Genomic DNA, 72,089 nt, shown 5'->3' on the forward strand with positions numbered 1-72,089 from the left:
ACCAAAGCCAAAATCCTCCATCAGACGACGGATAGAGAAGTGTGATCCGTCACTGCACAGAATACATCTCCAAAGTCCAGAGGTGGCGGGTTTACACCACTCCATCCGACGTTCAGCATTGTGCTTGGTGATGTAAGGCTACATGCAGCTTCTCAGCAATGAAACTCGACAGGGTCACAGTCTTTTGTGCTGATGTTAATGACACCAGAGGTTTGGACTCTGAAGTTCTGGAGTCAGCAGAACGTTGATGACTGTTAGACCCTCTGCTCCTATAACTTTAGGTAGTATCCAGTTTGTGGTCGAGTTGCGGTTCCTAAACACAACAGTAGCACTCACAAATGATCGTGGAATATTTAGGAGGGAAGAAATTGTATGGGATTGTTTTAAAAAATTTGGGATGGTTGCTTGAATGTATTAGTGTACAGTCTGTATCTCACAAGCATAGAAATGACTTACATTTATGGATAAATTGGATAGAAAGGTTCCCCTGCCGCCTGATTCCCACCCGTATGACATGACACAAATTTCTCTTCTGGATATCTTATGTATAAACAGGAGAGATTTGGTTTCAGGTTTCTTCACAATTTGCAGTGGCGTCCATCATCACGTTTCACTTGGAGTAAAAGTACAACCTGTTTTACGTCATGTAGTCATTATGCCCTGGGTGTGAAAATAACCTAAACCCCAGCCAGCAAGTCTAAGCATGGGAGAAAATATTACGATTTAACTTCAAAGTGCTCGATGAGTCTACCTGTCACCACCTGGAAGGTTGGGTCATAATACACTGGGTGGATTCACACCGGCCATCATTTTCTCCTTCAATTTGCATATCTTAAATTTGCCGTAGAAATACCCTGGAAGAATTAACATCTTTTGGAAAAATCCAAGAAGTATTTTCTCTGGAATCATTTGATTTGCAGGTTTACACATGGACTAGCCTCATTCATACGATAATCCATGTGACCATCTTTAAAAAGTTGTACCGGCACAAAAAAAATTGCAAATTTTGGCAAAAATTGGCGTCTCTGACCTTTTCACATTGAGAAAGCGTTGATTCACACTTTGGGGCTTTATATTTACAAAGCTTGAAATTCACTACCTTACTTCCTAGAGCCAAGGAGCCATTCTGGTTTACGGAGGCCACCAAGACCAGACCCCAGAGATTATTTGGTTAAAAGCCTTTTTTTTTGCAGTTTCCATCCTATTTAACAGTGAAAAAAGGCAACACGCAGCACTTTTCCTCCATGGACGGACCGCCGTTATAAGGCAACGAGGTCCATCGGTGCTCGTCTTGCTAAGGATGCAGAACACAGTCAGTTTGTTTTTCTGCTCCTGTAATAGAACGGAAAGAATGGAATTGACAATAAAAATGTGACTTTCGTTTAAGGCAAATTTCAGATGAGCTGAATATCTATCCATCCACACTCCTTGCAACACCAAGAAGGATAAGCCGTAAGGTTATGAAAATTGAGGATGTAGCAGATGTCGCTGAGAAAATGGTCCATTTTCATGAATCTCGCTCCGATTAAGGGCATAAAAGTCAGACTGACAACAAATTTTTAGCCATGTAAAAACCTCAAAAATCGGATCAAGCCTTGTGGGATGATTGTGCGATGCCTCTTGTTCTTCAAGGTGCCAGTTCTTGCCACTTGTCGCAAACTGAGAGGGACAGAATCCTTGAAATGAGAGACCTTGGTTTATCACTCTGGTGGATAACAATGCACGTAGGCTGAGATGTCTTCACTGTTCAATGTTGTGTGTCCAAGTGGTTGGTAGAACAAAGACGTACTGACCGCTAGAGGTGCACAGAGGCGAACCTCTGCACGGACTGATCTTCAAATTAGAAGAATGGCCCGTAGTTCTCCATTCTATACTCCCAAGAGAAATTGGTCATCACATACCGAGCCTCAGGTGTCAAACATTGTCCACACAAACCATCAGAAGCCGTTGGCACAACATTAAGCCAGACTTTCAGCTACAGGTGTCCATTGATGCCACAAGATGGCGATGAAGGCTGGAGTGGAGGTTTATCTTCAGCAGAGACCTGGTTTGGTCTTGGATGCAGTAATAGCTGGAGAATGGTCTGCAGACCACAATGGCAACGCCATAAAGAGGTCTTCACCGGTCTTACTCCTGGTACAGTAACAGTTCGGCGTTACATTGATTTGGTCATGGAACCAGTGGTACGGCCATTTCTTCATCATGTCCAAGGAGCCATTTTTCAACATGACAAATGCCAGTCCTGCTGTGAGCAGCCTGAGTGGCATAAATGTCCTACCATGACTGCAGCGTCTCCGGACTTGTCCTCCATCGAACACATCTGGGATGTCATTGGTCGGCAATTGTAAATGAGCTGCCGGCAGCGGATCTTGATGATTTGCCCAAGAGCATTCAGAGCTGCAGAACGTTCCTCAGACGACCAGCGTCGGACTGGCCCACCGGAGAACCGGAGGATTCTCCAGTGGGCCCTGGCATCTGGTGGGCCCTGGCACCTGCTGGCATACAGGGTCAACAGTTGCCTAGGGCCCCCGCTACTCCAGGGGCCCCCAGCCAGTGGTGTGTCGCTAATAGCGGCACACCACGCAGCTGCTAATGGCCTTGTGCCGGCAGAGCAGCAGCCAGGAGCCCCTGTCCCCGCTGCTAAAAAGAAATGAACATTCACTGCTTCCCACGCCCAAATGCGCGTGGAAAGCAGTGAATATCATTTCATGGACTCCACTCCCCCAGGGTCCCCGCTCCCCAGCCTGGGCAGCCGCTATGCGGCAGTAAGTTAGGGCCGGCGCCGCCCTCAATTGTAATGGGAGAGAGCATCAGATGACGTCATTACATCGCGCACCCGCTGTGTGTCTGGCAGAAGGGGCAGCTCCTGACACTGAAGCCGGCTGCCGGAATCAGCGTGGGAGTGAGGAGGAGAGCTGAGTATTGTGTTTTGTTTTTTTATATCTCTATCTCTCTCTATATCTATCTATCCATCTCTATATGTATCCATCTATCTATCTCTATATCTATCTCTAAATCCATCTATCCTATTCTTTCTATCTCTATATATAGCTATCTATCTCTATATCTAGCTATAATAATAATCTTTATTTTTATATAGCGCTAACATATTCCGCAGCGCTTTACAGTTTTGCACACATTTTTCATCACTGTCCCCGATGGGGCTCACAATCTATATTCCCTATCAGTATGTCTTTGGAGTGTGGGAGGAAACCCACACAAACACGGGGAGAACATACAAACTCCTTGCAGATGTTGTCCTTGGTGGGATTCGAACCCCAGCTAACCACTGAGCCACCGTGCTGCCCATGTCTATCTCTACACCGTGCTGCTCATATCTATCTCTATATCTATCTATCTCTATGTATCTATCTCTATATATCTATCTGTATCTATATCTCTATCTGTCTGTATCTATATCTCTATCTATCTCTAAATCTATCCATCTCTATCTATCTACAGTCATGGCCAAAAGTTTTGAGAATGACACAAATATTAATTTTTACAAAGTCTACTGCTTCATTTTTTCTAATGGCAATTTGCATATACTCCAGAATGTTATAAAGAGTGATCAGCTTAACAGCAATTACTTGCAAAGTCAATATTTGCCTAGAAAATGAACTTTATCCCCCAAATCACATTTCAACATCATTGCAGCCCTGCCTTAAAAGGACCAGCTAACATCGTTTCAGTGATTGCTCCATTAACACAGGTGTGGGTGTTGATGAGGACAGGGCTGGAGATCAATCTGTCATGATTAAGTAAGAATGACACCACTGGACACTTTAAAAGGAGGCTGGTGCTTGGCATCATTGTTTCTCTCCTGTTAACCATGGTTATCTCTAAAGAAACACGTGCAGTCATCATTGCACTGCACAAAAATTGCCTAACAGGGAAGAGTATCACAGCTAGAAAGATTGCACCTCAGTCATCAATCTATCGCATCATCAAGAACTTCAAGGAGAGAGGTTCCCTTGTTGCCAAAAAGGCTCCAGGGCGCCCAAGAAAGACCAGCAAGCTCCAGGATGTCTCTTAAAAGTGTTTCAGCTGCGGGATCGGGCTACCAGCAGTGCAGAGCTTGCTCAGGAATGGCAGCAGGCAGGTGTGAGTGCATCTACACGCACTGTGAGGCGGAGACTCTTGGAGCAAGGCCTGGTCTCAAGGAGGGCAGCAAAGAAGCCACTTCTCTCCAGAAAAAACATCATGAACAGACTGATATTCTGCAAGAGGTACAGGGAGTGGACTGCTGAGGACTGGGGTAAAGTCATTTTCTCTGATGAATCCCCTTTTCGATTGTTTGGGACATCTGGAAAACGGCTTATTCGGAGAAGACCAGGTGAGCGCTACCACCAGTCTTGTCTCATGCCAACTGTCAAGCATCCTGAAACCATTCATGTGTGGGGTTGCTTCTCAGCCAAGGGAATGGGCTCTCTCTCAGTCTTGCCTAAAAACACAGCCATGAATAAAGAATGGTACCAGAATGTCCTCCAAGAGCAACTTCTCCCAACCGTCCAAGAGCAGTTTGGCGATCAACAATGCCTTTTTCAACATGATGGAGCACCTTGCCATAAAGCAAAGGTGATAACTAAATGGCTCAGGGAACAAAACATAGAGATTTTGGGACCATGGCCTGGAAACTCCCCAGATCTTAATCCCATTGAGAACTTGTGGTCAATCATCAAGAGACGGGTGGACAAACAAAAACCTTCAAATTCAGACAAAATAAAAGCATTGATTTTGCAAGAATGGACTGCTATCAGTCAGGATTTGATCCAGAAGTTGATTGAGAGCATGCCAGGGAGAATTGCTGAGGTCCTGAAGAAGAAGGGTCAATACTGCAAATATTGACTTGCTGCATTAACTCATTCTAACTGTCAATATAACCTTTTGCTACTCATAATATGATTGCAATTATATTTCTGTATGTGATAAAAACATCTGACAAACACACATAAAAACCAGAGGCCAGCAGATCATGTGAAAATATAATATTTGTGTCATTCTCAAAACTTTTTGCCATGACTGTATCTATCTATCTATCTATCTATCTATCTATCTATCTATCTATCTATCTATCTATCTATCTCTATTTTAGATATAGAGATAGATATAGAGATACTGTAGATATAGAGATAGATAGATTTAAAGATAGATATATATATATAGATAGACTATCTATATCTATCTATCTCTATTATCTATATATCTATCTATCTATCCATAGATCTATTTATCCCATATCTATCTGTCTATATATCTATCTACCTACCTATCTATCTCTATATCTATCTATCTATCTATCTATTTCATATCTATCTATCTATCTATCTATCTATCTATCTATCTATCTATCTATCTCTGTCTATTATCTATATATCTCTATATCTATCATCTATCTATCTATAGCTACCTATCTCTATATCTATCTATTTTTCTATTATCTATCTATCTCTACATAAAAGCATTACACCATATGAGGGGGGGGGGCAGCATTATACCCTATGCGGGGGTGCATTATATCGTGTGAGGGGGGCAGCATTATAGCCTATGAGGGGGTGCATTATACCCTACGAGGGGGGCAGCATTATACCATGTGAGGGGGGCAGCATTTTACCCTGTGAGGGGGGCAGCGTTATACCCTATGAGGGGGCAGCATTATACCCTATGAGATGGCTGCATTATATTCTATGAGGGTGCTGCATTACACTATATGAGGGGGGCAGCGTTATACCCTATGAGGGGGAAGCATTGTACCCTATGAGGGGGGCAGCATTATACCCTATGAGGGGGGCAGCGTTATAACCAATGAGGGGGTGCATTATACCCTACGAAGGGGGCTGCATTATACCCTATGAGGGGGCAGCGTTATACCCTATGAGGGGGCAGCATTATACCCTATGAGGGTGCTGCATTATACCCTATGAGGGGGGGAAGCATTATACCCTATGAGGGGGGCAGCATTATACCCTATGAGGGGGCAGCATTATACCCTATGAGAGTGCTGCATTATACTATATGAGGGGGGCAGCATTATACCCTATGATGGGGGGCAGCATTATACCCTATGAGGGGGCAGCATTATACCCTATGAGATGGCTGCATTATATTCTATGAGGGTGCTGCATTACACTATATGAGGGGGGCAGCGTTATACCCTATGAGGGGGAAGCATTGTACCCTATGAGGGGGGCAGCATTATACCCTATGAGGGGGGCAGCGTTATAACCAATGAGGGGGTGCATTATACCCTACGAAGGGGGCTGCATTATACCCTATGAGGGGGCAGCGTTATACCCTATGAGGGGGCAGCATTATACCCTATGAGGGTGCTGCATTATACCCTATGAGGGGGGGAAGCATTATACCCTATGAGGGGGGCAGCATTATACCCTATGAGGGGGCAGCATTATACCCTATGAGAGTGCTGCATTATACTATATGAGGGGGGCAGCATTATACCCTATGATGGGGGGCAGCATTATACCCTATAAGGAGGCAGCATTATACCCTATGAGGGGGCAGCATTATACCCTATGAGGGGGCAGCATTATACCCTGTGAGGGTGCTGCATTATACTATATGAGGGGGGCAGCATTATACCCTATGAGGGGGGGCAGCATTATACCCTATGAGGGAGGGCAGCATTATACCCTATGAGGGGGCAGCATTATATTCTATGAGGGTGCTGCATTATACTATATGAGGGGGTGCATTACACCCTATGAGGGGGGCAGCATTATACCCTACGAGGGGGGCAGCATTATACCCTGTGAGGGGGGCAGCATTTTACCCTGTGAGATGGCTGCATTATATTCTATGAGGGTGCTGCATTACACTATATGAGGGGGGCAGCGTTATACCCTATGAGGGGGAAGCATTGTACCCTATGAGGGGGGCAGCATTATACCCTATGAGGGGGGCAGCGTTATAACCAATGAGGGGGTGCATTATACCCTACGAAGGGGGCTGCATTATACCCTATGAGGGGGCAGCGTTATACCCTATGAGGGGGCAGCATTATACCCTATGAGGGTGCTGCATTATACCCTATGAGGGGGGGAAGCATTATACCCTATGAGGGGGGCAGCATTATACCCTATGAGGGGGCAGCATTATACCCTATGAGAGTGCTGCATTATACTATATGAGGGGGGCAGCATTATACCCTATGATGGGGGGCAGCATTATACCCTATAAGGAGGCAGCATTATACCCTATGAGGGGGCAGCATTATACCCTATGAGGGGGCAGCATTATACCCTGTGAGGGTGCTGCATTATACTATATGAGGGGGGCAGCATTATACCCTATGAGGGGGGGCAGCATTATACCCTATGAGGGAGGGCAGCATTATACCCTATGAGGGGGCAGCATTATATTCTATGAGGGTGCTGCATTATACTATATGAGGGGGTGCATTACACCCTATGAGGGGGGCAGCATTATACCCTATGAGGGGGCAGCATTATACCCTATGAGGGGGCTACATTATATTCTATGAGGGTGCTGCATTATACTATATGAGTGGTGCAGCATTATACCCTATGAGGGAGGGCAGCATTATACCCCATGAGGGGGCAGCATTATACCCTATGAGGGGGGCAGCATTATACCCTATGAGAGGGGCAGCATTATACCCTATGAGAGGGGCTACATTATATTCTATAAGGAGGCTGCATTATACTATATGAGGGGGAGGCTGCTTTATATTCTATGAGGGAGGCTACCCCAACTCCTGCTACATAATTAAGATTTGTACCAGCTTATACCCTGATATTAGCGTGTTTTACCACACAATTGGTGGTCTTGTATTTATCTTTATGTAGCTATATAGTGGGCCCCAAGAATGATTTTCTCTGGTGGGCCCAAGGTGTTCCAGTCCGACGCTGCAGACGACTATTAATAACCTCATTGATAGCAACCGAGGCTGTAAGTGCGTAGATTTCTGCTCATACTGCAAACTGAATAAATCGTGAAGTTTAGAACATTTTGTTTCCATTTTTTCATCACCTGCAGATCAGTAACACGTCTATCTATCCAGTGACCTCCATAATTCCTCGATTTTTCTTTTCCTTGGTGCTGCATTTTCTCTTTTGAGGAGTGTGTATGATGGGTCTGTTTATATTTGAAAAGTTCTACAAAAGTTTGATAAAAAAAGTGTTTGGAAAGTTATTTTAACAGAGTGATGCAGGGATTCAGGAGGAAACTCCTTGTGTTACCTGTATGACAAGTTTCCCTGGGCGTTGGCCATTTAGCTGGTCCCACCCTGTCAGGTTCCAGACATCACATTCTGTCTTTAGTGACTGCGCAGAAGCCTTAAAGCCACCTTCTGGGAAAGGTAACTGCAAAATCTCCTACATTATTATTTTTTAACACAAGAATGGAATTTTAAACCGTAAATATATGTATAATCATGCACAAAGTGCCGCTGATGGCACACATGTAGCAGAGCTGAGGGTACTACAAGGATCAACAGTGGGGGCCACAAGGATTATCATAGAGTGCAAAAAGGATCAGCAGTGGGTACTACAAGGATCAGCAGTGGGAACCACAAGGGTTATCAGATTATCAGAGGGTACACCAAGGATCAGCAGTGGGTACTACAAGGGTTATCAGAGGTTACACCAAGGATCAGCAGTGGGAACCACAAGGGTTATCAGAGGGTACACCAAGGATCAGCAGTGGGTACTACAAGGATCAGCAGTGGGGGCCACAAGGATTATCAGAGGGTACACCAAGCATCAGTAGTGGGAACCACAAGGGTTATCAGAGGGTACACCAAGGATCAGCAGTGGGGGCCACAAGGATTATCATAGAGTGCAAAAAGGATCAGCAGTGGGTACTACAAGGATCAGCAGTGGAGGCCACAAGGATTATCAGGGGGTACACCAAGGATCAGCAGTGGGTGCTACAAGGATCAGCAGTGGAGTCCACAAGGATTATCAGAGGGTACACCAAGGATCAGCAGTGGGTACTACAAGGATCAGCAGTGGGGGGCCAAAAGGATTATTAGAGGGTACACCAAGGATCAGCAGTGGAGGCCACAAGGATTATCAGGGGGTACACCAAGGATCAGCAGTGGGTGCTACAAGGATCAGCAGTGGAGTCCACAAGGATTATCAGAGGGTACACCAAGGATCAGCAGTGGGTACTACAAGGATCAGCAGTGGGGGGCCAAAAGGATTATTAGAGGGTACACCAAGGATCAGCAGTGGGTGCTACAAGGATCAGCAGTGGAGTCCACAAGGATTATCAGAGGGTACACCAAGGATCAGCAGTGGGTACTACAAGGATCAGCAGTGGGTGCTACAAGGATCAGCGGTGGGGGCCCCAAGGATTATCAGAGAGTGCATAAAGGATAAGCAGTGGGTACTACAAGGATCAGCAGTGGAGGCCACAAGTATCTTGCAGTAGGTTTAACAAGGATCTGCAGTGGGTGGGAGCCGCAAGGTTCAGCAGTGGGTACTACAGAGATCAGCAATAGGGGTCCACAAGAAGTAGAAGTTGGTACAAAAGGATCAGCAGAGGGGTCCACAAAGTACATCAGTAACTTCGACAAGGATCTGCAGTGAGCACCACGATTATCAGCAGTGAGCCACAAGGTTCAGCTGTGGGTACCACAAGGATCAGCAATGGGGGGCCTCAAGGATTAGCAGTGGGTGCAGCAAGGATCAGCAGTGGAATTACCGTAACAAGGATCAGCAGTGGGTACTACAAGGATCAGCAGTGGGCACACGTATCAGCAGTGAGAGCCACATTGATCAGCAGTTGGGTACTGTGGAGACACGAGGGGTCAGTGTCATCACAGGTACCATAAGGATCAGCAGTGGGTACTACAAGTGTCAGCAGTGGACACCACATGGACCAGCAGTGAGTTTAAAAAGGATCATTAGTGGGAGCACAAGGTTCAGGATTGGGTACTCTGATCTGCAGTGAGGCGCTACATGAACAACTGTGGGTACCACACGGAAGGGATAGAACATACCGTGTCAGTTTTTACTGATGAAACAAAACTCTTCTAGATTGTAAATATATTAGTATATTAACAAGACCTAGATAATCAGAGACTGCAAGGGCTACAACATGGCAGGTGAGTTTTAATGTCGTTTTTTTACAAAGCAGAAGGAATGAGGCATTCTGGTTACACGTAAGCTAAACTGCAGTACTCAATGCCAGGCAGCAGCTGCAAAAGCCGTGATCCCAATGTATTGTGACCACTTTATAAATCACAGTTAAGGCCACATCTTGAATGTGGGATCCAATCTTGGGTTCCACATTGTAAAAAGGATATAAGAGAGCTGGAAAGGCCTCGCAGTAGGGAACAACTTTATAATGAGTTTTATAAAAAATTAAACTTGTTTGGGGTCGAAAAAAGGCACCTCACATGAATGAATATATGTGGTCAATACAAACAACTGGCAAATGATTTCTTCCTTTCAAAAGGACTTTAGAAAAGTCCTAGGGACGTTAATTACATGTGGTAAAGGCAATTCAGACATCACTATAGGAAAGGGTTCTTTACAGTTACAGCAATCAGACATTGCATTGCATAGTCTTTTGAAGGATGGAGTTAACTGAGAATCTGTCAGTTGCCCAGCTGTGATGTAGTTTATAACTCTCTTATCTGTTTTCTTCTGGGCTCCTCTCAGCTGATTTATGACCAAAGACCACAGCAAAGTTGAATGGGCATTGTCATAGAGAAAAATAAAAATTCATAAAGACATCTCTGCCAAGAGGACCTATCACCCTCACATTGAACATATGGGATTATTAATAACTGGGAAAGAGCTGACACATCAAACTCCATTCAAGTAGGACCTCACATTGAGCATATATATGGGATTAATTATAACTAGGGGAAGTGAGAAAGAACTGACGCTTCCAGCTTCCATTGAAGTAGAGACCTCCTGCAGTTACCAGGTAATTACAACAGGATATGTGCTTTGAGAGGCAGACACTAAGGCAGGGATTCGTGTATTCAGAGGCTGAGAAGTACACTTCCAAAGCATGAGCTTCCTTTGTTCAAAGCACTGATCGCAGACCTTTTGGAGCAATCGATCAGTGATGAATATTGGGGTTTGTCATTGTTTTTTCAATAAAATGTACACTTTTATCAAGTAGCATGGACTCTGATTGCTCCTTGTTTTTGTTTCAATTGCAAAAATTATGTTTAGTACTAAATACCTGCATTTAAGTAAAAAAAAAAAAAAACCCGAAGGTGGACAACCCCTCAATTTAGGCCCTTATTCGCACCACTTGTATGACTCAAGATGCTTCCAAATAACATATCTGATGGACCTAATTTTGCATATGCGATGTAATAAATTTTTGGTAATTTCTTTTAGAGTTAGCGTGGAGATTTACCAAGCAACATGTGGATAAAATTTACATTGTGCAAATTTAATATCTGATTGTTGACAGGGCATTTTGGGAAAAAGGTATTTATCATACTGTGTACCAGGCCTTCAGAGAGGACTCTACTGATTAGGAACTGATGGCAAGTAGAATAGAAATGCGCTTATTTAAAGGGGAACTGTCACTTGACATAAATATGAACTTTTTTTACCTGATGTAAATGTCGCTTTTCTCCTGAATCCGGCGCTGTTTTTATTTTCTTCCTATACCTTTCCATTCCTGAGAAATGGCCCTCTCTTCCCTGTATGTAAATGTAGTCTTTTTAGCAAAGTGGGTGTGGTCCTCAACTCTTCTGTGGGCGTGTTTTGAGGACCACACCTACAGAGAAGAAAGGGCCATATCTCAGGAACGGAGAGGCGCAGGAACAAAAGAAAAACAGCGCCGGATTCAGGAGAACGGCGGCATTTACAACTGGTGAAAATATTACATATTTATGACAAGTGAAAGGTCATCTTTAATGTAAAATGTATTTATCCTGCAGTGCCATTATAACAAGGACATCAGCTCCCCGGTGTATGGAATCCACCAAACAGCTGCTCATATCTCAGCTTCTCTGACAAAAAGGGAGGATATATTGGGTACAAATGAATGCCTAAAGTGATCTATTATTTATTTCCAGGAGTAGAGCAAGACTTAATCCAAGATGTCTTCTGTTATGAAATGTAAGTTTGTGGAGAAGCCAAAGAGTTTATGATCCAAACTCATTTCTGACATTAGTGATAAGTATAATTATCATTGGACATTTTATTATATAATTATTACATTTTGCACTGATTAATATGATATTTCCTTTATACAGAGATTATCTATTCATAGATTTGAATAAATTTCTGTAGCACAAAGCAGCCACTAGGGGGAGCAAACTGACAAAGAATTTTTACCAGCCCCTAGCGTTTGCATAAATGCTTCACTTTCCCTAGTGGCCACTTCCCAGCTGTTCACAAAACTGAATCTCTATATGTTTGTGTTATGTGAGAATCATGTGGGAATAGTGGATGAGGGCAGGTATATCTCGCCCAGATTCCTCTCCTATGTGGCCTAGTCTGGTCAGTATCGCACCTGCTTACTAATGGATAATGGGAGGTGGATATATAAGGATGCCAGGTGGTTGTGTGAGTGTCTCAGCCTGGGAACACAGAGAGCCTGTCTGTGTGAGAGACACACACGTGAGTGGAAGCAGTGCCCACTGCAACTGTGGTTTGGCTGGACGGGAGAAGCCCGCCAGTTGGTAGTTAGGTTGTCCATTGTTTAGTTAGTGCCGGACAGGCAAGGATTTGTTTTATGTTTTATTTCCTTTTGCATTGCTTTCACCGTTAATAAACCTGACCCAGGGTCAGTTACACCCGAATCCCAGCTCTGCGCCTGAGTTTCATGCTGAATGCACGTGACCTTTGACCCCAGCAAAGGCGATCCCGGAGTGTTTTATCACATTGTGGTGGAGAACGCGGGCATCACGTTGCAAGCATGAGCATGGAGGACGTGGTGAAAGCGCTGGTACAGTCCACCGCCGTCCAGCAAGAAGCAAATCGGGTGATGATGGCCCAGCTGAAGGAGTTGGTGGACATGACAGCTACCGATCGTTCGCTTCTCCAGCAGGTGGCGCAGCGCTTGGCAAGCTTACCTGAGTTTAACCTGGAAGCCGAGTCGAGAGTGATTCACGTGAGTCGGTACTGGCAGAAAATGACGCCTGATGATGACGTCGAGGCATACCTGACCACGTTTGAACGGACGGCGGTGCGAGGAAAATGGCCGAAGGCACGATGGGCCGGCCTGATTGCCCCGTTTCTTTCCGGTGAGGCCCAAAAGGCGTATTATGACCTGGAACCTGAAGCTGCGCAGGACTTTGACAAATTGAAAGCCGAGATCTTGGCCCGGCTGGGAGTGACGACCGCTGTCCAGGCACATGGAGTGCATCAATGGACTTAGCCGGATAAACCACCGCGGTTCCAGATGTTCGACCTGATCCACGTGACGAAGAAGTGGCTACAACCCGAGGTGTTGACAGCGCCAGAGATAATCCAGAGAGTCGTCCTGGACAAGTACCTGAGAGCTCTACCGCCAGCCCTGAGGAAGTGGGTAAGCCATGGAAATCCTACGACGGCAGATCAACTGGTGGATCTGGTTGAACGTTACTCCGTGGCGGAAGGACTCCGAGACGACGCTACCCCACCTCGTTCTTCATCGTCTCCACGTGGAACCGGTAAGACTGTTCCAGGGAGTAGGGGAGATGGAAAAATCCCTAAGACAGTGGGGGAGGAAAACGGGACTGCCCGCACTGCGAGGCCGAGAGTAACGAACTATGGTCTAAGCAAGGGGCCCGTTAGGTGTTTCCGCTGCCAAGAGATGGGACATATTGCTGCGAACTGTCCGGTCACTACTGAACCCATGCAGTGCGACGTCACAGACTCTAAAAACCGCATGTCTATGGTTGCACGGGTAGTGAGTGTGAATGCCGGTCAAAAGGATGTGGAAAAACACTTGTGTGATTTAACTGTTGATGGCAAAAATGTGGTGGCATTGTTAGACTCGGGAAGTGTGGTGACTCTGGTGAAGGCCAGTCTGGTGCCAGCCCCGACTGGGCCATCAGACAAATTCTCTGTAACGTGTGTGCATGGAGACACCTGTTCGTACCTCACCACAGTCATATGCATTACAACTTCCTATGGGTCTGTGCAACATAAAGTGGGACTCGTCCCGGCGTTATTGCATGATGTTATCCTGGGCCGGGATTTTTCCCACTTCTGGCAATTGTGGGAGAATCAGTTGATGCCCTCGGGTAATAGTGTACATGATTCTTCTCCCAGGGAGCGTGTGGGTCCCGAACCCCTGGAAGAGGTCTCCCTGGAAGACTCGGGGGAAGAGTCTGCGGGAAATGACCTGCAGTTCCCGTTTTCAGTCATGGCGGGTGATAATGAGGAGACCGGGGAAGAGGAGGAGGCTGACAGCCGTCCACCTCCCCGTTTGCCGGATTTAGAAGTTCAGAAAGATGACTTCCAAAGCGAGCAAATAAAGGATCCTACCCTTTCTCAGGCTAGGACAAATGTGAAAGTGATAAATGGGGTGCCCGTAGAACCTGGCTCTAGGCTGGCATATCCTTACATGGTTCTGGAGAATGAATTACTCTATCAGATAGAGAAAAAGGGGGAAGATACGGTGCAACTATTAGTCGTGCCAAAACCCTACCAGCGGCAGGTCCTGGACCTGGCCCACGGACATGTGATGGGAGGTCACCTGGGAGTCCAGAAAACCACCGAAAGGATATTACACTGTTTTGTTTGGCCAGGCATGCATCACGATATTCGTGTATATTGCGAGTCTTGTCCTGACTGCCAAGCCTCTGCACCTAAGCCCCGGTTCTGTAGCCCTTTGGTACCCCTACCTATTATTGAAGTCCCGTTTGAGAGGATTGGGATGGATTTAGTTGGGCCCCTTCCACGGTCTGCACGTGGACACCAACATATCCTGGTCATCTTGGATTATGCCACTCGTTACCCGGAGGCCATCCCTTTGCGTAACACGGCCACCAAGACGATTGCCAAGGAGCTGGTGCATGTGTTTAGTCGGGTCGGTATACCAAAACAGATACTCACCGACCAGGGGACCCCCTTTATGTCCAGGATAATGAAGGAGCTCTGCCGATTGTTACAAATCGAACCGTTACGCACATCCGTGTATCACCCTCAAACAGACGGGTTGGTCGAACGGTTCAATAAAACTCTGAAGCAGATGCTGAGAAAGGTGATAGACAAGGATGGGAAGAACTGGGACTATTTACTTCCGTATTTGCTTTTTGCCATCAGGGAAGTACCCCAGTCTTCCACGGGATTCTCGCCTTTCGAGTTATTGTACGCCCGACGTCCTCGCGGACTGTTAGACGTTGCAAAAGAAACTTGGGAGGGTCAGGTCACTCCATTTAAAACATGATAGATCACGTCACACAAATGCAGGACCGTATTGCGGCTGTTATGCCTATCGTCAAAGAACACATGATACAGGCTCAAGGAGCCCAAAAAAGAATCTATGATAGGGGCGCCAAGATCCGTACGTTTGCACCCGAAGATAGGGTGTTGATCCTGGTCCCCACGGTGGACAGTAAGTTCCTGGCAAAGTGGCAGGGCCCCTTTGAGATCAAGGAAAGAGTTGGTGAAGTAAACTACAAAGTATACCAGGCAGGTAAACGGAAACCTGAGCAGATTTATCATGTAAATCTGATAAAGCCCTGGAAGGATCGGTCTGCCTTGTCAGCGGAGCTGGCCCATCCTGTCTGCTCGCATACCGTACCGGAGGTACAGGTTGCAGAGACTCTCTCGGAGCGGCAAAAGACGGAAGTCAGGCAGTTTCTACTTCACAACCAAAAGTTTTTCTCAGAAAAATCCGGGCAGACTATGCTAATGAAACATGACATCATAACGGAACCTGGTGTCACAGTTCACGTAAAGCCCTACAGAATCCCGGAAGCGCGCCGTGAAGCCGTTTCCCGAGAAGTGAAGGCAATGTTAGAGTTAGGAGTCATTGAGGAATCGCACAGTGCGTGGTCCAGCCCGATTGTGCTAATTCCTAAACCGGACGGCACCATCCGGTTCTGCAATGACTTCAGGAAACTGAATGCGGTCTCAAAATTTGATGCCTACCCTATGCCCCGGGTCGATGAGTTAATAGATCGGTTAGGAAAAGCCCGGTATATTAAGACCCTAGACCTAACAAAGGGGTATTGGCAGATCCCTCTGGCGGAGGCTGCCAGAGAAAAGACGGCATTTGCTACCCCAGAAGGTCTATTTCAGTATGTGTATATGCCGTTTGGACTGCACGGAGCTCCAGCGACCTTCCAGAGACTGATGGATCGAGTCCTGAGGCCACATAGGCGGTACGCTTCGGCCTATTTGGACGACATTGTCATTTACAGCTTGGACTGGGAGACTCATCTCCAGAAAGTACAAGCTGTGATTGACGACCTGTGAGAGGCAGGTCTAACCGCGAACCCCAAGAAATGTCACATCGGGCTAGAAGAAGCCCGGTATTTGGGGTATGTAATTGGGAGGGGTGTTGTTAAACCCCAGGTTGATAAGATTCAGGCGGTTCAGGACTGGCCACAACCTGTCAACAAGAAGCAGGTGCAAGCCTTCCTGGGGATCGCCGGTTATTATCGCCGGTTCATACCCAATTTTGCAGCCATCGCTACCCCCCTGACGGATCTTACAAAAGGGAAAGACTCCGTCATGATTAAATGGAGTTTAGCGGCTGAAGAAGCCTTCCATAGCTTAAAACGGGCACTTTGCTCTCAGCCCGTACTGGTGACTCCAGACTTCCGCAGCGAGTTTGTGGTACAAACGGATGCCTCTGATACCGGTATCGGGGCCGTACTCTCACAAGTGAGGGACGGAGTGGAACACCCAGTCCTCTATCTCAGCAGGAAGCTGAATAAACACGAGCAAAGGTATGCAGTCATGGAAAAAGAGTGCCTCGCCATTAAGTGGGCTCTAGAGGCCCTCAAATATTACCTGGTGGGCCGAAAGTTCAGGCTGATCACTGACCATGCCCCTCTCAAGTGGATGCACTTGAACAAGGAACGGAATAGCCGGGTGACCCGGTGGTTCCTTGCCCTGCAGGCCTACACTTTTACGGTGGAGCACCGCCCAGGGGTACAGATGGGGAATGCAGATGCCCTGTCCCGAGTGCACTGTTTGGCGGGTGTCATTGCTCGACCGGAGTGGTCTGAGCAGAAGGGGGGGATATGTGAGAATCATGTGGGAATAGTGGATGAGGGCAGGTATATCTCGCCCAGATTCCTCTCCTATGTGGCCTAGTCTGGTCAGTATCGCACCTGCTTACTAATGGATAATGGGAGGTGGATATATAAGGATGCCAGGTGGTTGTGTGAGTGTCTCAGCCTGGGAACACAGAGAGCCTGTCTGTGTGAGAGACACACGTGAGTGGAAGCAGTGCCCACTGCAACTGTGGTTTGGCTGGACGGGAGAAGCCCACCAGTTGGTAGTTAGGTTGTCCATTGTTTAGTTAGTGCCGGACAGGCAAGGATTTGTTTTGTTTTATTTCCTTTTGCATTGCTTTCACCGTTAATAAACCTGACCCAGGGTCAGTTATACACGAATCCCCGCTCTGCGCCTGAGTTTCATGCTGAATGCACGTGACCTTTGACCCCAGCAAAGGCGATCCCGGAGTGTTTTATCACAGTTAATATAAAAAAAGAGTGTTTTTATTCACTGCCAGCAAGCAGATACCTTAAATAAGCACTTGAACCATAGATTGTATCAGAAGGATACTTGCATTTTCAGTTTGCAATGAAACCATCCAGATTTTCCCATGTGACTTGTAGGTTAGTTTGACAATGGCGTTGTACCTTTAATTTTGTTGTGAATATTTTCCGACTTGCAATACCACCGAGCACCACAAAGAGGCAGTTTAATGTATATAGATGACGAAGGCTTCCACTAAACTCAATGGGAGCTAGCAAATGAAATAATCGCCCTCTAGTGGTGGCTACTTGCTACCCAGAATTTAATATTTAAAGAGGTTTTACCAAAATCACAATTTTTTTCCCTGGAGGGAAACTTGCTTATCACTGGGGACATCCAGCAATCCTGAAAGTGGGACTCCAGAACCCGGTCTTGAATGAAACTGGGGTGTGGAATATCGCCCTTCCTTCAATTCATTGTCTATGGGACTGCTGAAAACAGAAGAGAGGTGTTGTACTCAACTTTCTACAATAGTCCCATAGACAATGAATGGAGCAATGGCTGAGCATGCACATCTTGGCTTCATTCAGGGTGAGGGTCCTGCAGGGCTCAGATCTGGTGTTATGAAGCCCAATTCTCAGAATTTCTGGGGGTCCAAGTGGTCTGGCCAATCACAGGCTGCTGCAGTCACATAGGATGTGATGTCATTAGAGGAGGCGAGGTTATAGCGAGATCGGCGGAGGAGCCAAGAAAGCATCACGGGAGGAGAGTATTATTAGTTGTTTTATATGTAACCCAACCCACACCAGAAAATCTGCAGTAAAATCACCACCAAAATCTGCACAATTAGGAATGTCCCTGCAAAAATTTTCCAAAGCAATTCCACGCAGGTGTACATATACCTTTATAAGAAATAATGACCTCCACTGTAAAGATATACGGCCCAAAGTGTTGGCACCCTTGAAATTGTTCCAGAAAATGAAGTATTTCTCCCAGAAAATTATTGCAATTACACATTTTGTTCCACAGATATTTATTGCCTTTGTGTGTATTGGAACAACACAAAAAAAACAGAGGAAAAAAGGCAAATTGAACAAAATTCCACATTAAACTCCAAAAATGGGTCTGTCAAAATTGTTGGCTCCCTCAGCTTAATATTTGGTTGCACATCCTTTGGAATAAATACCTGCAATCAATCGCTTCCTATAACCATCAACAAGCTTCTTACACCTCTCAGTTGGATTGTTGGACTACTCTTCTTTTGTAAACTGCTCCAGGTCTCTCATATGTGAAGGCGCCTTCTCCCAACAGCAACTTTAAGATCTCTCACGCACAGGTGTTCAGTGGGATTTAGATCCAGACTCATTGCTGCTACTTCAAAACTCTCCAGCGCTTTGTTTCCATCCATTTCTGGGTGATTCTTGAAGCATGTTTGGGGTCATTGTTCTGCTGGAAGACCCATGACCTGGGATGCAAACCCAGCTTTCTGACACTGGGCACTACATTGCAACCCAAAATCCTTTGGTAATTTTAGATTTCATGATGCCTTGCACACAGTCAAGGAACTCAGTGCCAGAGGCAGCAAAACAACCCTAAAACATCTGACTGTAGGTATGGTGTTCTATTTTTTGTATACCTCATTCCATTTTCAGTAAACAGTAGAGTGATGTGCTTTACCAAAAAGCTCTACAGTATATTGGTCTTATCTGTTGTGGTGCAGTAACCTCTGTTAAAGCTAGGGGGCGCTGTATATGCTACTCAGAATATGCATGTGGGTGTATGTCTGAACACCCATGATAAAGCCAGTATGTGTCTGGCTGTATGTAATAGGACCTGTAGTGAGGTCAGGACCATGTGATCCATACCTCACTTGTGGGTGTGGTCATGTACCATAAAGTGTGACTGAGGTCGGGTCACATGGGGTTGTGTGTTTTGATCCTGAGTGGTCCGAGTTAAAGGTCCCGGAAGGCTTGGGTGTGTTGGAAGTGTCTGGGACTGAAGTTCCTGGAGAGCACATGGAAAGGCCCGGACCTAGTAGAGTCTGTGACGGCTCTGTGTAGGGAAGCTACTACCCGGCTGCGGGTCTGAAACTGTAGATGGCCTAGTGAGCATGGCTCTGTCTGGAATGGTGATCCCAGTGCGGCCGCTTCCCTGATAACCCGTGAGGGATAAACTGTGAGTAACATAGTAACATAGTTAGTAAGGCCGAAAATAGACATTAGTCCATCCAGTTCAGCCTATAAAATTCTGTCAGAGTAAATCCCCAGATCTACGTCCTTCTAAAGAACCTAACAATAACTGTAAGATACAATATCGTTACGCTCCAGGAAGACATCCAGGCCTCTCTTGAACCCTTCGACTGAGTTCGCCATCACCACCTCCTCAGGCAGGGAATTCCAGATTCTCACTGCCCTAACAGTAAAGAATCCTCTTCTATGTTGGTGGAAAAACCTTTTCTCCTCCAGACACACAGAATGTCCCCTTGTGACCGTCACCTTCCTTGGTACAAACAGATCCTCGGAGAGATATTTGTATTGTCCCCTTATATACTTATACATGGCTATTAGATCGCCCCTCAGTCGTCTTTTTTCTAGACTAAATAATCCTATTTTTGCTAATCTCTCTGGGTATTGTAGTCCCCCCATCCCCTTTATTAATTTTGTTGCCCTCCTTTGTACCCGCTCTAGTTCCATTATATCCTTCCTGAGCACCGGTGCCCAAAACTGTACACAGTACTCCATGTGCGGTCTAACCAGAGATTTGTACAGAGGCAGTATAATGCTCTCATCATGTGTATCCAGACCTCTTTTAATGCACCCCATGATCCTGTTTGCCTTGGCAGCCGCTGCCTGGCACTGGCTGCTCCAGGTAAGTTTATCATTAACTAGGATCCCCAAGTCCTTCTCCATGTCAGATTTACCCAGTGGTTTCCCATTCAGTGTGTAATGGTGATATTGATTCCTTCTTCCCATGTGTATAACCTTACATTTATCATTGTTAAACTGCATCTGCCACCTTTCGGCCCAAGTTCCCAACTTATCCAGATCCATCTGTAGCAGAATACTATCTTCTCTTGTATTGACTGCTTTACATAGTTTTGTATCATCTGCAAATATCGATATTTTACTGTGCAAACCTTCTACCAGATCGTTAATAAATATGTTGGAGAGAATAGGTCCCAACACCGACCCCTGCGGTCCCCACTGGTCACAGCGACCCAGTTAGAGAATATACCATTTATAACCACCCTCTGCTTTCTATCACTAAGCCAGTTACCCATTTACACACATTTTCCCCCAGACCCAGCATTCTCATTTTGTGCACCAACCTCTCGTGTGGCACGGTATCAAACGCTTTGGAAAAATCAAGATATACCCCATCCAATGACTCACCTTGGTCCAGTCTAAAGCTTACCTCTTCATAAAAACTGATTAGATTGGTGTGACAGGAGCGATTCCTCATAAACCCATGCTGATATGGCGTTAAACAGTTATTCTCATTGAGATAATCCAGAATAACATCCCTTAGAAACCCTTCAAATATTTTACCAACAATAGAGGTTAGACTTAAGGTACTGTCACACTTAGCGATGTACCAGCGATCCCGACCAGCGATATGACGCGGTCAGGATCTCTGGTACATCGCTAAGTGGTCGCTAGTGAGCTGCCACACAGGCAGATCTCACCAGCGACATCGGTGGGGACGGGGGTCGCTACTTACCTGTCACACTAGGCGATCCTGCGTCCTCCCGCCCGCATCCACACTCGTCGCTCGTCTCTCCAGAGAGGGAGCGCCGCAGGAAGATGACGACGAGAAACAGTCCAGGACGTTCTCACGTGATCAGCGATAACCAGCGGGGGAGCCGGTCGTAGGTAAGTATCAGACACAGCGATATCGCTAGCAATATCGCTATAACGTCACAGGTTATAGCGATATTGCTAGCAGCGATATCGCTTAGTGTGACAGTACCTTTACTGGCCTATAATTTCCAGGTTCACTTTTAGAGCCCTTTTTGAATATTGGTACCACATTTGCTATGCGCCAGTCCTGTGGAACAGACTCCGTCGCTATAGAGTCTCTAAATATAAGAAATAATGGTTTGTCTATTACAATACTTCGTTCTCTTAGTACTCGTGGGTGTATGCCATCCGGACCCGGAGATTTATCTATTTTAATCTTATTTAGCCGGCTTCGCACCTCTTCTTCGGTTAGATTGGTGACCCTTAATATAGGGTTTTCTTTGTCTCTCGGCATTTCACCTAGCATTTCATTTTCCACCGTGAATACTGTGGAGAAGAAGGTGTTTAATATATTAGCTTTTTCCTCATCATCTACAACCATACTTTCCTCACAATTTTTTAATGGGCCTACACTTTCACTTTTGATTCTTTTACTATTGATATAGTTGAAGAACAGCTTGGGATTAGTGTTACTCTCCTTAGCAATGTGCTTCTCTGTTTCCTTTTTGGCAGCTTTAATTATTTTTTTAGATAAAGAATTTTTCTCCTTATAGTTTTTAGATCTTCAGCGGGGCCATCCTGCTTTAGTAGTTTAAATGCTTTCTTTTTATTGTTAATTGCCCCTCTTACTTCTTTGTTTAGCCACATTGGATTTTTCCTATTTCTTGTCCTTTTATTCCCACAAGGTATAAACCGCTTACAGTGCCTATTAAGGATGTTCTTAAACATTTCCCATTTATTTTCTGTATTCTTATTTCTGAGGACATTGTCCCAGTCAACCAGATAAAGGGCATCTCTAAGCTGGTCAAACTCTGCCTTCCGAAAGTTCAGTGTTTTTGTGACTCCCTGACAAGTCCCTCTAGTGAAAGACAAGTGAAACTGTACAATATTGTGGTCGCTACTTCCTAGATGCCCGACGACCTGCAGATTTGTTATTCTGTCAGGTCTGTTAGATAGTATTAGGTCTAAAAGTGCTGCTCCTCTGGTTGGATTCTGCACCAATTGTGAAAGATAATTATTCTTGGCTATTAGCAGAAAGATGTTGCCTTTATGGGTTTCGCAGGTCTCTGTTTCCCAGTTAATGTCCGTGTAGTTAAAGTCCCCCATAACAAGAACCTCATTATGGGTTGCAGCTTCATCTATCTGCCTTAGTAGTAAACTTTCCATGATTTCTGTTATATTTGGGAGGGTGTAACAGACCCCAAAGAGAATTTTGTTACTATTTTTCCCTCCATGTATTTCGACCCATATGGACTCGAAAGCCTCATTCCCTTCGCTAATATCTTCCCTTAAAGTGGACTTTAGACAAGACTTTACATAAAGACAAACCCCTCCTCCTCTCCGAATTTACGATCCTTTCTAAACAGACTGTAACCCTGTAAGGTAACTGCCCAGTCATAGCTTTCATCTAACCATGTCTCGGTTATTCCCACTATGTCATCGTTACCTGTAGATATTTCTGCTTCTTGTTCTTCCATCTTGCTTGTCAGGCTTCTGGCGTTTGCATGCATTTTAGAGAATTTTGCTTTGTTCTAATCTCCTCCCTGTGGATTGTTTTAGACATTTTCTTACCTCCCTTCTGAGTATGTTGTCTTGGATCTTCTTTGCCACACCTCATATCATTCATCAGTATAATATCTGGTTTCATGTTCGTGTCTAACGTTTTTCTTCCCATCCCCTCTTCTTCTAGTTTAACGCTCTCCTGATGAGTGTAGCGAGTCTTCTGGCGAATGAGTAACGCTGACCGGGGTCAGTAAGAGACTTTGTATGCTTTGTGTGGTAATGCTGCATGTTTAATGGACGTTGGAAGCCACACGCTATTATGTTCATGAAGAGCGGTTTATGCTGATGTTTAATAAACTGGATGAACTGTTTAACCCGGAGTGTCCCCGCGTATGCCTCAAAGACCGGTCAAGCGAGTAAATCCACGTCCACTCATTTGGTGGATCTCTACCTTGTCCACAAGACGCTTTCCCAGCAGGATTTTGGCTTACTCACATACATTTTGGCAAACTGCAATCTAGCGCTTTATGACGCTGCCAGGGTCTCCTACCATAGCATTTCATTTCACTCAAATGTTGTCGCTAAGTTCGAGCTTACATTGCTGCACCCTGAACCTGTAGGACAGCTTGAATTTCTTTGGAGCTTGACTGGGGCTGCTTATCCACCATCCAGACTATCCTACGTTGCAACTTTTCATCAATTTTTCTCTGCCATCCACATCCAAGGAGATTAGCTACAGTACCTTATGTTGTAAACTTCTTGATTATGTGGCGATTTGTGGACAAAGGAACATCAAAGATCTCTGGAGATGGACCTGTAACCTTGAGGTTGTTGATATCGTTCAACAATTTTGGTTCTCAAGTCCTTAGGCAGTTCTCTTCTCCTCTTTCTGTTCTCCATGCTTAGTGGGGCACACAACACAAAGATTGAGTCAATGTTACTATTCCTCTTATCAGTGTGTCTGCACATAGTGAATGACAGTTCTGCCATCCAATCTAGGAATGGGTCGTGCTGAGCTGTCAGTATGGTGATGGACGGCTTAGCTATCCAATCGGATGCTGTGGCGTGATGAGATGTCAGTGTCTGGAGTGACAGTCTAGCAGTCCAATCAGAACCAGGGTGTGTAAATACCTGGCTATTTAACTGGCTCTCTGCCTTTGATTGCGGCCAATTGTAACTTTTCTCATGAAGTTTATGCTTGCTCTGTGCTCTTTTTCAGATATTCTGATCTTTGCTGCCCAACCTATGATTTGTCTTGACTAGAGTTGAGCGATACCGTCCGATACTTCAAAGTATCGTATCGGATGGTATCGGCCGATCTTTAAAAAAAGTATCGGTATCGCCGATTCCGATACCGGAAGTCCCATTCAAGTCTATGGGACTTCCGGTATCGGAATAAGAAAAACCCTTTCCTGCCCTTGTACAGCCTCTCTGGGGTCTGTACGGGCCTTTCGGGGGGCTGTGCCGGCCTGCCAGGGGGTCTGTGCAGGCTCCGGTGGTCTGTGCCGGCCTGCCGGTGGTCTGTGCAGGCTCCGGGGGGCTGTGCCGGCCTGCCGGGGGGCTGTGCCGGCCTGCCGGGGGGCTGTGCAGGCTCCGGGGGGCTGTGCCGGCCTGCCGGGGGGCTGTGCCGGCCTGCCGGGGGGCTGTGCCGGCCTGCCGGTGGTCTGTGCAGGCTCCGGGGGTCTGTGCAGGCATCGTCCGATGGGACTACAAGTCCCATCGGGCGATGCCTGCTACCATGACAGTGATTGACACATTAGCCAATGATGGGACAGTAGTAGTCCCATCATCCGGCTAATGTGTTAAATGTAAAAAAAAAATAAAAAAAAATAAAAAAATTACATGCTACATACATACAACATGCATACTACATACATGCTACATTCATACTACATACTACATACATGCTACATTCATACTACATAAATACTACATGCAACATACATACTACATATATACTACATGCATGCTACATACATACTGCATGCTACATACATACCACATATATACTACATACATACTACATGCATGCTACATGCATGCTACATGCTACATACATAACACATATATACTACATGCATGCTACATACATACTACATGCTACATACTACATATATACTACATGCATGCTACATACTACATGCTACATACATACTACATATATACTACATGCATGCTACATACATACTGCATGCTACATGCATGCTACATACATACTACATACATACTACATGCTACATACATACTACATATATACTACATACATACTACATACATACTACATGCATGCTACATGCATGCTACATACATACCACATACATAACACATATATACTACATGCATGCTACATACATACTACATGCTACATACATACCATATACATACTACATGCATGCTACATACATACTACATGCATGCTACATACATACTACATGCTACATACATACTACATATATACTACATGCATGCTACATACATACTACATGCTACATACATACTACATATATACTACATGCATGCTACATACTACATGCTACATACATACTACATATATACTACATGCATGCTACATACATACTACATGCATGCTACATACATACTACATGCTACATACATACCACATACATACTACATATATACTACATGCATGCTACATACATACTGCATGCTACATGCATGCTACATACATACTACATACATACCACATATATACTACATACATACAATACATTCATACAATACATACATAGACATACAGTACATATAACATAGAGTAACATACTTACCAATACTTGTCACATTGTTCCCCGAAGCCATTGTCTTTTCCGGAATAAATATTAACATAACAAACCACAAAAATACTCACCCACGATCCGAAGCAGTCCACGAGTGTGTCCCACGACGATCTTGGGTAGAGAACTGCAGCATCAGATGATGCTGCCGTTCTCTACGGGCTGCAGGAATCCAATGACGGAAGGTAGGTATCCTTCCGCACTGTATTCCTCCGCCACTTAAAAAAAAAAAAAGTCCCTAGTCTCACTTTATGCCATTGCTGTGTGGGAAATTCCCATGCAGCAATGGCATAAAGTGAGACTAGGGACTTTTTTTTTTTTAAGTGGCGGAGGAATACAGTGCGGAAGGATACCTATCTTCCGTCATTGGATTCCTGCAGCCCGTAGAGAACGGCAGCATCATCTGATGCTGCAGTTCTCTACCCAAGATCGTCGTGGGACACACTCGTGGACTGCTTCGGATCGTGGGTGAGTATTTTTGTGGTTTGTTATGTTAATATTTATTCCGGAAAAGACAATGGCTTCGGGGAACAATGTGACAAGTATTGGTAAGTATGTTACTCTATGTTATATGTACTGTATGTCTATGTATGTATTGTATGAATGTATTGTATGTATGTAGTATATATGTGGTATGTATGTAGCATGTAGTATGTATGTAGTATGTATGTAGCATGCATGTAGCATGTAGTATGTATGTAGCATGCATGTAGTATATATGTAGTATGTATGTAGCATGCATGTAGTATATATGTAGCATGTATGTAGTATGTATGTGGTATGTATGTAGCATGTAGTATGTATGTAGCATGCATGTAGTATATATGTAGTATGTATGTAGCATGTAGTATGTATGTAGTATGTATGTAGTATGTATGTGGTATGTATGTAGCATGTAGTATGTATGTAGCATGCATGTAGTATATATGTAGTATGTATGTAGCATGTAGTATGTATGTAGTATGTATGTAGTATGTATGTGGTATGTATGTAGCATGTAGTATGTATGTAGCATGCATGTAGTATATATGTAGTATGTAGTATGTATGTGGTATGTATGTAGCATGTAGTATGTATGTAGCATGCATGTAGCATGCATGTAGTATGTATGTAGCATGCATGTAGTATGTATGTAGCATGCATGTAGTATGTATGTAGTATGTATGTAGTATGTATGTAGCATGCAGTATGTATGTAGCATGTATGTAGTATGTATGTAGTATATATGTAGTATGTATGTAGCATGTAGTATGTATGTAGCATGCATGTAGTATATATGTAGTATGTATGTAGCATGCATGTAGTATGTATGTAGTATGTATGTAGTATGTATGTAGCATGCAGTATGTATGTAGCATGTATGTAGTATATATGTAGTATGTATGTAGCATGCATGTAGTATGTATGTAGCATGTAGTATGTATGTAGCATGCATGTAGTATGTATGTAGCATGTATGTAGTATGTATGTAGTATATATGTAGTATGTATGTAGCATGTAGTATGTATGTAGCATGCATGTAGTATGTATGTAGTATTTTTTTTTTTTTTTTAACATTTAACACATTAGCCGGATGATGGGACTACTACTGTCCCATCATTGGCTAATGTGTCAATCACTGTCATGGTAGCAGGCATCGCCCGATGGGACTTGTAGTCCCATCGGACGATGCTTGCACAGACCCCCGGACATCAGCACAGCCCCCCGGCAGGCCGGCACAGCCCCCCGGCAGGCCGGTACAGACCCCCACAGGGTGCACAGACCACCGGCAGGCCGGCACAGCCCCCCGGCAGGCCGGTACAGACCCCGGGCAGTCCACACAGCCCCCCGGCAGGCCGGCACAGCCCCCCGGCAGGCCGGCAGAGACCCCCGGAAGGCCCGAAATGACGGCGCATCATGATGCGCACACACCGCGCATCATGATGACGTCAGGCCGTCAATCAACTGAACTTCCGATTCCGATGCCGAATTCCGATATTGAAAAAATATCGGAAGTCGGTATCGGAATTCCGATACAGCAAGTATCGGCCGATACCCGATACTTGCGGTATCGGAATGCTCAACACTAGTCTTGACCATTCATTTGCCTTGCTCCTTTTGTCATGATCCGCATACCTTCTTGAAACATTGACCTCGGATTTCCTCACTGCACCTTTGTATCACCCCTTTTTCTATGATGTACTGTCTTGGCTTTTGACCTCTGATATCTTGACTACGTAGCCTCACGGCTTATCTGTGAGTAGTGACTAGCGTCACAGTCAACTTCTCCCTTTTTTTATCTGGTTTCAGGTGTGATTTTCATATTGCCCACACCTGTTACTTGCCACAGGTGAGTTTGAACAAGCATAACTTGCTTGCAACAAAGTTGTTTATGTTTACCCACAATTTTGGAAAGGTGCCAACAATTTTTGCCCCCCCCCATTTTGGGAGTTTTGTGTGAAATTATGTCCAATTTGGCTTTATTTATTTTTTTTTGGTGAACATGTGTATAACAAAATATGAGTAATTACAGCAATCTTCTGGGAGAAATTCTTTATTTTCTTGAACAATCTCAAGAGTACCATTACTTTCGGCGATAACTGTATGGTTAAAGTTCTGGGTGGATTTTACTGGGAATCTGTAAGGTTATGTTCACACTGAGTTTTTTTGTTGAGGTTTTATAAGCAGAAACTTTTCAAAATCCTACTCAAAACTAATCAGAAGCTTGGAGTTCCTGCTCAGTTTTTGCTTCAAAACTCAGCGAAAAGACTCAGTATGAATGGGACGAGTTTTTTGGATGAGATCTGCTTAAAAAAAGTCTGAAAAATGGCGTAAAAAAATGTCTGAAAGACGCCTAGTCACCTCTACGGCAAAGTCACTTTCTGACTTGGCTGTTCATATTTTTAGTCTTTTGAGGGTTTTTTTCTGCTTCAGGTTTTGAAAAATGCCAGATTGAAGAAAATAAATTATAGGTTACTTCTTTGGAGCAGTTCCTGATGGAATCTGCTCCAAACTAGGCCAATCAAAAGGCTGAAAAGAACATCTGGAAAAAGAACTCTTCAGGAAACAAACGAAAAACTCCTTCAAAAACTGCTTGAAGAAAGAGCTTTTCCTGACACAGTTCCTAAGAGAAAGCTCTTCATTTTTGATATTGTCAAAAAAATAAAACAAAAAAAACCCCTCTAGTCTAATGCACCGTGTTCGTCAGCATTGCCCGAAAAGTAAGGCCGCCCATAGTCAAATGTCTCATTAAGTACAATGGGCTTGTATTCTAAAAATATATATTTTTTCCTGGTATCAGTTTTGTAAGATTTTACTCTATACTCATGGTATGAAACTGTAAATCCTTAAGACTCCCCCCCCTCCAAATCTAAGTGCCATAAGTGTTAATCTGCGCCGATCTGGGGCTCCTCGGGGGGCTTCCTTAGTGCTTTACATAGAGAATACGACAGGACAAGGTCCCGTCAAAGAATTTTTCCTTCCTACTAGAGGTGAGCACAGTCCTCCAGAGGCCTCCAGGTTTTTACTATTATAGGTTCTGATTTTTGGAGATTAACCAGTATCTGTTAACCCCTTCAGTCTTTGGAAAAGACGACGACAAAGATAAGGACAAGGATAAGGACAAGAAAGAGGATAAAGACAAAAAGGATAAGAAGGAAAAAAAGAAGAAAAAGGAGAAAAAGGTGAATATTTCCAGAAATAAAAATTCTAACACAAACTAACAGGATAAATGTCCAAAAAGTGAAAACCACCATAGATTTTCTACTTACTTCATTGACGAGACCATAATACCATATTGTGACTGATTTACAGTTGGGGGAGACTAAAGATTGATACTTGTGCAGATCTGACCTCTTAGACCCCAACTGCTCACAAGAATGGCTCCAGGTAAACTCCATTGGACCCCTGGACATGGCTGAGTACAGCCATAGGAGACCTCCCGCCATCGGGTGATAATTGCTCATTATAAGCCGATCCCTATAAGTGGTTAATGGTGACAGCTCTGCTGGTCAACGGTAATGGACAGTGCTTTACCAACATCGGTGCTCCACTGGGGTGATAGGTTATTATAAACTTACCAGAAGGTCGAAGATAGTGAGGAAAGGGAGACAATGAAGGAAGCAGGGAGGGAAAAGAAGGAAGAGGGAAGGAAGCAAGTTAGAATAGGAAGGAGAATTGAACAGGTTATATAAAGGAAAGCAGAATGGAAGGAAGGGGAGGATGAAATAAAGGATGGAAATAAAAAAGGCAGAGGTAAAGGAAAGTGCTGAAGTAATTAAGGGAGGGAGGAAGGAATGGATTGAGGGAAAGAGGAAGGGAGAGAGGGGACAAAGGAAGAGAGAAGGAAGAATAAAGGGAGGGAGAGAGGAAGGGAGGGAGAGCAGCAGGACAGAAGAAGGAAGGGAGAAAGGAAGGGAGAGAGGGAGAAAAGAAGGGCTGAAGGAAGGGAAAGAGAGAGGGAGGAAGGAAGGAAGAGAGGACGAAAGGGAAGGAGGAAGGGAGGCTGGTTGAAAGGTAAGGGAAGAGAGGAAGGAAGGGAGGTAAAAGAATGGGGAAAGGGATGAAGGAAGTGAGAAAGTAAGGGAAAGAGGAAAGGAGGCAGGGAGGAATGGGAAGAGGAAGAATGGAATAGAAGAAGAGAGGAAGAAAGGAAGTAAGGGAGGCAGACAGGGAGAACGGACAGGAAAAAGGAAGGGAAGAAGGAATGAAGAATGAAATGGAGGAGGGTAGAAAGGAATACTGTCTGGAAATAGTGTATTTTGTACTTTGATTAATATAGGAATTTCTAAATCAGATGTATTGAGCCTGACAAAGACTGGACCATTCTAATCTGTTTAAACAATAAGACCTCCTATTTTTTACTTTTTCTTTTTCTAATAGGATGGAGATAAGTCCGGCAGCAGTTCCAGCTCTGACAGTGATTCTGATGTAAGACCATCCTCCACCTTACTATAATAATGTGTCCTGATTTTTGTGCTACCTGCAGCCACCACTAGAGGGATGTCACTGCATATTGTGGTATTATTGGCATTTTGTTTATAACAGCAGGCGGTTGTCTCCCTCTAGTGGTAATTGCAGGAATTCAGCATCTTATGTTATATGTCTTTGTCAATACAAAAAAGTGTTTTGACTGCTATAAAAATGTATTTATAAATGAATCAGCACAAAATTTGAACCCGTTACAACGAAAAGAAACAAAAGTGCTGACGTTCATTTTTCATCTGTGTGCAAGTGTTATATGGAGCGAATGCGGAATCCTATAGAAGTGAACGCACCTTTACCGCACCTCTGTATGCTTCTGTTTATCATACTCATTCCTCCCTGTCCTTTCCTCCTTGTTCTGTGTCTTTATCTGTGTAACACACATTTGTCTTATGTCGCCATTTTCTAAGACCCAAAACTTTTTTTTTTATTGTTTTCTCAAGATAGTTATAGGAGGGCTCATTTTTTTTTTTTGGGGGGGGGGAACACATTGCCAATTTTAATTGCATCACTTTTGGCTCTATCCAATTTTTTGATCACTTTTTGTAACCCTTTAATGGATGATGAAGTGACTGATAAACAGCATTTCCTATATCTTTTTTTTTTGTCATTTACCTGATGGGTTAAATGTTAAATAATAGTTTTTTATTTTGAAACATCACATTTTTTATAAATTCACCAATACCAAGTATACTTATTTTTTTATTTTAAAACTGGGGAAAGTTGGTGATTATAATTATTAGATTTTTAAATATTTTTTTTTTTTAAAGATGTTGTCTGGGACTTTAACATTGATTGCCCGTCCTTAGGATAGGTCATCAATGTCTAATCGGTGAGGTGGAGACACCCGGCACCTTCTAATATTCCCGGTGTCAGCGGTGAACAGAACTGCTCAGTTGTGGAGCTGCACAGCGCCGTTGACTGTATAGTGGCCGCGGCCGGGTACTGCACATCAGTCACCTTTTCAAATCAATTGGTGGTGGATGTGTAGTACCGGCCGTAGCCACTATGCCGTCAATGGAGCTGTGCAGCTCCGCAACTGAGCAGTTCCGTTCACCGCTGACACTGGGAATATTGGAAGGTACTGCTCAGTTGCAGAGCTGTAAAACAAACATCAGCGAATGGACCTGGCTCTGATCACTGATCTTAGAGGCAGGCGGCGTCTGTATAACACAGCAGACATCCTCAGTGCCAGCTCCGTGCTCCCACCTTGCCCACATGACGTAGATTTATGTCATATGGTCATTCCGCGTATGTAGTATCAGGATGTGACCTCTAGGTGGCGATAATGTGCTGCTTTTCGGACATAAATCTGTTTGGGTGGCATCGATGCTATATTGTTATTACTAACCCGGTAAGAAAAAATCCTAATTACACACATATGGCTGAAAGCAGTTCTATGTTTTAGTTTCTGGATGCCGTGTCCCTCACTGTTCTGCCATAAATGTAACACTTCTTTTCAGAAAATTATATATTTTACCCTGGGGGGGGGGGGGGGGTGGGCTAACATTTTTTTAATAAACATTCAGGGGTCAGTCTCATGACATAGGATCACATGGGATCGAGTGGATGAGGATCCCCACTCAGGGCCCTCATCTTTTACCCACAATGTGCACAAAGAACATCTCTTATGAGACCCTGCAAGTTCATGCACAGCGCAGAGAGAGCTAAACATAAGCGAATCTTTAGAAATTTTTGAATCATTTTGGCAGGAAACTCGCTCTGAATCAATTCGCCCAAAATTAAAGTACTTCAAAGACACCAATTGCCTTGACAAGAGCTGTATAACACTCTCTTCCCTGCTGTGCTATCATACACTATCATACAGTTTCTTCAGTTTTATGGCTTTTTTTTCCCTGTCTCTATGGCTAAACTGTGTGCTGTGATGTTCTCTCACTATCCACAGTCACTACAAAGCGGCAGCTGCGTTCCCTGCCTCTGCTTTTATACAGGTTATGGTTTGCCCTCCTGATTGGCTCTACTTTACCATGTGATGTAATAACTATATAATGTAGAATCCTGAGATCATATGATCCTTCTCATGCAATCTTTTGCGATGTATAAAATGTCGGAAACAATTTTAGACAATTTGCATAAAGTGAAACACATATCTCTCAAATTCATCTGGTAGGGCAAATTCCTAAAAAAAAAATCACCATCAATTCGAATTGCTCATCTCTTTATGAGTAGAATAAAAGTTAGAGGTATTCTCTCTGCCAGATACCATGTCCCCTTGAGTACCTGCTTTGGGTGTCGTTTAAGGTCTCCAGATATTTTTACCTGATTTATGATGTTTGACTTTTCGAAAAGTCATAAAAAACGTACCGCAGTCCTCCCAGGAGTGATTTTTCTGTACGGCAGAACTTTTTACAACGTTTTGCGAAATGTGCAACTTTTTTGTATTAAGAGTTTGAAAACCAAAAAAAAAAAGGTTAAAAAGAAAAGTAAAGAGCCTTTTTGACTTTGTACAAAATTCATGGGTCATTTTTGAAAAATTTGGTGCAGAAACTACAACAAACGGAGTAAAAAAAAAAATAAAAGTGCACATGATTATTCACAGCCTCTTTAGAAAGGTATTCTGGTCTAAGCAAGTCATCACATATTTATATCATTCCTGCCTAATTCACAGGGAGGAAAGAAGAAAAAGGATAAAAAGGGCAAAGACTGACGCCTGGGAAATCCGTAGCTGGAGCGAGAAGAAGCCATTATTACCACTGTTGCTGTGTTTTGATATTTCTGTGTACATCTGTTATATCATACTTTCTTAATGGTCACTCGGAATTTCCTAATAAAGTTAGAACTTGATTGTTAACGTTTTTCTTCGGTCCTTCTGCATCCTGATCTGATCAAATTGCTGCCTAATATCTTCATACACGACATTTTCTGGTGCTAGGGTTATGTTATCATATTGAAAACCTCCCAAGAGCCGCAAAAATTATATAAAAGTGTATTACTATATGTGGGATCCAAGTGGTAACGTTTCTCCTTGTGGAGAGTGACATGTCAAGCCTGACCTGCCAAGGTGAGGAGACTTTTAAGCCTTAATGCTCCTCTGAGAATTATGCAAATTGTCTCTTTGGAGAGGAAGAGGACTGGAACGTTAGTGCCACCTATAGATAGTAGCAATCGTAAAAGTCAATGGCGACCCTTTAACGAGCCTTGTCACATGACTTAGGATCATTAGCCACAATTTTTAAAATCACAGTAAAATCACACAGTTTTTGCCATGAATTTTGGGAAAAACCATGACGAATAAAAAGCACTTTGGTTAAAATGCATCCACAACGTGGATCTATATACCATAAATGTTTGATAGCTTGGTGTCCTGAAAGTTGATCCTTTTGCCGTAATTAGCACTACAGCGTAACAAAATTTTGACAATTTTTTTTCAAATTTTTCCATTTTGAATTTGATTTGCCACCATAAAAAATGTTAAGGCTTCTTCTATAGACAGATCTTGGAGGATCCCTTGGTCTTCTTCATCCACGTGATAAGATTAGCTAAATATTCCCATGGTGTAACAATCTAAGGCTATGTGAACACAACATTTTTCGAGGAGTTATTGGAACAAAACTTGAGCGGAGCTCTGTAAATCTTCTTCCAAATCTCAAAACTTCTCAAAATCTTTGAGTTTTTGCTTCGAAAAGTCATCCAAAAGATTCATTGTGCACATAACCTTATGTAAATATATATAAATTCCACCTCTGCTGGATATTACAGGATCCAGGTAAAGGGTCACTTATTTATGAGCATATTGCAGATGTTTATGAATAATACATAACCCATAATTGTTAGATCATGATGGAACCTGCTAGATTTATAGATGGTAGCCTGCAGCAATCTGGGCATCATGGGAGCTGATGTGTAACACAGGTGAGTTATTATCTCTAAATAAATTACATTTAATTATTTCACAATAAACCTTTCCGTCCTGCATACAGGGCTCTATTGTAGTGCGAAACAACACAAATTATCCAAAAAGTGTTCCCTCTATGGAGAATAAGCAGGGGAGGTGCCCTGCTCCAGAAAGGTGTCTGTGCCTTTAATAGTCACTCACACATAGAACACATGGCGCTCGCTATCTGGTGGGTTACAATAACAGGGTCAGTACAGCATAATATGACACAGAAATGCGACTAAATACCATATCTGTGCATCATTCTATTATATACACCATTTTTGTTATCTAGCAGTTAAATGACTGTTAATGCCTTTATGTCTTAATCATACGGGCGTCACTCTCAGTACTAGGCCCGTGCCTGTTGTAGTCTCTGTAAACACCTCTGATCCTTACACTGGCCCTAGCGGGCGGTCACCGCTATTTCCCACTAGGCTGCAAGTCCTAGATACTGTATGTAAGTCACTTGGTATACAGTGTGCTCGTCATACTGGTTGTCTCCGTTCCCTGAAGCACGGCCCCAACCATCACCCTGTACTGTACGTATGCGCTGGAAGTAACGGTCCACAGGAACGGTCCTCTGCTACAGCCTTATCGTCTGCAGAGCCTGATTCGGATCTGGTCACGGTCTTCTACTGGCACTGCATATGGATCTTCTACTGGCGATGCTTACAGCTCTTCTACTGGCACTGCTTATGGATATTCTACTTGCTCTGCTTACAAATCTAATGGCGCTGTTTATGGACTTCTACTTGCGCTGTTTATGGACTTCTACTGGTGCTGCTTATGGATCTTCTACTGGCGCTGTTTACGGACTTCTACTGGTGCTGCTTACAGACTTCTACTGGTGCTGCTTATGGATCTTCTACTGGCGCTGTTTACGGACTTCTACTGGTGCTGCTTACGGATCTACTACTGGCACGGGGAATAAATCTTTCTCACGGCTCAGGACTTCTCCGGCATCTGTTCTTTCTCTGACCCTTATGTGGTGATGGTGGCTGTAAGCCCACCTAGCGTCCCCACCGGTTCTGGTGCCAACTGCCTCTTCTTGGCCCAGCTAGGCCTCTTAGAATTAGTAACTGCATCAAAGATGTCACCTGACCTGGTGTCTTCCTCAAACTCTTCCTGTCAAAATAAATTCCCTCTATTAAGTTCCTACTACTATAGTTTTTCCTTTCACTTTTGCCTTTGGCCAGAAGATGGCTTTGTTCACTTGCTTTACTCAGCTAGGCATCAACTATACTCATCTCTCTTGTCCACTTTCTTACACATGCTGCATACTCATCACTCACATACTCACATATAGAAGGCATGCTACTGCATTTCATTATCTCCCACCTCGACTACTGCAATATCCTCCTCTGTGGCGCCCTGCTAACACTCTTGCAACTCTCTAGTCCATTCTTAAAGGTGTTATCTGGTCAAAACCGATAAGTCTGCTGATGCTCTGTGTGAATGTAGACTTATGAATCCTCTTCGCGCACACACTGTGCGCTGCACTGATTCGCCAGTTTCAGACCCAGGACCGGAGGGTATGTATGTATAACTCAAACACACCCTCCAGTCCCAGGTCGGAATCCGACAAAACCTTGCAGTGGACAGTCAGTGCGCTGGGGGGATTAATAAGTCTGCAGGCACACAGAGTGACTGCAGACTTATCGGTTTTGACCAGACAACACCTTTAAGAAAAATCCACCTTTCTCCTTGCTCCTTCTCCACTTCTCTCCTCTGCAAATTTCTTCACTGGCTCCCAATTCCCCAACATATCAAGTTCAAACTACTGACATTGACCTACAAAGTCGTCCATATTCTGTCTCCTCTTCAAACTAATTGATTAACTGAGGTTTCTAGTGCCTACAGGGGTAGTTGTCTCTAGTGGCCCACCCTACAGCTATATGCAAATATCTGTTAGCCATTATCCCTGTTACAGTACAGTGAAGCATCCACTGCTAAACAAAGTAGGCTCCTGCACATCTACCGTGCGCCTCCATAACTGGGATAATAATAAATAATAATACATTTTATTTCTATAGCGCTGACATATTCCGCAGCACTTTACATTTCAGAGGGGATTTGTACAGACAATAGACATTACAGCATAACAATAATCACATAGATTATAACAAATACCAAGAGGAGTGAGGGCCCTGCTCGCAAGCTTACAGTCTATGAGAAAAGAGGGAGACACGAAAGGTGGGTGGTAACAGTTGCCCTGATTGCTTGGACCAGCCATAATGTTAAGTGTGAAACAGTACAGACACAGAGGGCTAATGGATGCATAAAGCATGTGGGAACATGATGCTGGGAACCTGGTTATGGTAAAACTTTTGACTGTGCCACCCAGGGATAGATTAGGTTAATGTTTTGAGGCGGTAGAGCAGTCTGAATAAATGCGTTTTCAGGGCATGCTTAAAATTGTGGGGATTGGGGACTAATCGTATTGACCTGGGAAGTGCATTCCAAAGAATTGGCGCAGCACGTGTAAAGTCTTGGAGACGGGAGTGGGAGGTTCTGACTATTGAGGATGCTAACCTCAGGTCATCAGCAGAACGGAGGGCGCGGGTAGGGTGGTATACTGAAACCAGGGAGGAGATGTAAGGTGGTGCTGAGCCATGGAGTGCTTTGTGGGTGAGGGTAATAAGTTTATACTGAATTCTGGAGTGGATGGGTAGCCAGTGTAATGACTGGCACAAGGTAGAGGCATCGGTGTAACGATTGGTGAGGAATATGATCCTGGCTGCAGCATTCAAGACAGATTGGAGAGGGGAGAGTTTGGTAAGAGGGAGACCGATTAGAAGAGAGTTACAATAGTCCAGACGAGAATGAATAAGAGAAACAGTAAGAGTTTTGAGGAGTCAAAAGTAAGAAAAGGTCGAATTCTAGAAATGTTTTTGATGTGCAGATGACAAGAGCGAGCCAGTGATTGAATGTGGGGGGCAAAGGAAAGCTCGGAGTCAAGTATGACCCCAAGACAGCGGGCATGTTGCTGGGGAGTAATAGTGGAACCACACATGGAAATGGCAATGTCGGGTATAGGTACATTAGTAGCGGGAGGAAACACAAGGAGTTCAGTCTTTGACAGGTTCAGTTTCAGATATAGTGAGGACATGATATTAGACACAGCGTTTAGACAATCGCCGGTGTTTTCTAATAAGGTTGGCGTGATGTCAGGAGAAGAAGTGTATTATTGGGTGTCGTCAGCATAGAGATGGTACTGGAAACCAAATCTACTGACAGTTTGACCAATAGGGGCAGTGTACAAAGAGAAGAGGAGGGGGCCTAGGACTGATCCTTGAGGAACCCCAGCAGTAAGGGGAAGGTGAGAGGAGGAGGAATCGGCAAAAGATACAGTAGAGGAGCGGTCAGAGAGATACGAGGAGAACCAGGAGAGAACGGTGTCCTTGAGGCCAATGGAACGGAGCATAGTGAAGAGGAGCTGATGATCAACAGTGTCGAATGCTGCAGAGAGATCCAAGAGAATTAGCATGGAGTAATGACCATTTGATTTAGCTGTTAGTAGATCATTAGAGACTTTAGTGAGGGCAGTTTCAGTAGAGTGTAAAGAGTGGAAACCGGATGGGAGAGGATCGAGAAGAGAGTTATCAAAGAGATAGTGGATAAGGCGGGAGTGGACCAGGCATTCCAGGAGTTTAGAGATGAAGGGAAGATTAGAGACAGGTCTATAGTTAGCGGCACAGTTTTGGTCGAGGGATGTTTTTTTAAGTAGTGGATGTAAAATTCTTGGTTAAAATAAGTTTTCACCGATACATGGGCTCCACAGGATAGGTGAATGGTGGAGTCTGACCATTGGAAACTGCACTGCTCAGAAGGTGGGGAGGTTTTATCCCTGAAAGGGCATTTTTATCCCCATTTTAAAATGCAGTGGCAGGTGGGATGTCTGACCGCAGGGTCATTCATTCTCTTTGGGGCTTCAAGAAAAAAACAATCCCAGTGCTTGCAGACACTGAGGGAATGAATGGATCAGTGGTCAATTCACACATGCCACTCCAGTCTAATGGGAATAAAAGCTTCACATTCTGCCGATCGGGGCAGGTCCCAGCAATCAGACCCCCATCAATCCTGTGGAGAGGTGATAACTTGAATTTACCGTAGAACCACTGTAAGTGAATTTCTGCAGCTGTGTCTCAAGTGTTTAATCTCTAATGGAAATAAAGAATATTCTCATAATTAATATAATAGAGAACAATAGACCAACATACACAATACAATACACTGTACCAAGATCAATAATATTACATACAGGGGATAAATACCTCCACACCTGTGACCAGACCACATATTACCACCACATAGTGACCGAATAATACTACATTCAAGGAACAAATACCGACACACCATGACCAGATCACGTTTCATCACATAGTGACCAAATAATATCACATACAAGGGACAAATACCACCACACCATGAACAGACCACATAATTACCACCACATAGTGACCAAATACTACAATACTGATCATTAAAAAAAAACAATACTAATATTAACTTAAGTGCCATTATACACAGGAGCTTTGTATATAGTACACAGTGTATAGTGTTAGTGTACAAGGGAGAAATAACTCCAGACCATAGCCAACACAGTGACCAAATAATAATACACACTGTACAAGGGAGTAATACCACCACATGATGACTGGACCACATATCACTACCACATAGCGAGTGAATAATACCACATACAAAGAACAAATACCACCGCACCATGTCCAGATCACATATTACCACCAAATAGTGATCGTATACTACAATACAGATCAGAAATAAAAACCACAATACTAACAACCCTGTTATTACCACCAGTGACATTACACACAGGAGCTCTGTATATAGTGTCAGTGTACAGTGTACAGGTAATAAAGTGTCCCATATGCATCAGTGTGCATATGTCCCTTGTCCATCCTGGCCCTAATATGTCCCTTGTTCATCCCAGTCCCCATATGTCCCCCATATGTCCCATATCCTGGCCCTCACATCATTCAGCATCCATAGAAGAAAAGATCTGTCTCAATCGTGTTATAACGGCCGCCGACCAAACAGAAGCCGGCGGCTGACGTAAGTGTGCCCATTGCAGGCAGCTCATGAACAGTGACAGTTTATTTTTTTTCTTGTTAATGTACACTCTGCACCCCATCTTGACTGAAAAACAGAATTGAAGACATTTTTGCTAATTTATTAAAAAAGAAAAACTGAAATATTACATGGTCACAAGTATTCAGACCCTTTGCTCAGTATTGAGTAGAAGCACCCTTTTGAGCTAGTACAGCCATGAGTCTTCTTGGGAATGATGCAACAAGTTTTTCACACCTGGATTTCGGGATCCTCTGCCATTCTTCCTTGCAGATCCTCTCCAGTTCTGTCAGGTTGGATGGTGAACGTTGGTGGACAGCCATTTTCAGGTCTCTCCAGAGATGCTCAATTGGGTTTAGGTCAGGGCTCTGGCTGGGCCAGTCAAGTATGGTCACAGAGTTGCTCTGAAGCCTCTCCTTTGTTATTTTAGCTGTGTGCTTAGCTTTATTTTCTTGTTGGAAGGTGAACCTTCGGCCAAGTCTGAGGTCCAGAGCACTCTGGAAGAGGTTTTCATTCAGGATTACTCTGTACTTGGCCGCATGCATGTTTCCTTCAATTGCAACCAGTCGTCCTGTCCTTGCAGCTAAAAAACACCCTCACAGCATGATGCTGCCACCACCATGTTTAATTGTTGGGATTTTATTGTGCAGGTGATGAGCAGTGACTGGTTTACTCCACACATACCAACATAGTAACTTAGTTATTAAGGTTGAAGGAAGACTTTAAGTCCATCTAGTTCAACCAATATCCTATCCTAACTTGCCCTAACATGTTGATCCAGAGGAAGGCAAAAAAATTAGAATTAGAATTATCACAAAAAAGTTCTATCTTCGTCTCATCAGACCAGAGAATCTTATTTCTCATAGGCTTGGAGTTCTTCATGTGTTTTTTAGCAAACTCTATGCGGGCTTTCATATGTCTGGCACTGAGAAGGGGCTTCCGCCTGGCCACTCTGCCATAAAGGCCTGACTGGAGGAGGGCTGCAGTGAGTTTGTGGAACTTTCTCCCATCTCCCTCCTGCATCTGTGGAGCTCAGCAACAGTGATCTTGGGGTTCTTCTTTACCTCTCTCACCAAGGCTCTTCTCCCACGATTGCTCAGTTTGGCTGGACGGCCAGGTCTAGGAAGACTTCTAGTGGTCCCAAACTTCTTCCATTAAAAGATTATGGAGGCCACTGTGCTCTTAGGAAAATTGAGTACAGCAGAAATTCTTTTGTAACCTTGCCCAGATCTGTGTCTTGCCACAATTCTGTCTCTGAGCTCCTTGGCTAGTTCCTTTGACCTCATGATTCTCGTTTGATCTGACATGCACTGTGAGCTGTGAGGTCTTATATAGACAGGTGTGCGCCTTTACAAATCAAGTCCTATCAGTTTAATTAAACACAGCTGGACTCCAATGAAGGAGTAGAACCATCTCAAGGAGGATCACAAGGAAATGGACAGCATGTGACTTAAATATGAGTGTCTGAGCAAAGGGTCTGAATACTTATGACCATGTGATATTTCAGTTTTTCTTTTTTAATAAATTTGCAAAAATTTCTACATTTCTGTTTTTTTCAGTCAAGATGGGGTGCAGAGTGTACATTAATGAGAAAAAAATAAACTTTTTTGACTTTACCAAATGGCTGCAATGAAACAGGGTGAAAAATTTAAAGGGGTCTGAATACTTTCTGTACCCACTGTAATTTTAGTATTGTATTATAAGTGTCAGCGTTTCATTCTGACATGCAAAGCGGCGGTTCAGGTAAAGAGCACTGCGTGCGCTCTCCACTGCTCATACTCGGCCTGCACTTCTAAAGGGTCTGGGCCCCTAAAAATCTGCAGGGTCTTTTTTTTTGCTCTCTCTCTATTTTCCACAGCAAGGGCCATCCCCCCCGGGTAATGAGCAGAGATCTCATTCTGTGCTTGCGCCACCTCCTGGCGCCATTTTCTCCTGAAGACCGCCGGAGTTCGATCTGCACATGCACCCATGCCATTCTTATGAAGACTACCACCAGCTGAATCTGCGAGAGCGCCACCCACAGCTAGGATGGTGCCAGCCCAAAATTTGAATGACGAAGATGATTAATTCAACCGAGGCTAAGCCCTCTGAGCCGAAGACCCTACCCACAGTCCCACCCACAAGTTCTGCCCCCAAAGCACGAAGAACTGTGGATCGCCCGCCGTGGCAGTGGGGATACTCGGTAACAGGCCGATTCTTAAAGGGGAAGTGTCACAGCAGCCATGACCCGGTCCGTGGCCCTGGGCGTTCAATTAAAGGGAGATTTACAAAGGAATAAAGTTTATAATAAAGTGTTCGTGATGCCACCTGTGGTAGTCAGTCAGGGGACCGACGCTGCTATGCAGATCATTTGGGATGATGACAGGGCAGCAGAGATGATTGAGCTCTCCACAGGTAGAGCTGTATCCCAGGGAAGTTTGGATGTGGATGTTAAAGGTGAGGATGGTGAATGTTGTGCAGGGAAGGTGACGCATGAATGATTAGAGGACTGCTGGGTGTAGTTTCCAAAGCTTTACTCACAGTTCTGGTGCACACAGATGCCCGCTTGGTACTGTGTCCTCCAGGTGAGGGGTCCAGCAACCTCCCAGGTATATATCAGGATACACCTTTCCAGAACTCCTTTCTGTATATGCCTCTCTTGGCCATCTCACTGTGCTGGCTTTCCTCCCTTCCTGCCCAACACCTCATAGTCAGTGTCCCGAGCCAGCAGCCGCAGACCCTGTCGAGTGACGTCCTCTCTGCGTCCCCTTGCTCCTATGTGGCTGCCTTTTCAGTGAAGATAACTGTGGCTGAAGCACCTTGAGGTGCCCCTGCCTCTGGCTTTCTAGCTGAGTCTGGTGATTCTCTACTAGTGTTGGGGGCCAGTACCCCACTGAGACCTGGTCCCTCCAATACTGGATACAGGCCCCATTGATGGCTTCTGCACTTCCTGTGCCCCAAAGACCCCTTCTGCCCTCCAAGGCATCCTTCTGTCTGTTTCTCTCCCTGCAGCTCAGTCTGAACGGGATCTGCTTCACAACGTGTCTCCACTTTCCTTCCACTCTCTTTCTGCACACTGCTTCCTACCCTCTAAGCTCCTCCTCTCTTTTCCTACCTTCTCCACCCATTCCCCCAACACCCTTTGCTCCCCAGCCTGGAATGAGACCATCCTCCCTTAGGGTACGTCCAGGGTGCCCTGCTGTAATAGTCTGTGTTGGGTGCAGGTGTTAGAGTCGTGGATGGTGCTCCCTCCGTTCCTGAGAGTGGGGTACCACACCTCTGGATGAGGTGCAGTACCTCTGTGGCGACTGAACCCTCGGGCGCCACAGATGAGAAAAATGAAATTTATCATGATGGTGTAACGAAAACCGGGCTGCAGATTTTTACACGTAAGGTATGTGCGCAGCAATACATTTCACCTGAATGTGCCTCCAAGGATATCGCTCACATATAGGACACATACCACACACTATGTACGTTTATATACATGGCACATGCTGCACACATATCAGTTATATATGAACATGCTACACACATGTAACACATTCAGGAGTGTGCAATTGCTTTTATGCAGGTGTAGGACAAATGCTGCACAGTAAGAATGCTTTCAAAAATAGTAAAATTTATAGTTTATTTTTATCAATAAAATGCAAAGTGAATGAAAGCCGAAGAAGGAATCACATTAGTATTTGGTGACCGTCCTTTGCCTTCAAAACAGCATTAATTCTTCTACATACACTTGTCACTTGTGCAGATTCTTTGAAAGATCTCAACAGGCAAGTTGTTCTAAAAATCTTGGAGAACTGACCTCAGATCTTCTGTGGATGTCGCTTGTGCAAATCCTTGTCTCTTCATGTAATTGAAGACAGACTGGACGATGTGAGATCGGGGCTCTGTGGGGCCGCATGTGTGTGTGTGGTGAGAGAAAGCTATGAGCGTGCAAAACGGTGTTCTCTGCTGAGGGTTTTCTATAAGTAGTGCTATGGATAAGTTGGCTAAGTAAGCTTGTGAGATGTAAATGCAAAAAATTAATAGAATTTTTATCACTTGAGCTGGTGAATTTAAGATTACAATTATTGGTATTTAAGTACTGAAGAAAAAGCGGTATATGAGAAATGTCCTCTTTCCAAATGACGTTGTCTATATACCAAGCATACCAAAAAAAAAGAATAACGATTGTCTGTATTGTAAATATAGATTTCTTCCCACCATGCCATAACCAAGTTTGCTACTGATGGGGAAAATTTAGTGCCCATTGAAACTTTGCTGTTTTGAAAAAAAATTTTGTTATTCAACAAAAATAATTATGCGGCAATAAAAACGATCAAGATGTTCAAATGAAAAAATTTAAGTTAGGATCATAAGTACTGTATTTGTGAAGATGAAAATTAACAGCTTTAATGGGAATTTCATGGGGTATGCTGGTATATAGAGCAACAACGTCACACGACAGCCAAGACCAATCAGGATTCCACGGAGTTTTCTCAAAACATTTTTAAAACATCTTTTGAATCTTTAAGATAGCCCGGGATGCGCTTGACCAAAGGCTGTAAAGTCATGTCCCACCATTGTTCCAAACGTTCCACCAAGAGCCAATGCCTGAAACAATAGGGCGCATAGGAGGGGGTCGAATGTTTTTATGTGTTTTGGGAAACGCATGCATAATTGGAATAATGGGATTTTCAACAATGAGATAATCCAAGTCCTTTTTAGAAAATATGCCCAAAGAAAATTTTTCATTAATAATGCCATTACAAGACATTGAGAAAGATGATGTTGGATCTTGTTTCAAAGGCGTGTAAATCGTTTTATCAGAAAGTAATTCCAAGATGGCAGAAACATGGTCTTTTTCATCCATAACGACCACCGATCCCTCTTTATCTGACATCTTAATAGCAATGTCAGATCGGGATGTAAATCAGATAATGCTTTTTGTTCACATTTTGAAAGATTATGTTGACGATTACGATTGGAAACAAGATTCCGAAGATCTTGCTCGATGTTGTTTTGAAAACGTTCCATAGCATCTGTATGGGCTTGCACAGGATAAAAAGTTGGATACCAAACCAACTTATCCATAGCACTACATTGTGTCCAGAAAAGCGCCTACTATAGGACAGCTCCTGTCACCAAGTTTACATCGCCCCATGCAAACCACTCACCTACAACATTGGTTGTCTATGCAAGAGTTTTTCAAGTGTGGCCAGTTCCCTTGTAAAACTTGCTCACATGTGAAAAAAACTTGACATTTTTCTAATGCCAATGGTTCTAAGGTATGTAACAACAAAGGATTTCTGAACTGTGATACAGAATATATAGTCTATATTATTGAGTGTGGTATTTGTAGTGTAAAAGATATAGGATCTACAATTCGAAAATGAAAAAGAAGATTCTGGGAACACTTACGAGATATCTTCAAATCATTTCATCAAATGTGACGAGAGACAAATAACAAATCTTTCAGTTTACGCAATTGACACACCGATCCACATATACGCAGGGGTGATAGAGAAAAATGTTGCGAAATAGGGAAGCATTCTGGATATACCTTCTTAGGCTACTTTCACACATCAGTTTTTTGCCATCAGGCGCGATCCGGCATGGCGCCGAAGCGCCGGATCCGGCAAATGTTATGGAAAACTGGATGTGACGGATCCGGTTTTCTGCCGGATCCGTTTTGGTCATCAGACCAAAAACCGGATCCATCTCATCCATTTCATCCATTTTTCCAACGGATTACGCCGGATCCGGTTTTTAAAAACGCCCCTTGTGGGCTTCGAAACGGGATTGGCTGCTGAAATCTATATATACGGTGTTCCTACAGCCCATCTTTGACAGGTTGTAGAGGAGAAACTGCAGGTTGGAGAGAAGAGCAAGTGACTGGCGAAGATGGATGTTGTGATTGCAAATATTTTGAAGAATGTGATGGATTTTACAGTGGAGACGAACCGTTTGAAGGTGATTGTTCTGGAGAAGGAGAGAGCGAGACAGCAGCGCATCAGGCATCAGTGACGCCGTTTGTGGATCCACCCCATCACAGCCAAGAGAATGATGCGTGGGGTCTATTCTACACTCTGCATGGACTTTAGATGAAACCCGGAGAAATTTTTTGCATATGTTCGCATGAAAATGGAGAATTTTGATTACTTGGTGGAGCGCATTGCACACCTCATAAGAAAAGCGGACACCAATTGCCGCTTCTCCGTTTCACCCGCAGAGCGTCTGATGGTGACTTTAAGGTAAGCCACATTTATTGGATATGCTCGCATCTGAGCACACTTTCACTGCAATCTTGTTGGTGGTAGTTTGTATCTCCAAGTGTTATAGCTGAGTTTTGGTATGTAATGCTGTGATTTTTAACTAATTTATTGTTTTTTAATTCCCCACAGATTTCTTGCAACTGGAGAATCCCTTTCGTCACTGCATTTCCAGTACAGACTTGGGATTTCCACCATATCTGGAATAGTGAAGCACACATGCCGTGCACTGTGGGACTCCTTAGTTGAAGAGTTTTTACCAGAGCCCACAACAGAGAGGTGGATTGAAATTGCTGAAAAGTTTCTACAGATATGTCAGTTCCCGAACTGCTTGGGCGCTGTGGATGGGAAACATATCCGCATTGTAAAGCCAGCCGGATCGGGATCGGAATATTTCAATTACAAGAAATATTTCTCCATTGTCCTCATGGCCATCGCTGACGTGGAATACAAATTTATTGCTGTTGATATTGGGGTCTATGGCCGCTCCAATGACTCTCAAGTTTTCAAACTGTCTGCCATGGGGCGTAAACTGTATGGAAACACCTTCCAGTTCCCATCCCCTAGACCGCTGCTGCAAACATCTGGTCCACCTATGCCTTTTGTCTGTGTAGGGGATGATGCCTTCCAGCTGTCACAACACCTTCTAAAACCGTACTGTAGCAGAGGATTGACAAGAACAAAACGCATTTTTAATTACCGCCTAACAAGAGCAAGAAGAATGGTGGAATGCTCCTTTGGTATTCTGACAGCCAAATGGCGTGTCCTATTGACTGCGATCAACCTCAAGACAGAAACTGTGGACGAGGTGATCAAAGCTTGCGTGGTCCTGCACAATTTTGTTATGTGCAAGGAACCCATTTCCATTGAGGACACCGCTGAAGAAACCACCTTGCAAGATTACCATGACATTACCACTAGAAGTTCTGTAACGGTGTCACGAATGAGGGACAATTTTGCACAATAGTTTGTCACCTCAAGGCAGAATAGACTGGCAGGATGACAGAATTTGATAAATTTCTGCCCTTAACCAAAGTTGTGTACCTTTTGTACCAACAATATATACTTTTTCCAAACAAAGTTGGCTATCTTGTCGTGGTTTAACTATTTTTACCTTTTGACCACAGTTGTGTACTTGGTTGTGTTTTAGGCAAAGTCTTTAACCTTTTAACAAAAGTTGTGAAATCCCCAACAAGATACACAACTTTTGGTAAAAGGCGAAACACTTTGTCTCAAACACAAACAGGAACACAACAGTGGCCAAAAGGTAAAATTTATATACCTTTACCTACAGTTATGTACCAGGTTTTGTATACCTTTTGTCTACCCTGTACTTAACCTTTTTTTTATACCATAGTTCGCTGCAGAAATAAAAGACAGACAACCAGTGTAAACCAATAGTTTAACATTTATTGAAAAATATTTGTTTTTAATAAACTGTTAATTGCCCCAAAATTTTTTCTTTTTTATTTGCATACACACATTTACTTTATAAATTAGTATAGTGTGGGGTGGAAATACTGCTGGAGGGGCTGTGGGACACTTCGACACTGGGAGTGTGGAGAGAGGACTGGGATCGTGGTGGGGAAGGAACAGTTAGAGGTGAAGGTGTGGAAAAAGCTAGAGAATGGGTGGACATGTGGGTGGCAGAACAGGTGGTGGGTGGTGGAGAGGAGGGTTGGGCAGGGACTGGAGTAGCAGATGATGTGGTTGAGAAGTGGTACGGGGAAGGAGTGTGGTACGGGGCAGGTTGCTGGAAGTGGGGAGGTTGCTGGTACTGGGGAGGTTGCTGGTACTGGGTAGGTGGCTGGTATGGAATAAGAGGGGGAGGAGGGGCAGTGGCTGGAGGGGGTGCAGGTGGAGGAACTACTGTGGTGGGAGGTGTAGGTTTGGAGGTAACCAGCTGCAGAGCACCGTGGCACGAATGCATTACATGCATCTGCTGGGTAGGAGATAGCGTTGCCATGCGCTCCACAACAGACCTGAAAAAGGTGTGGTTTGGAGAAGATCTTGGTTCGGAATGCATTGTTTGCAGAAGTGTCTTCAACTCCAGAATGCTGGAGTTGATCAGCTGAAAGCCTGCAGAGATTTGCTCTGACAAGACTTTGAGACAGTTCTGGAAAGATGCATTCAGATGCAAGAACTCTGGGGCATAGCTCTTTTCCTGACCCCTCTGCCGCTGCCGCCCAGTACCCGCAGGTGTACTAGAGGTGGCAGGGGCAGAAGGGTGGGGTAAAGGGAAAGCGATCTCCTCACCAGCAGCTTCATGTAATGTAGGTGGCCATGATGCTCCTGCGCTGGTGGATGGGACAGATGGGTAGAATGTGAGGGAAGGTTGGGAAGGTGCAGATGTGCCAGGGTGCTCAAAGTGTCCCTCGGTGCCGGTCTCCTCAGGGATCGCTGCAGAAGGGTCCAACCGTGCAGGCTCCCGAGTGCTGGTCACCGTGCTGTGGAACAAAGAGAAAAAAATACAATTAATATACTGACATACCATTGGCTCTGGCTGAAAAAAAATGTAGACATGTAAACTTTATTTATACATGGGATGTTTCATATTTACCTTCTGGTGACCATTGTATCCCGGAGGAAGACAGGGCTCGGGCGTACTTGTACTTGCTTCTGCGTCCTCCAGATCCACTCGGGGCCCGCATCCCTTTATTGAACTCCTTCTTGAAATGATCCCTCACAGACCGCCACCGCTTCACAATTCTCTCCCCTGAAACGAGAAAGCACAAAGAGGTTAGTATACAACATCAGTGTTCCCAGCGGGTCATGTTTTCAGGATTTCCATAGTGTTGCTCAAAAGGAAATCATGAAAACATGACCCGTGGGTACCACGAGGACTGGAGTTCGGGAAACACTGCTTGACATCAAGCAACGGGAACTGTATATACTTACGCTCTTTAATCTGGGCCCGAGCTTCAAGGTCCTCCCAGCGGTCCACAAGGAGCGAACAGATTTCCTCCCAGAGCCGTTGGGTCACAATTAGATCAGCATGCCGGCGGTCAGCCATATTCCAAAGCGGCTCCCTTTCTCTAACAAGATCGATGAGGTGGTCGACATCAATCCCTCCATCCTCACCGTCAGAGTCGGGAGCACGCTGTGAAGGCTGTTAAAGAAAAAGAGAAAATGAACATAATTAGCCTCCACACTTAAAGAAATGAAATAAAAAGTGCAAAAAAATCAAATCAAAATTATTATACTTACACGCTGGTGAATGCCGCGTTGCTGTCGCCGACGACCCTGGGAGGCACTGCGAGGACCTCTTGGCCGAGCACCAGATTGGGAAGACTAGAAAAGAAAAGCAAAAAAATTATGTGGTTTGATATAGGCATATGTGTTTGCTGTGTGATATCTGCGGTACATTGCTTTCTATGTGTTGTGTGTAGTGTGATGTAGTGTTTCTGCGTTTGATGCAGGAAACTTACCAATTGTGAGCCCACTCCAGGTGTCTGTCCACCCCTTCCTTCTTCTTCTGGGAGCTCCTCTTCAGCTTGTGATTCCTGTTTTGAAATAAAAGCCAATGAATAGACATATATTCCAGAGATGATGGATTTGGGAAATAAAGACTTAGGCCGGGGTCACACTAACCGACGCAAAATACGGTCAGTATTTTACATGCGTAATACGGATGAATGGCCCCTAAACAGTGCTCCGTATGTCATCGGTAATCAAGGTGTGGTCGCGTATTTAACGCATGTAAGCATCCGTATGGCGAGATTTTCTCGCAGGCTTGCAAAATGGACATATAATGGAGTCCTATGACAGGGTTTATAACAGAAACCAAAGAATAGATATAGACACATAGAATGCATATATATATGTATTCTATGTGTATATATCTATTCTTTTGTTTCTTTATTAAACCTGTCAGTGTGAGTTTACTGTATAGCGCACTGAATGCCGGCTTTGCTAAAAGACACCGGGTGCGTATTTCTCGCAAGTCACATGTGTGGTCCGTGTGTAATCCGTATTTTTTGCACACCCATAGACTTGCATTGGCGTACTACGGCCGTAGTATGCTGACAATCGCAGCATGCTGGGATTGGCACGGACCGTAGAATACGGATGAGAAATATACGGCTGGTGCAAGGGACCCCATAGAGAATCATTGGTCCGTGTCTAATGCGTGTTTTTAGCGCCTCTCACTCTCCCGTATTCCTCGCCAGTGTGACTCCGGCCTAACTGTCAAACACTGACGATGTGAGGGAGGGCTCCCAGAAGAAGATGTGGTGTCCTCCTGCTGGTCAGTCTCCACTCCTGCTGTTGCTGCCGGTGCTGCTGTTGCTGCTGGTGCTGCCGCTGCTGCTGCATCTATAGGGCGTCTTCTGTTGGTGAATAAAGAGAAACAAAGGGCCACTGAATATATTGATATTCGATGGCCCTAGTTTTGAGGAATGGGGGATTTGATAATTACCGTCTGTCGTCTGCTGCTGGATTCCCCTCTGCCTGTTCATCAAGGTCCCTTGACTCCATTTGGGGTGGTGCTGGTGGTGCGGTACTCTCCTGCCTTCTCCTGCGGCTAGCTCCTCTCTTGGCTGGCATATTGGCTGTGGCTGAGGGTCCCACTGTCATGGTTTCATATATGTTTTCTGTGGGCAGGGCTACTGAGCATGCTCAGACCAAAAAAAACGGATCTGGCCACCGGATCCGGCACAATGCGGCGCTCATAGACTTTCATTGTGTGAAAAAGCCGGAAGCGCCGGATCCGGTGGGTCCGGCTTTTTCGCCGGAGACAAAAAACGTTACAGTTGCCGTTTTTTCCAGACGCCGGATTGCGACACATTGCCGGATCCGGCCAAAACTGGACGAAACGCATGACCATCCGGCGCGATCCGGCGCTAATGCAAGTCAATGGGGAAAAACCGGATCCGACATTGCATTTCGCCGGATCCGGTTTTTGTAAAAATAGCCGGATCGCGCCTGACGGCGAAAAACTGATGTGTGAAAGAGGCCTTAACGCACGAGTTCCAACAGGACTGAATCTTAAATGGGAAATTATGTTACATTATTGACGTTTTAGGTCAGAATTCCATATTATTTTATATGTTGTTATTACATTTTTCATTCTGGTATTATTTGTTTCTTTTTCATCGTTTTCACATGTGGTTTTCTTTTTAATTCTCTCTATTCCCTTGGAGCTTACACAGGTCTATTTAATCAAGATCGTTAGCTTTCCCTTGCAGATTCCTTAAATCTTTTCCGTTTTACACTATTTCGATATACCGAGTCTAAGAACACATATCGTGTGTGAAACGCGTTCGGTTCTTTCATACCCACTCTTTTGTACAGGCTGCGCACAACAATGCCTATCATTGTTTTTTTATACTGAAGATTTAATAAAGATACACATTTTTTATTAAATTGCTATGAGAGCTGGATTACCCTACCTTCCTTACTTCAGTGGAAATTGAACCTTGTCATCCAAGTCCAATATTTGTGACAGACTCGTTGACTTGCATGGCCGAGTTCGATCCGATTTACGGATGTAAATTGTGCATGCTGCGATTTTTTTTTCCTAGGACACACTCAAAATCAGACATGTGCACGGCCCCATAAAACAACATTGATCCGAGTGAGGTACGATGTTTTGTTAAAGATCACTCAGACCGAAAATATAGTCATCTGCATGAACAATTATAGGATCATTTCTGCCATCTGAAAACTATTGCTATCGACAGCAGATTGCCCCGTGTAGACAGGAATTGTGCTCCTGCTAATATGATGCTGTATGAGCACAGGATGAAGGGAGCGCTTTGTATCGAGTTGATCGGCATTCATTGACCCCTTCATAATGGAGCCCTTTTTCGTTTTTTGCGTTTCTGTTTTTCGCTCCCCTTCTTAACAGAGCCATAACTTTTTTATTTTTCTGTCAATAGCCATGTGAGGGCTTGTTTTTTGTGGAACGAGTTGTACTCCTGAACAGCACCATTGGTTTTACCATATTGTGTACTCAAAAACGGGAAAAAAAATTCCAAGTGCGGTGAAATTGCAAAAAAAAGTGCAATTCCACAACTTTTTTGGGGATTTTTTTTTACCATGTTCACCAAATGCTAAAATTGACCTGCCATTATGATTCTCCAGGTCATTTTCAGTTCAAAGACACCAAACATGTGTAGGTTCTTTTTTAAATAAGTGGTGAAAAAAAATCCTAAGTATGTTAAAAAATGTTGCATAATTTTCCGATACCCGTAGCGTCTCCATTTTCATCATCTCGGGTTGGGTGAAGGCTTATTTTTTGTGTGCCAAGCTGACATTTTTATTAAAACCATTTTAATATAGATATGATCTTTTGATCGTCCGTTATTGCATTTTAATGCAATGTTGCAGCGACCAAAAAAAATGTAAATTTTGACTTCTCTTCTCATTACACCATTTAGCGATCGGGTTAATTCTTTTTTTATTTTGATAGATCGGGCGATTTTGAACACGGTGATACCAAATATGTGTATGTTTGATTTTTTTTTATTGTTTTATTTTGAATGGGGCGATTTGAACTTTTAGATATTTTTTTTAACTTTTGGCATGCTTCAATAGCCTCCATGGGAGACTAGAAGATGCCATAACGTGAACGGCTCTGCTACATACAGGCGATGATAAGATCGCCTGTGTGTAGCAAAAATGCTCACTTGCTATGAGCGCCGACCACCGGGTGACTCTCTTAGCAATCCGGCATTCACAACCATAGAGGTCTGCAGGAGACCACTAGTTGTCATGCCAAGCCATCAGTGACCCACGATCATGTGATGGGGTCATCAATGGGCGGATTTCCGAAGCCATTTCCAAAATCGCATGTTAAATGCCGCTGTCAGAGTTTGACAGCGTCATTTAACGGGTTAATAGCAGCTGATGGATCGAGATTCCACCTACGGCTGTTCTGGGCACATGTCAGCTGTTCAAAAGCCCCTAACACAGTATGATGTCCCTAAAGCCCCCCATACAATAAGGGAGGAATATTGTCAGTGAGGTCTTTGTCCAGCCCATAGATCTTAACAGCTCATTTAGATATTTAAAAAAATGTGGATTTCCCTGGAATAAGATATCGGATCGCAGACATAAAGGTATCATTTTATTCAACGTTCTATGATCTGCATGTCCATATAGATTAGGCTTAGGAAGGTTAATCAGACTGACAATTGTCCCTTAAAGGGGCTTTGAATGGTGGTCAAATGAAAAATGTTTATTCACCTACTGATCCCCAGCTGTTTTTTTGTACTGATGCACAGGTTCCCTTTGTTCTTCTAGCTTGAATGGTATGTGACTATTTTAGTCAATCGTTGGATGCAGCAATGACAGTGATTGGCTATGTACAGTACAGACCAAAAGTTTGGACACAACTTCTCATTCAAAGAGTTTTCTTTGTTTTCATGACTATGAAAATTGTAGATTCATTCTGAAGGCATCAAAACTATGAATTAACACATGTGGAATTATATAATTAACAAAAAAGTGTGAAACAACTGAAAATATGTCTTATAATCTAGGTTCTTCAGAGTAGCCACCTTCTGCTTTGATTACTGCTTTGCACACTCTTGGCATTCTCTTGATGAGCTTCAAGAGGTAGTCACCAGAAATGGTTTTCACTTCACAGGTGTGCCCTGTCAGGTTTAGTAAGTGGGATTTCTTGCCTTATAAATGGGGTTGGAAACATCAGTTGTGTTGTGCAAAAGTCTGGTGGATACACAGCTGATAGTCCTACTGAATAGACTGTTAGAATTTGTATTATGGCAAGAAAAAAGCAGCTAAGTAAAGAAAAACGAGTGGCCATCATTACTTTAAGAAATGAAGGTCAGTCAGTCCGAAAAATTGGGAAAACTTTGAAAGTGTCCCCAAGTGCAGTGGCAAAAACCATCAAGCGCTACAAAGAAACTGGCTCACATGAGGACCGCCCCAGGAAAGGAAGACCAAGAGTCACCTCTGCTGCGGAGGATAAGTTCATCCGAGTCACCAGCCTCAGAAATCGCAGATTAACAGCAGCTCAGATTAGAGACCAGGTCAATGCCACACAGAGTTCTAGCAGCAGACACATCTCTACAACAACTGTTAAGAGGAGACTTTGTGCAGCAGGCCTTCATGGTAAAATAGCTGCTAGGAAACCACTGCTAAGGACAGGCAACAAGCAGAAGAGACTTGTTTGGGCTAAAGAACACAAGGAATGGACATTAGACCAGTGGAAATCTGTGCTTTGGTCTGATGAGTCCAAATTTGAGATCTTTGGTTCCAACCACCGAGTCTTTGTGCGACGAAGAAAAGGTGAACGGATGGACTCTACATGCCTGGTTCCCACCGTGAAGCATGGAGGAAGAGGTGTATTGCTGTGGGGGTGCTTTGCTGGTGACACTGTTGGGGATTTATTCAAAAGTGAAGGCATACTGAACCAGCAAGGCTACCACAGCATCTTGCAGCGGCATGCTATTCCATCCGATTTGTGTTTAATTGGACCATCATTTATTTTTCAACAGGACAATGACCCCAAACACACCTCCAGGCTGTGTAATGGCTATTTGACCAAGAAGGAGAGTGATGGGGTGCTGCGCCAGATGATCTGGCCTCCACAGTCACCAGACCTGATGCCAATCGAGATGGTTTGGGGTGAGCTGGACCGCAGAGTGAAGGCAAAAGGGCCAACAAGTGCTAAGCATCTCTGGGAACTCCTTCAAGACTGTTGGAATACCATTTCCCGTGACTACCTCTTGAAGCTCATCAAGAGAATGCCAAGAGTGTGCAAAGCAGTAATCAAAGCAAAAGGAGGCTACTTTGAAGAACCTAAAATATAAGACATACTTTCAGTTGTTTCACACTTTTTTTGTTAATTATATAATTCCACATGTGTTAATTCATAGTTGTGATGCCTTCAGAGTGAATCTACAATTTTCATAGTCATGAAAATAAATAAAATTCTTTGAATGAGAAGGTGTGTCCAAACTTTTGGTCTGTACTGTACATCCTGCTTTGGTTGTACACACTTATGACCACTGCTGACAATCGCTGACACATTATGGTGGTAAGTCATTGTTTCCTCTCCATGGCAAATGTAGTTCCATGTTGCCTATTGAATATGTATTTTATAAGCAAAGGTTAAAAACCTACTAACCTACAATATAAAACTCATTGGAATGTGTGGCGCCCCCAGGAGTATGGCCGCCACAGTGACTTTGCCTTCCTCCAGGGAGGGTGAGGTCATACTTGGAAGCAGTGAAGGGTCTCTCTCGCAGTTAACCTATACATGCAACACAGTTCCACTCCAGGCCAGCAGGGGGGACTCTGAACCGGGATTGAGGGGAGGAGTGCTCTCTGAGGGCCAAGAGGAAGGAGTGGTCAGTTAGTGTGAGGAGGTCCACGTGTGCAGACGTGAGGAGAGAAGCTGGAGGTTGAGCTGAGGAAAGAGAGCTCCCTCACAGTGAGAGTGCATGAACTGTAGCCTGGTCTCCATGGTTGTACGGATACTAACGGTCCTGCATCAGATACCAGAGGAGTAGGAGGCTGTAAATTCCCTACCCCCATCTAAGACTCGGAGGCACAACAGCACGGAGTGAGCCAAGAGAGGAATAGCGGCTACAGCTGTCTGCCATACGAGGAGTGAGAATAGAAGAGAGTTGAGAGGAACTTCAGTGTAACTCAGTACTAGGAGTACTTCACTCAAATAAGCGCTAGGAAGGATATTACACAGCCCTTCTGCTGAGAGAGAATCCTGAGCTGCTTCCAAGCTAGCCTGCTCCAGTACCATCTGTAATCAGGACCCTGGACTGCATTTATCAAGTAAAGGTACAGAAATTGCACCCTGCTGTGTCTTTGTTTGCATCCTACCCTTCCGGCACTGCTACATCCACGTGCCAACCACATCTACACTGCCCTGGGACTACAGCTTCACCTGTGGGGAGCTTTTACATCTTTGCTGCACCATACCATCAGTCCCAGTGGATCTGCATGCAGCGTTGGCTTAACATCTCACTTGCCGAACACCACAGGTGGCGTCACAAACTATTCATTCAATTCCCCCATTACTTGGGCGTCCAGGGCCACGGACTGGTTCACTGCTGCTGTGACACATCACGCTGACACCGGCTCGGCACCGAGTAACCCACAGCCCTGGGAGGGCGACCCAATTTGGCGCTGTGAACAGGATTTCGGAGCCCGGTACCCCCGGGTCCTGTGTGCCATAGACTGTGTTTGTGAAAAAGACTGTGTGTGAAATTGCCGCCATTGCCGCGCTGCTTGGCGCGCGCGGGAAGAAGAGGGGGCAGGCCTTCGTGGGCGGAGCCTGCCACAGAGCGCGAAGAAGTGAAGTGCTGCGCGGGAAGAGAGGACAGCGCGCGAGAAGGGAAGGAGCTGAGGCCTACAGTCCGGAGCGTCGGGCCTGTGAAGCGGCCGCCAGTAAGCTCACACAATCCCCGGCCCTGGCTAACGTTAACTAGGGGGGGAAGAGAATATCTGCGCCACACGGCAATGCAGCGGCGGACGCCTTTGCCAACCCCGCAGCACCGCCAAGAGGAGCACCCGCCGCAGCGGTCCCCATAATGCCGCTGTCTATGCCCTATATACCGGGAGCGGCCTGGCTACCGCAGTACTCGGGTGAGTCGCATACCCTGAGTGAATTTAAAGAGAGACTGTGCAGTTTGTTTAAAGTATACCCTCTGTCTGAAAGCCAGAAAGTGAATATGGGTCGCCCTCCCAGGGCCATGGGGTACTCGGTACCAGGCCGGTGTCGGGGAGATGTGTCACAGCAGCAGTGACCCAGTCCGTGGCCCTGGGCACCCAATTAATGGTGGTTTAATGCAATGGTTTATATGAATAGTTTGTGACGCCACCTGTGGTGTTCGACAAGTGAGGTGTTAGGCCGACGCTGCCTGCAGATCCTCTGGGACTGATGGTGTGTGACAGCGTAGATGGTATAGCTCCGCACAGGTGGAGCTGTAGTCCCAGGGCAGTGTAAATGTGGATTTGGAGGAGAGGCACCAGCGGTGTAGAAACCGGTACCCAAATGTAGCAGTGCTGGGTGCGTTGACGCGAGAATGAATGGAGGACACCAGGGTTTGTAGTTCCAAGGCTTTACTCACAGTCTGTAGTACACACAGGTGCCTGCCTCCATACTGTGTCCTCCGGGTCTGAGACTCGATCAACCTCCAGGCAAGATGGAACGCTCCCTTCCAATGCTCCGCCAACATGTGCCTTTCTGAATGTCTCCTCTATAGCGCCTTTAAGTGTGAAGATCTCCTAGTACTGAGTTACACTGGAGTTCCTCCTGACAGATGTTCCCAAGAACCTTACTTGTATGGCAGACAGCTGTAGCCTACTTCGGGGACTCCCTTCTCCTGAGTCCCGGCTCTCTATCCGTATTGCTGTTGTGCCCCAAGTCTTAGATGGGAGTAGTGCATTTACAGCCAACTACTTCACCTGTGTCTGCTGCGGAACCATTAGTGTCCATACAACCTCGGGGACCGGGCCCCGGCCTTGCGCTTAGAACCTATAGGCAGGGTCCTTCCTCTAACCCATGTCCTCTCTGTTCTCTTATGCTCCTTTGTTCCGTACTTGTCTTTCTTTCTTATGGAAGCTTAGGTTTCAAGTCTATGTCTTTCTCCTTCTTTCCTTTCCCGTGCCAGCTGGCTCAGATCACTGAGACAGCTGCAGCACTCCTTCCTCCATCCCTCTTCCAGGGATCCTCACTCCTCTCCGAGTGACTTCCTAACCGACTGACCTTCTGTCAGACTAACCTGTAATCCTACACTTTCCCACTCTTTTATGTACTCTGAACTCCACCCACCTCCCAGCACGTTTAGTGTTCCAAGCAGGGAGCCACCAAAGGTGCTCTGCTACCCTCTGAGCATGGAGCCGCAATGTGACTTTGCTGAACTACTGTACTGTGTGGAATGCAGGTGTTGGAGCGTGGTCAGGAGTTCCCACCTTACCTGGATGGTGGGGCACCACACCTTAGGAGAAGGTGCAGTACCTCTGTGGCAACCGAGCCTCAGGGGCACCACAAATATCCTGATTAGACAGCTAATGGACGCAGCACAGAGAGAAGTGAAAGCCTGGCAGGACACTGATAAAGAGACTGATACAAAGATCCTGGCCAAACTGAGAAGCACCTTTGACATCAGCACTGCAGCTGAAATCAAGATGAGGTTCTTTGGCTGTAAACAGAAGGTGCAGGACAGTATAAGGAACTATGCTCTTAACCTGCAGGAGGCGCTGCGAGCAGTTAAACAAGTTGATCCTGACAGTGTGAAGGAGGAAGATAAACTGTTAAAGGAGCAGTTCATTGAAGGACTCCTATCCAGTACCCACAGAGGGCAGTTGCGCATTATAACCCTGCAAAACCCTGATCTAGACTTTGCTGATTTTAAGGACAGGGCTATTCGGGTACTGCAGGAATCAACTGACAGCCATCCAGCGCCCCCTAGGCGCCCAGCGATCACCTACCATCAGGAAGCAACATCTTTTCCTTCCATCCCTGTGGAGGCTGACGCACAGACTCTGGATAAAGATCCTACAGAAGAGCTGCATCTTCAGGTCCAGGAGTTGACCAAAGGGATGGCTGCACTTACTAAAACCGTGCAGTCCCTACAGGTGTCCTCCAAAGAAAAGGTCCAGCTTGCTTCCAGTCCAGAGGATGTCCCGTGGCTCCGGAGGAGGAGAGCCCCGCCACTTCGAGGAAGGAACAACGATCGCTATGACCAGGACGGATGTCCCATCTGTCGTCGCTGCTACAAGGCAGGTCATCTTGCAAGATTTTGTCCTTTAAACGAGCAACCCCTGGGGCAGAGGGCCAACCCCCAGGAGTAGGACCACCCGGCCCAAGAAACTGGTGAGCCAAGTATGTTGGAGGGAGACCGATCCTCCCTGTGGTGAATGATGGCATCCCCATGAACGCTTTGCTGGACACTGGCTCCCAGGTGACCACTATGCCCTATATCCTCTACAAGCGTTATTGGGCTGATTCTGAACTCACCCGTGGCCCAACTGATGAACTAACAGTAGTTGCCAGTAATGGTCAGTCTTTGCCGCAGATAGGATGTAATGAGATTACTGTTAAAGTGGGTCAGGTAGAGCTAAAATCTCAAGGTCTGATAGTTGTGGATATTGATCGACGTGAATGTAATCCCATGATGACTCTTGGTATCAATGAAATTGAAAATTGTCTTTCCGAGGTTATTGTCTTGTTGCAACAGGTGGCTGAGACTGCTGGTTCCAGTGAACAACGAGTCCTGCAGAAGGAGATCAAGGCCCTGATGCAAAGACAACAGGTAGAAAAATTGGCAGTGTCAGAGTGAGTGATCCCTTCCCCATTGCAATACCCCCCAGGTGTGAAATGTTGATTTGTTGTCGGGCAGCCATAGGCCTCCAGGCATTGGTAGAACCAGTATATTCTGATAGCAGGCCCACTGTCCTGACACCCAGAGGGGTGGTTGATGTACGTAAAGGGAGAGTACCTGTATGCCTTTTGAATTGTGGGGAGGAGGAGGCCACAATACCTCGGTACGCCATAGTTGCTAAGCTGCTCACTGTTAATAACAACTCTTTGCAGGCAGCAGAGCCCTTGGTCTTATCCGATCAAGTGGAGGACAATGGCTCTGTGAAACATATGGAGGAGTGGTGCCAGCAACTGCAGGTGGGGACTGACTCTACACCTTCATACCAGAGAAATGGGGTTTACAGAGTGACACAAGAATATGAGCGGGTATTCAGCAAACACCCACTAGATTTTGGGCAGGCAAAAGGGGTCCAACATCATATCCCCACTGGAGACCATCCACCCATCAAGGAGAGGTACAGACCTATACCCCCAACATAATACCAATGTGCAAAAGGGATGTTGAGAGAGATGAAGGAAGCAGGGGTTATCAGAGACAGTTGTAGCCCCTGGGCAGCTCCATTAGTTTTTGTAAAGAAAAAGGATGGTACCATGAGAATGTGTGTTGATTACAGGAAAATTAACAGCATTACACATAAAGAAGCCTACCCATTACCCAGAATTGAAGTCATTAGCTGCACTTAAAACTGCTAGCTACTTTTCCACCTTAGATCTCACCAGTGGGTATTGGCAGGTTCCTGTGGCAGAGGCAGACAAGGAGAAAACAGCATTTACCACTCTAATGGGTCTCTGTGAGTTCAATTATATGCCATTTGGGCTCTGCACTGCCCCAGGAACATTTCAACGACTAATGGAGTGCTGCCTGGGACACATGAACTTTGAGACGGTCCTGTTGTACCTGGATGATGTCATTGTTTTCTCCAAAACCTATGAAGATCATCTAGAACACCTGGCTGAAGTGTTTGAAGCTTTGTCCAATCATAGAATCATAGAATCATAGAATCATAGAATCGTAGAGTTGGAAGGGACCTCCTGGGCCATCTGGTCCAACCCCCTGCTCAAAGCAGGATTCGCTAAATCATCCCAGTCAGATGTCTGTCCAGCCTCTGTTTTAAGACTTCCATTGAAGGAGAACTCACCACTTCTCGTGGCAGCCTGTTCCACTCATTGATCACTCTAACTGTCAAAAAGTTTTTTCTAATATCTAATCTGTGTCTCCTCCCATTCAGTTTCATCCCATTGCTTCTAGTCTTTCCTTGTGCAAATGAGAATAAAGTTGATCCTTCTACAATGTGACAGCCCTTTAGATATTTGTAGACAGCTATTAAGTCTCCTCTCAGTCTTCTCTTTTGCAAACTAAACATTCCCAAATCCTGCAACCTTTCCTCATAAGACAGGGTTTGCAGACCGGTCACCATTCTGGTCGCTCTTTTCTGAACTTGCTCCAGTTTGTTGATGTCTTTTTTAAAATGTGGTGCCCAAAACTGGACACAATATTCCAGATGAGGTCTGACCAAAGAGGAGTAGAGGGAAATAATGACTTCACGTGATCTAGACTGTATGCTTCTGTTAATACATCCTAGAATTGCATTTGCCTTTTTTGCTGCTGCATCACACTGTTGACTCATATTCAGTCTGTGATCTATTAGTATACCCAAGTCTTTTTCACATGTGCTGTCACTTAGCCCTATTCCTCCCATTCTATATATGCTTTTTTCATTTTTATTGCCCAGATGTAGTACTTTGCATTTCTCCCTGTTAAAAACCATTCTGTTAGTTGCTGCCCACTTCTCCAGTTTATTTAAATCTTTTTGAATCCTCTCTCTCTCTTCTCTAGTATTAGCTATCCCTCAATTTTGGCCTGAAGGTGAAGCCTTCCAAATGCCACCTCCTGAAGCCCAAGGTACAGTACCTCGGTCATGTGGTCAGTGCAGAAGGTGTGGCACCAGATCCTGACAAGGTCACAGTCATCCGGGTCTGGACGAAGCCCAGCAACCTCCATGAAGTACGCCAATTCCTTGGACTGGTAGGCTACTACCGAAGGTTCATCAAAGGCTTCACTGAAATAGCCACTGCTATGCCGAATCTCCTGGTGGGACAGTCCAAGAAAGCCAAACAGAAGAATTCCACATTTGAGTTGGCTGAGGAGTTGGAAAGGTCCTTCACCAGATTGAAGATGGCTCTCACAGGAGATGAAGTTCTGGCCTACCCAGATTATGACAAACCCTTCGTGCTGTACACTGATGCCAGCAATGTGGGACTAGGAGCAGTACTGTCGCAGGTACAGAATGGAAAAGAAAGAGTGATCTCCTACGCCAGCAGGAAGCTGCGTCCCACTGAAAGGAACCCTGACAACTACAGTTCTTTCAAGCTGGAGTTCCTTGCCATAGTCTGGGCTGTCACCGAAAGGTTCAAACATTACCTAGCCTCCGCCAAGTTTAGTATCTTCACGGCCAACAATCCGTTGACCCACTTGGACACTGCCCAAAACTAGGTGCACTGGAGCAGCGATGGATGACTTGGAAGTCTAACTATGAGTTTATCATCAAGTACCGGGCAGGGCACAAGAATGCCAATGCTGATGCGCTGTCCAGGATGCCTAATCTGCCAGATGCAGGAGAAGACCCTGAGGCTCTTGAAGAAATACAGTTGCCTCCCTTCCACCGGCCACTTGCGGCCCAGCGTGCTGAAGGAGTGAGAAACAAACGGTCTGGCTTGAAGGAGGTCACCCTGAATCCATTGCCCCATCATGACTGGGCAGAAACGCAAGATAGTGACCCTGCAGTCCACCTGGTGAAGGAGCTGCTGACACAAGCTGACTCACGCCCAAAGTCAGATGCTCCTGAAGAAACCCAGCAGTTGTGGAAGGAAAGAGGTCGGCTGTTCATTTATGAAGGAAAGCTGTGTCGGAGGAGTATCAATGCCTGCACTCATGAGCTGGTCTGGCAGGTGATAGTCCCAAAGAGAGAGGCATCAATGGTCCTGGAAGCATACCACAATGGAGCTGGACACTTCGGATGGAAGAAGTTGGAAGCATTGCTCCAGGAGAGGTTCTACTGGGCTGGTATGAGGAAAGCCATTGAGAGGTGGTGCCGGGAGTGTGGACAATGTAACCTGCGCAGAAAGGATCAAAACAGCCAGAGAGCTCCTCTACAGCCAATCATCACCAAACAGCCACTTGAGTTGGTAGCCCTGTACCATGTGAAGCTGGTTCCAAGCCGGTCGGGCTACATTTATGCTCTTACCATTGTGGACCACTATTTAAGATTCCTGGTAGTTGTGCCTGTCAAAGATCAAACTGCCAGGACAGCAGCCAGAGCATTCCAACAGCACTTCTGTATGCCACATGAGTATCCTGAAAGAGTGCTTACAGATCAAGGTCCAGCTTTCGAGGCAGAAGTGTTCCAGGAATTCTGTAACTTGTATGGTTGTAAGAAGATCCGGACAACACCGTACCACCCACAGACCAATGGCATGTGTGAGAAGATGAACCAGGTAGTGATTGACCTACTGAAGACATTGCCCTTGGAGGAGAGAAATCTGTGGCCAGAGAAGTTGCCAGATCTGGTGGACCTCTACAACCATATTCCAGTGAACTCTACCAACTGCACTCCAGCCTACCTCATGAGAGCAAGGCCTGCTAAGCTGCCTATTGATTTGAACATGGGAGTCCTGACACCTGAAGTAACATCACCAGATGCTGACTGGGACACAGAGAGGCAGAAACAGTACAGAAGAGTACAAGAGTGTGTGGAGAAGAGTCTAGCCCAGGCAAGACAAAAGCAGGAGAAGCTTTACAATCAAAATGCACCTGCCATTCCATTTTCACCAGGAGAACAAGTTCTCAAGCGGAAAAGAAGACTGCATAAGCTGGATGATCAATGGGAAGCTGAACCCTTTACCATTCTACCCTCAAACTTAGACAATACCAAGGTGTGTCTTATTAGCAAAGATGGAGGAGAAACCTCAACAGCAATATCAAGAGATCATTTTAAATTATGCCCTGATCAGTTAAAAGAAAGAATGGAAGAACAAGATCCAACCAATAGAAGAAGAAAAGGTCAGCACCATACTTGGAGAATTCCCTGCAAATTGGACTAATGTAAATGATGCAATAGTGGTGCCAGTGTTGACATTTCCCCAATTGGTAGCACAGGAAGACGTGATTCCAGAAAATTCTGAAGATCAGGAAAATCAGGCAGCAGATGCCACACCAGCAGTGGAGCCAGAGAACCCTTGCCCTGACAGTGGTGAACCTGTTATGCCCATGGTGAGTCTAAGAGTTCGCAGACAATCTAGTATCCCTGTGCCATGCAGAACCACCAGTAGTGTATCCAGTACATTACCCACTACACCAGTATTACGCAGGTCTACCTGTACTACACAAGGTATACCACCCATCAGATATCATATCTAGCTAAAGTTAATGTGATTGTTGAAATTGTATGTATATATGTAACTGTTTTTCAAGTTTTGTGCCTACAGGTAACCTGTAAGAGTTTCCTTTGGAATTTGCCAGTTTGTTTTATGGACATTGTACCACAGGACTTGTGTGGTCACCAACTGTATATAGTTCACCATTTGCCCAGGAATGGACCATGGACATTGATGCTTGGACTTATCATCATAGGACCATTTTTGAAGCACTTGGTTTTTGTAACCTTTTCATTTTTTCAAATCTTGTACAATTATTATTGTTTATATGTTTATATGTTTTCATGTTTTGTTCAGCCCAGGAGTGCTGACTTGCACTAGGGGGAATGTGGCGCCCCCAGGAGTATGGCTGCCACAGTGACTTTGCCTTCCTCCAGGGAGGGTGAGGTCATGCTTGGAAGCAGTGAAGGGTCTCTCTCACAGTTAACCTATACATGCAACACAGTTCCACTCCAGGCCAGCAGGGGGGACTCTGAACCGGGATTGAGGGGAGGAGTGCTCTCTGAGGGCCAAGAGGAAGGAGTGGTCAGTTAGTGTGAGGAGGTCCATGTGTGCAGACGTGAGGAGAGAAGCTGGAGGTTGAGCTGAGGAAAGAGAGCTCCCTCACAGTGAGAGCGCATGAACTGGAGCCTGGTCTCCATGGTTGTACGGATACTAACGGTCCTGCAACAGATACCAGAGGAGTAGGAGGCTGTAAATGCCCTACCCTCATCTAAGACTCGGAGGCACAACAGCACGGAGTGAGCCAAGAGAGGAATAGTGGCTACAGCTGTCTGCCATACGAGGAGTGAGAATAGAAGAGAGTTGAGAGGAACTTCAGTGTAACTCAGTACTAGGAGTACTTCACTCAAATAAGCGCTAGGAAGGAGATTACACAGCCCTTCTGCTGAGAGAGAATCGTGAGCTGCTTCCAGGCTAGCCTACTCCAGTACCATCTGTAATCAGGACCCTGGACTGCATTTATCAAGTAAAGGTATAGAAACTGCACCCCGCTGTGTCTTTGTCTGCTTCCTACCCTTCCGGCACTGCTACATACCCGTGCCAACCACATCTACACTGCCCTGGGAATACCGCTTCACCTGTGGGGAGCTTTTACATCTTTCCTGCACCATACCATCAGTCCCAGTGGATTTGCATGCAGCGTTGGCTTAACATCTCACTTGCTGAACACCACAGGTGGCGTCACGAACTATTCATTCAATTCCCCCAGTACTTGGACGCCCAGGGCCACGGACCGGGTCACTGCTGCTGTGACACATCCCGCTGACACCGGCCCGGTACCGAGTATCCCACAGCCCTGGGAGGGCGACACAATTGATCTTCGCATTCACATGTTAGCCCTGTTATTTAGAAACAGTTCTGCGGAATAAAATTGCTGCCAAATTAAATGTATTCTATGACGATGTTTTCCTGAAGGGTGTTGAGTTTTGTAAAACTACATACCTAATGGTTGTTTGTGATTACTTGTCCCAGTTTTGCATTTATCACCCCTTTGAGCCAATTCCCATAGACAGGGTGGTATGTAGTTTCCAGTGTCCTCCCAAATATTCCTATAGTGCCGTGCATCCTCCCAAATCTTACAGGGAGCTCTGTAGTTATGCATGGGGGTCTTTCTCTTCTGCTAGGGGTCGACTTTTCAAAACCCAGCTTAAAGAAGCATGCCCAAAAACATTTTTCTCCACCATAATGCTTTCTATGTGTGTCGGTAATACAGTGGCTGGTGCATTCAAACACTTTCTGATTGCTGTCTTCCCCAGTTTCCACCGCAGCTCCATTTTTTTTCCAATTCACGTGACCTGAAAAGAAACGCACTGGATTACACAGGGGTTTATGTTTCTACCAGAAGTCGCTTTCTCATTGTAAGTCTCTGGATCTTTGTTTTGAAGTTCCATAGGTGAATATTGAGGGAAATAAATCCGGTGCCTGTGAGTGTCGGCAAACAAGAGGAGCAGCAGTCACATAGGACAGCAACAGTGCTGGAACCAGTGAAGATCAGTACATTTTTATTGCACTGACACTACATTACATACACATTTGGAGGCGATATGGAATACAACTTTTTGTTGGATTGCAACTTTAAGTTCCATATACATGAACAAGAGATGAGAAAAGAGCAAATTAGCAGATTTATTGTAAGGTGGTTAAACAGAAAATTTTAATATAGAAGCATTTTAAAGGCGTATTTACCATAGAAGCAGATCATGGAAGTGCCATGGTGCCCTTTCGGGAGAAAAGGTCTAACATTGGTCAGTCCTATTCCCTTTGGTGGTGGACCAGTGAAACGTTTCCCTCTCCAGAAGACCTACCTTGTTAGAGAGCAAGGAATGGGTTTAAACATATCTCCCAACTCTGAAAGATAAGAAAAGAAGATAAGAACTGCTGCACACTGTGTCAATTTGTATTTTATGCTTAGTCACTTCTGTACCCTCGCTCAGTCCCTTATAAGCATACACACAGAAATATTTCTCCTAATGAGGCCCATTTGAGTTTCCACAAATCACGGTATCATTCTCATGGCTGGCAGTGCCCCACAATGGCCCTATACAGTATGATCCCCCACAGTACATTTCTCACCCTGTCACCCATAGTATGATGTCCCAAAGCCACCCACACAATGTGATGCTCCACAGTCACCCATACACAGTATGATGCCCCCTGCAGCCACCCACATACATGATGCCACCACACAGTATTCCGCAATTACAGTATGATCCCTGGAGTCTGGTACGGACTCACAGATATGGACTTGCGCTCTGTTCAGACTATTACGTTACGGAGCCTCTGGAAACTGGGAAGGGAAGATGTTGCAGAAGATTTTGGATTTGGCTCATCAAAGATCTCTCGGAAAGCCACCAGAAAGTCCTGAAGGTCCGAGGTGATAGGAGCCCCTTTTTCCCATAGTGGGTTGAGCCATGTTAGAGCATCTAGATAGAACATTAGGAATCCCACCTTGACCCAGTTGGAAGAAAACCGATAGCCAAAAACTTCATAGTGTTGCATGCACTGCTCTAGGAACCAATGGCACTGCTTCAAATTCGCATAGTACTGTGGTGGATCAGACAGGATGGGTTCCACTCCAAGAGCAAGTTTCAGGTTGAATAAGCACAGCCACAGGTACTGCAACTTGGGCTGGCACAGCTGATGTCAGGGCTTCCAATAGGGCATCTAATGTCTGCAGATGAAACAAATTTTTTTCCTGGCTCAGGAAAGGCATGGACCCGGGATCAGCAGGGTCCCTGAGGCATGGACCCTGGATCAGTAGGGTCCCTGAGGCATGGACCCTGGATCAGCAGGGTCTATGCCTCACAAACTCTCACACTTGCAGGTGACGCATGTGGTTTGTGGACCCACTGTGCCACTGGACTGGACCTGCCTAGGAAGAGATGTATCTAAGCAGTTATGTGGCGCCCCTGAGGGTTCAGTCGCCACAGAGGTACTGCACCTCCTCCTGAGGTGTGGTACCCCACTATCCAGGTAAGGTGGAGACACCTGACCACACTCCAACACCTGCACCCCACACCACAAAGTAGTGTAGCAAAGCACCTTCGGTGGCTCCCTGCTTGGAGTGTAGCATAGCACCCCTTGGTGGCTCCCTGCTTGGAACACGAAACGTGCTGGGAGGTGGGTGGAGTTTAGTATACATAAAAGAGCGGGAAGAGTTGAGTTCAAGTCAGTCATTCATTCAGTCAGTGAGTGAGGATGTAGAAGGACAGAGAGTGAGACAGAGAAGATCCCCAGGAGAGGGATGGGAGAAGGAAGTGCTGCAGCAGGCCACAGTGATCTGGGTCTGCTGGCACAGGAAAGAGACAAAGAAAGGAAGCTTGATTCTCCATTGGAAAGAAGGATTAGTGTTATGAATGAGTCACCGTAGGAGGCAAAAACAGAAATACTAGCTAAGTCCAGAAAACCAGAGAAGTTGGCAGCTATCGGATTGCAGACCCCTGAACCTATCAACAACAACTAGCAGTAGCCGTGGGGGGTTCCTACGGTGCCCTAGACCCCTCGATCACAGCCGGAGAACTAAATAGCCTAAAGACAGAAAGGGAAATCTAAACTGCCCCAGAGCAGACCCCAAAGCAATAGGCAGCCCCCAACATATAATGATGGTGAAGCAAGATGAAAAAGCACTCACACAGATAGAAAGATAGGCTGAGCAAATGATGGGGCCCAAGCTAACTAAATAGCAAAGGATAGAAAAGCTGCTGTCTGCAATCCGCCAAAACCCTATCAAAACAAGAGCCAACAGACTGATAGGGAAAAAAGCCCTGAAGACGTTAGGCTTCAAAAAGACTATATCAGTACTCAGGTATTTTCTGAAGACAGAGCAAAAAGGAATTCAGCTCACCCCAGCAGGGAATGGCAGAAATCCAGAAAACCAAGGCAAAACAAAACCAAAACACAAATGCAAAAAGCAGAGCAGAAAACTTAGCTTTTGAGGAGCAGGAATCAGACTGGTCTCCTAGAATCCCTCAGAGAGATCACCAGCAAGGCAGAAGGGCGTCGGCTGCCTTATATCCAGTCAGCAATTCCTGTCACCCAGTCATCATCATTCTGCACAGGTACTTGGTAATCAGGCTCACTACCTTCCTTCACCAGAAGAGGGAGTTCATCAGACCTCAATGGTGAAGGGGAAAATGAACTCACAACAGATTAGCACGGAACGTAAGGAGAAGAGAGGAACTAAGGAACAGGGTTGGAAGAGAGAACCCTTCCCAAGTTCACAGTGCAAGGCCGGGGTCCAGTCCCCAAGGTTGTACGGATACTAATGGTCCTGCAGCAGACACCAGAGGAATAGAAGTAGTGACTGCTTTATTCCCACACGAGACTTGGGGGCACAACAGCAACATAATAGTGAGCCAGGACTTAGTAACAAGGAGTCCCCGAAGCAGGCTACAGCTGTCTGCCGTACAAGTAGAGTTCATAAGAACATCGGACAGGAGGAACTCCAGTGTAACTCAGTACTAGGAGTACTTCATTCAAAGGCGCTTTAAGAGGAGACGTTCAGAAAAGGCACATATGTTGGAGGAGTGTTGGAAAGGAGTACTTTATCTTGCCTGGAAGTTGGCTGAGCTCCTGACCCGGAGGACACGGCACGGATGCGGGCACCTGTACCTGCATCAGACTGTGAGTAAAGCTTTGGAACTACATGCCCTGGTGTCCTCCACTTATTCCTGCGCCAACCTGCCCAGCACTGCTACATCCCTTGCACCTGACACTACACCATCTACGTGTCACTTCACATACACTGCCCTGGGACTACAGCCCTGCCTGTGGAGGGCTATAACATCACTGCTGCACCACACCATCTGTCCCAGAGGATCTGTCTGCAGCGTCGGCTTACATCTTCATTGCCGAACATCACAGGTGGCATCACGAATCACTTATAAACTTTCACGCAGCAACAACTCCCTTTTACAATGGGCGCCCAGGGCCACGGGCCGGGTCCCAGCTGCCGTGACATCTCCCATTGAAGCTCATCGGGCCCGGTACCGAGTACCCCACAGCCCTGGGAGGGCGACCCAGTTACCTGGTGTTCACTGGAGCTCCTGATGGTGGAGTCAAGCTTGGTTACAGGTAACTGCCATGTACCACTCCTAGGCAGTCCCCAATAATGTAGCTGCTGACCCCATGGGTCAGGTACGCAGACACTGATAAGGACTCTGGATCCATTCAGACTACTAAGTTGTGGATCATCTGTAGAATGGTTACTGACATGCACTCAGGGTCTGTTCAGACTACTGGGTTCAGGATCCTCTGCAGAACGGTTCCTGACACAGAGACTCAAACAGGGCTGGTTCAGAGGCTTGTTGTAGCAGTCCAGATATGCGGGGTATTTGGATAGGCACACATTCAAATAGGACTTTGTGTTCAGGATTGGCCGCCCAATCACCAGGGGTTCGAATTCAGGACGCTAGCCACGAAAGCACCAGTAGGAGAAACTACACGCTAATGAATACTTTTGCTTTGGCAACTACCTATAGGAAAGGGAGTCTTCCATACAAGATGCCTCCCAGCAATTGGTTGGGAGCCATCTTGCAGGTGTACTCAGATACTGAATGCCTCACAGCTATTGGCTGGGGACTTTTTAATATGTGAGCATACTGCACCTTTAAGAACAGGGGGGCTGCGTTCACAAGCAGGAGGCACGCCACGAGATGGGGAGGTGACTGCGTGGCAATGGCGGTGAGTATGTCGGTGTAAATGTATGGAGAGACATGCAAGCTGTAGTCGGTCACAGGCAACTGGAAGATGACAAAAGGCGTCTGATGCTACAAGATTGGGGTTCACCTTTCTGATACTGGTTCAGATATATTGCTGTCTGGGCTCTGTATTTCTTGAATGGCGATCGTAGCTTAGTCTAAATACTGGGCCCCTCTTTGGTATATACGATGGAGAAAACTCATTGATCATGTAGAATTGCAAATTTGCTCGGTGTTTCGCGTGTCTCTCTGGACCGTTTGTTGTATGTTTGGTTTCCTAAGAGAGTAAAGCTATGGTCGTCTTCCACCCAACCTTGTATCTTTTGTCATGATTGTACTGAATTAAAGATATGTCTGAAATGTGTAGTAGATGCAGGTCCACCAATGGGACCCATATTGATCTCAAGACCCGGCTCCATGATGCCAATACTGGAGAGTTATTTGGAATTCCAATACAAATGAATCCAACCACTGCTTCTCGAGTCCCGTTGGTGGACGTACATATACTATACAGTACATGTATATGTCATAAATATGTCTCTGGATAGGTACAGGTCCCATTGAATGGACCTACATCTACTAAACATTAATGAAGGATCCTGTACATATGTGATAATATACCAGACGGGAATATCTCTTTTTTCATATGCAGAAAGAGATGGTATAGTACTTCATAGATGAGGTGCAACGACTCTCAGAAACGGCTTATCTCCGGAGGGATTAGTGTAATGCTTGTTTGTACATGTGTGGAAATTATCATCACGTCATTGATGCTTTTCATATTCATAAACAAGTTATTCTGGGTTGGGTGTAAGGTGAGGGAAAATAGGAAATTTACATATAAGGCACAAATTGTATCTCTGTGCTATGGCCAATGACTTTAGCTCAGGTGGTAGCCTGAAATCTAGCAAAAATGTCAGGTAGATGAAGTCAGTCCATTGAGCTCACAGTCTAATTTTCCCTACCTTAGTTACCCGATTAAGTAGCTACCTACTAGTTTTTTAACAAATTTGCTATAAGGAGTAAAAAAAAAAAAAAAAAAAGATCCATACAGAAAGCATTTAACGACTTAATTTAAGGATGCAATTTTAGCAAATGCCAAAGTGAATGTCTGCCTTAAATACCATGTTTAGTCTAAATGTAGCAGCCCAAGTTCTTTTTTTTAAGATACAGATCTCCAAATCTCCTGTTTAATCACCTAGTATAAAATTCTGGCTGTGTGCAGCCACCACTAGAGGGAGCCGAAGAGCATAGTGTATAAACAGTAGGCATCTGATCCTTAAAGGGGAACTCTGGGGAGAGAAAAGAAAATATTCAAAAAGAAAGACCTCCATAAACTATACAGCTGAAATCACTTGTGTTAATTCCAGTCATGGTATTTCCTATTCACTGTGATGCTGGTTTTGCTCCTTAGGGCTTCCTCTCCTTTTGAAATGTTACATCACAGAAGAGGGGGCTCCTGTCTTCCAGTAACAGCTGGCCCCCTGAAAACATCTACTTCCATGCAGTTTGAGATCGGGGGTGTGGGTAGAGATCCTGTGTCATTCCGTCTTTAGTCTTCCTGCCCAAGCCCCCGAACCCCCTGTTCTGGGACTGCATGGGAGGGGATATTATCATGGGGCTTCTGAATCCCCCCCATCTACACCATCTTGTTCCGGGTTGAGTTCCATTGGAAAATAACATTTATTTGCATTTTCCCTATATACTACAATGCTGTAGTATTGCATTATGTAGTATAAGCAATTGAATCAATGCAGATTCAAGTCACCTAAGGGACTTAAAAATATAAATAAAAATGTTTAAAAAATATATAAAAAATACAAAGTTTAAAATCACCCATATTTCCACCACTATTACAAATAAAGACATTTAAAAAATAAACATATTTGGTATTGTCTTGTCCTAAAAAGTCAGATCTATAAAAATGTAAAATTAATGAAATCATACATTATATGCCAAAAATAAAAAGTAAAATTGAAAATCCAGAACGGCCAATTTTTCGCTCCACAGAACCCAGTAAAAACTTACCTGTCCATGCGTTGAGCAGAGTCCTCTTGCTTCTCCATAAGTGGTGCCGGAAGCTGAATGTGTGTCCA

At 44.9% G+C, this 72,089-nt stretch overlaps 1 long non-coding RNA gene across 1 annotated transcript; it reads left to right on the plus strand.

The window, feature by feature from the left end:
- The first annotated feature begins 8,230 nt into the window (after positions 1 to 8,230).
- Positions 8,231 to 33,634, plus strand: LOC141083562 (uncharacterized). The gene is made up of 5 exons (XR_012230744.1): positions 8,231 to 8,338; positions 12,035 to 12,077; positions 29,419 to 29,522; positions 30,721 to 30,768; positions 33,452 to 33,634. It is a non-coding gene; the product is annotated as an uncharacterized lncRNA (long non-coding RNA).
- Positions 33,635 to 72,089: the final 38,455 nt, after the last annotated feature.

Source organism: Dendrobates tinctorius, unplaced genomic scaffold (genome assembly GCF_039654945.1).
Source record: "Dendrobates tinctorius isolate UK_male_01 unplaced genomic scaffold, ASM3965494v1 ptg000020l, whole genome shotgun sequence".
Classification (NCBI taxonomy): domain Eukaryota; kingdom Metazoa; phylum Chordata; class Amphibia; order Anura; family Dendrobatidae; genus Dendrobates; species Dendrobates tinctorius.